Below are 72,089 nucleotides of genomic sequence, written 5' to 3'. Positions count from 1 at the left end.
TTTTGGAGCTTAAGGGTATATATTTCTAATATGTTTTCATTCCATTTTGTGCATTTATGAACTGACCAAAAATAATTCTACAATTCTTCCGTTCTAGCATTCAACCTTTTCTGGATACTATTTACTTGTATTAATTTGCATTGTTTGACCCCATTATAGGAATATTAAGGGAAAACACTTGAAAAATAACAAATAGTATTGTAGCTGTGGCATAAAATAGTATTTTGGGTGGCAACAATGGTATAAGGGGTAGACTCAGGTGGTATACTGAGGAAGCAGTAGTCATGACATCAAGGTCAGCAGACTAGCTCTTTTAAAAGTGGTGATACTTGTATGGTTGATGGGGGTAAGCCTTGCGAAATTATTTTTTATTTTACTTCCCCCCTTGTGGTTGCTTGATTCACTCTTCTTGTTCTCTGTTTAGCAGGCATTTCACCTATTCTTCTCTGTTTAGCACTGTAGCACTGAGTATTCTGCTATGCTGTGGCTAAATGAGAAGCCTTTAAAAGGCAATAAAAGGAGGAGATGACAAGTTTTCTGCAAGCTATGGTGTGATGTTATTTTTCAATTATTTTGTTCTTAAAGATATGCTAGCCTCTGTGTCTGGCTTGTTCTAGATATGTTGGTGTCCTGATGGGTCAGAGAGTCTATTTTCATTTCTGCTAGTGGTCCTGTGACATTCTTATTGCACGCTCATAGCTGAGGAGGTCAGAACCTGTGAAACGTAGTTTTGGAGTAAGCACTGTTAACAGGTTCTGGATGAAGGGTCCTAACATAGTAACATAGTTAGTAAGGCCGAAAAAAGACATTTGTCTGTCCAGTTCAGCCTATATTCCTTCAGAATAAATCCCCAGATCTAAGTCCTTCTATAAAACCTAATAACTATAAGATACAATATTGTTACGCTCCAGGAAGATATCCAGGCCTCTCTTGAACCCCTCGACTGAGTTCGCCATCAAAACCTACTCAGGCAAGGAATTCCTGATTCTCACCGCCCTAACAGTAAAGAATCCTCTTCTATGTTGGTTGAAAAACCTTCTCTCCTCCAGACGCAGAGATTGCCCCCTTGTGACCATCACCTTCTATGGTATAAACAGGTCCTTGGAGAGATATTGGTATTGTCCCCTTATATACTTATACATAGAGTTGAGCGAAACGGGTCGAACAATTTCAAAAGTCGCCGACTTTTGTCAAAGTCGGGTTTCATGAAACGAAACCCGACCCTAGGATGAGGTCGGCCACGAGGTCGGCGACTTACGCGCCAAAGTCGCGTTTCAAAAGTTTGTTTAGCGCTCTTTTTCAGCCAATCAGGATCCACGGACACTGTGGGCAACGTGATGACATAGGCACGGGTCACCACCATCTTTCAGAAGGGCATGCAAGTGATTGGCTTGCTTTGGTGGGCGTCACAGGGGTTATAAAAGGGCGTGCACGCCGACCGCCATCTTACTTCTGACGATCTTAGCATAGGGAGAGGTTGCTGATTCTGTAGGGAGAGCGTTAGGCAGGGAAGAAGAAAAAAAAACTGCTTCTGCTGCTAGCGATTTTGCCTGTGCAACACACCAGTCACTGTGTGTGCAGTGCAAGGGGAGGCTATATTGTGGTGGATCAGCGGTGTTGGTTGTTAGGCTGCCTTCTAAGGCTTCCTGACAGCTGCATTGCTGTTTCCCCACTGCTCTGCAAACTGCTTTTTTAAAAGCAATCCCAATTTTTTTTTTGTCCTGCTAAGGTACTGAGCGTGCATTTATTCACACCATACAGCGGTGTACGCTCCTCACACAGTACCGTGTAACGGCTGTTATCACAGCCACAGTGAAGCTATCTGTGTGTCACTGTGGAGGACTTGTTCCGTTCTTACAGACCTACACTCTAGGGAGATTCCTATTCTGCCCAATTCTACAATTCACTTTTTTCACACCTGTGCCATCGAGCCTGTGACATAGCGCTCTGATATTCAGTGGGCCTCACACAATCCAAAAGTGTCCAGTGTCCACAAGTGTCTGCAGAAATTCAAAATCTCCTTTCACACCTGCTGCATCGAGCCTGTGACATAGCGCTCTGATATTCATTGGGCCTCACACAATCCAAAAGTGTCCAGTGTCTGCAGAAATTCAAAATCTCCCTTATCCTGTAGTCACTTTTTTCACACCTGTGCCATCGAGCCTGTGACATAGCGCTGTGATATTCAGTGGGCCTCACACAATCCAAGTGTCCAGTGTCCACAAGTGTCTGCAGAAATTCAAAATCTCCCTTATCCTGTAGTCACTTTTTTCACACCTGTGCCATCGAGCCTGTGACATAGCGCTGTGATATTCAGTGGGCCTCACACAATCCAAGTGTCCAGTGTCCACAAGTGTCTGCAGAAATTCAAAATCTCCCTTATCCTGTAGTCACTTTTTTCACACCTGTGCCATCGAGCCTGTGACATAGCACTGTGAAATTCAGTGGGCCTCACACAATCCAAGTGTCCAGTGTCCACAAGTGTCTGCAGAAATTCAAAATCTCACAGAAATTCAAAATCTCCCTTATCCTGTAGTCACTTTTTTCACACCTGTGCCATCGAGCCTGTGACATAGCGCTCTGATATTCAGTGGGCCTTACACAATCCAAAAGTGTCCAGTGTCCACTAGTGTGTGCAGAAAATCTAAATCTCCCCTGTCCTATAGACACCTTGTACCTTGTTTTACATTACTATATAGTTTGTTGGATTTTGTCTACATTTCTACAAAAAATGAGGAAGGCTGGTGGAAGAGGCCGTGGAATTGGGCGGGGGTTGGCAGCTGGTAATGATGGTGTTGGTGGTGGATCTGATGGTAGTGGCAAAAGCAAAATAGGACCGAATGCAGGAGGTGTTGAGCCTGCGTCATCGTCTGGCTCCATAAGGCTTCGAAGGCTTAGTTTTCTAGGAGTTGGCAAACCGCTTTTAATGCCAGAGCATCAGGAAAAGTTTTGTCTTACATTGCTGACTCAGCCTCCAGCTCTATCGCCTCCTCTTCTGAAGTTGTAAAAAGTAAAAGCACTGAGTCGTCATTGGAGGCTCATGTTCATGAACCACACCTTTCCTTGTGTCCTTCACCACAACCAAGATTGAAGGATGACGCAGGCCATACTACTGATTACTCCATGGAGCTGTTTTCACATACCATGCCTGGATTATCAAGTGAAATGGTGAATTACCCAGGCCAAGATGAATCTGACATGGAGTGCACTGATGCACAGCCGCTGATAGATGATTCTGCTGGTACATTCACTCAGAGCACTACATTGTCCTCGCAGTGTACAGAGCCAGATTCTGACCCTGATGAGACTCAGGTGCCCCTTCCCGCACACTATACCACCATACACGGTGACACAGAGGAAGGTGCACATGACATTGAAGAGGAGGTGATGGATGACCCAGTTGTTGACCCAGATTGGCATCCATTGGGGGAAGAGGGTGCTGCTTCCAATAGCTCAGATGAGGAGCATCCACAGCAGACATCAACATCGCAACAGCTGTTATCTGGCAGGCCCGGAGCACTCCAAAGACAGGTTCCAAAAATCAAAAGAGTTGCTGGACAGCTTGTCCAGAGGGTCAAAAGATCACAGCGTGCTAGGCCGCAAAATGTCTGCCAAAGTAGGAAGAGTGCAGTGTGGCACTTTTTTGAACAAAATCCTCATGATCAGGCCAAGGTTATCTGTAAGAAGTGCGCAAAGACCTTTAGCCGAGGGAAAAATCTGAAAAATTTGAATACCAGTTGCATGCTTAGACATTTAACCAGCATGCACTTGCAAGCGTGGACACAACACCAAACCTCAAGTGCCACATGTGCAACTGATCACAAAGAAGGTAGTCAGCAACGCTACATTGTTTCCCCCACTGTAAACCCACTGGTTAGCACAGCAGCAAATGTTGAGGTGTCGTTGCAAGGCCACAGCAGTCAGGGAATCCCACTGTTATATCAACGAAATACTGAATCTAGGCCATCAGAAAGAACACCAACTCCATCACCATCATCAACCCTCTCTCAGTCCGCCCTGTCCACCGCTACTTCTACCATATGCAGCTCTCAAGTCCAGCTCACCCTCCCAGACACTATGAGTAGGTCAAGAAAGTACTCAGTCTCTCATCCGCGTACACTGGGTTTGAACGCCCACATTGCCAAACTAATCTCGTTTGAGATGATGCCCTATCGGTTGGTGGAAAGCGCAGCTTTCCGCGAACTCATGGCCTATGCAGTACCACGCTATGACCTACCCAGTCGCCACTTCTTCTCTTGCAAAGCCATCCCAGCCCTCCACCATCATGTGAAAGACCGCATTGTCCATGCACTCAAGCAGTCAGTGAGTGGAAAGGTGCACCTCACAACTGATGCATGGTCCAGTCGGCATGGCCAGGGCTGTTACGTGTCCATCACTGCGCACTGGGTTAATGTGGTGGATGCAGGGTCCACAGGGGACAGCGGTGGTGGGACAGTGCTGCCTAGCCCACGGAATAGGAAACAGTTGGCTGTAGGCGTTCCACCCTCCTCCTCTTCCTCCTCCTCCAGAAGCGAAAGCTCGTCCACAGAGCGCAGTCATACGAGCACTCCATCTGCAGCTGCCATTGTTGCACACGAGGTGTCCCCCTATCGAGCAGCTAGTGGAAAGCGTCAACAGGCTGTGTTGCAGATGATGTGTTTGGGCGACAGACACACCGCCGAGGTGCTGGCCGAGTACTTGAAGCGACAATCTGAGTCATGGCTGGGCAGTGTACATCTTGAGGCAGGCAAGGTAGTTAGTGATAACGGCCGGAATTTTGTGGCAGCCATAGCCCTTTCAAAACTCAGCCACATACCTTGCTTGGCTCACACCTTGAACCTGGTGGTGCAGTGCTTCCTCAAAAATTATCCGGAGTTAACAGCCCTGCTCCATAAGGTGCGAAGACTGTGCGCGCACATCCGCCGGTCGCCTGTACACTCCGTTTGTATGCAGAAGTTGCAGCGATTGCTCCACCTTCCCAACCACCGCCTCATTATCGACATTGCAACAAGGTGGAACTCCACCCTGCACATGGTGGAGCGGCTGTTCGAGCAGAGGCAGGCCATAATGCATTTGTGGGAGGATACACAGCCAGGCACTTTGAGAGCAGACATGGAGTTGACAGGTGTGCAGTGGTCGAAGCTGAAAGACCTCTGTAAAGTCCTTCAGTGTTTTGAGGAATGCACACGGCTGGTAAGCGCAGACGACACCATCCTAAGCATGAGCATCCCAGTTATGCGTCTGCTCATGCAAACTTTGACGCACCTTAAGGAGCAGGCGTCTGCAGTCAATGTTGACGAGGAGGAAGAGGTGGAGGGAATCCTTGATGACATTCAGCCATTGTCTGCTCAGGGACCTCTCCTGGACGAGTTGGAGGAAGAAGAGGAGGAGGAGGATGATGATGGGGATGATTACTTAGGGGAGGAGGATGCATCTCGTGGGGCAAGTGAAAATGTTGGCGTGGCAAGGTCTGGTACAGGGTTTGTGCATGACTGGAGGGATGTGGATTTGCCAGAAAGTGCTCCTCCAACCAGCAATCGCAGTGCATCATTGACACCGGGAACATTGGCCCACATGTCAGATTATGCCTTGCGGATCCTAAAAAGGGACCCCCGCATTGCCAAAATGATGAACGATGACGACTACTGGTTGGCCAGCATCCTGGATCCATGCTATAAAGGCAAATTACAAAACATCATGCCACAGGAGAACCTTGACCTAATATTGGCTAATAAACAAGCAACTCTGGTAAATCGGTTGCTTGAGGCATTCCCAGCACACAGCAGCGGTGATGGTTCTCACACGAGTCGTACGGGCCAGGGGCAGCTTGGCAGAGGTGTTCATGGTGCACACAGCAGAAGTTGGGTTGGAGACAGGGGTTTCATGACAATGTTGTGGACTGATTTTTCAAGTACCGCTCACACAACTGGTAATACAGCATCGATGGAAAGTGACAGGAGACAGCAGTTGTCAACTATGGTTACAAACTACTTTTCCTCCCATATCGATGTTCTCCCACACAGGTCATTCCCCTTTGACTATTGGGCTGCTAAACTGGACACCTGGCCTGAATTGGCACAATATGCCTTACAGGAGCTCGCTTGCCCAGCTGCAAGTGTGCTATCGGAAAGAGTCTTCAGTGCAGCTGGATCAATCCTGACAGAAAAAAGGACCCGTCTGTCAACCCAAAATGTGGATGATCTAACCTTCATTAAAATGAACCATGCATGGGTTTCCAAGGATTTTGTCCCACCTTCCCCTGATGACACATAGGGTGACAGAAAAATGGCTTGCTTTGGTCCACCTCTTCCTGGGACTTGACCTATTTCGCCTTTTGCATCAGCTGAATGTCCAACATTAGCATATGCCACTTTCTAAAACTCCCTAACTGTGCTGCCTCCCCCCCCCATGGCCGGGGTCACCACCTAGCGCACGACACCGTGCGAGTGCCGTTGCCCTGGACAGGTGGGTAGGCCAACTCTTGGGCGCGGGCACTGGCACAGGGTCCCTCATAGTGCAATCAAGTGTCTCTGACGGTGGTGGTGCACACCCGCCGTCAGACACACCGCCGTACTATGAGGGGCCCAGTGCCAGTACCGACGCCCACGAGTGGGCCCCCCTTGCTTGGGCAGGGCCCCAGCATTTGCAATCTTTACCTCTCCCTGCTCCTCCGCTGTGTAGTCTGGGCCGTCAAATCCATACTGTGCCTGACACCGTCTGAGCCTGCCTCCTGATGTATAGACATATCTTTTGAATGTGTACGCTATCCATACATGTTATCCAGGGATACGGTACCCTTTCTCACCTTTGTGCAATCACTTGCAAGCCATACTGGGCCTGACACCGTCTGAGCCTGCCTCCTGATGTATAGACATATCTTTTGAATGTGTACGCTATCCATACATGTTATCCGGGGATACGGTACCCTTTCTCACCTTTGTGCAATCACTTGCAAGCCATACTGGGCCTTACACCGTCTGAGCCTGCCTCCTGATGTATAGACATATCTTTTGAATGTGTACGCTATCCATACATGTTATCCGGGGATACGGTACCCTTTCTCACCTTTGTGCAATCACGTGCAATCCATACTGGGCCTAACACCGTCTGAGCCTGCCTCCTGATGTATAGACATATCTTTTGAATGTGTACGCTATCCATACATGTTATCCGGGGATACGGTACCCTTTCTCACCTTTGTGCAATAACGTGTAACCCATACTGGGCGTGAGAACGGCTGGCGAGCTGTTAAGCAAGCTACAGCACCTGTGGTTTGCACACGTAAGTTTTTCATTTTTTTCAGGAATGACGGTTAGGCCTAATTCTGGAACTGCGGTTGACCTGCACTTACTGGGAAATCATCGTTCGCGAGTAATAATTGTAATCAGTGATCCCCATCACTAACGTTGTTCAGCGGGTTATCTGCACCTGTAAGCGACAAACGCTGGCCTTTTCAGTGTAGCGCACATGCAGCCACGGACATGTAAGGGCATGACACACCAGTTATTGGACAATCTCATGTGCCAGAGCCTCACGTGTCCCTCTAGTAAGCCAGACTCGGACCGCGGGGCATGACGGAGTCTCGTTCGTTAACGGAATTAAGCTTGCAATGTGTGCATCTGTTCTGTAGCTGGCATGGTTGAGGTTGCCCGTATTGAGTCAAATTACGCCGTAGGCTCCACTCCTGGTGGTGCCCTTCTGGACATTCCTTTAAGGTTCAGCTTTGCAACCATACTGCCCACGTAAAACAAACACTTTGCCTTCATGAACGCTGTTTGGAGGGTCATGACTCGTGGGAATAACGCCGCCCAATCAGTTAACCTGCTAGAGAGATCCTTCGTTGCTCCCAAGCATGACATCACACTCCCTAGGAGGAAGGTAATGCCACTGTGGCGACCGTACTCCTGGGGGCGACATAAGTGCACTGATGCCCAGCCACTGCTCGATGAATCTGCTGGTACATTGACCAAGACCACTACATTCCCCTCGCACGCTACCCGGCCTGAATCTGACCCTGATGAAACTCAGGTTACCCTTCCCATATACAGTTCCATCTTACACGGTGACAAAGAGGAAGCTGCAGATGAAAGTGCAGGTTCGGCCCACCCGCCATCAGACACACCACCGTACTATCAGGGGCCCTGTGCCAGTGCCGTCGCCAACGAGTGGGCCCCCCCTGCTTGCTCAGGATCACAGCACTTGCAAGGTTGAAATACTGTGCAGTGAGATGGAAGATGGGGACGACGAGGAGTCCAGACTAGTACAGGGATTCCCTAGCGAGGAGACTTATTTGATTGTTTTCAATGTTGGGACAGCAATTTTTGGGGAGCACTATACTCTGGAGAATGATAGATGGGGCCCACCATACACTGGAACATTCCAAAGGTGGACATCAGACACTGGAGCAGCATTTACAGGGCCCATTATACACTAGAGCATTAGAAATGGGGCCCATTATGTTTGGAGCATTATTTGGGCCCATAAGACAGTGGAGCTTCATCCATGGGGACCAACATATACTGTAGTATTATGTGGAGCTCATCATATACTGTTTCAAACATTATATGGGACCAATGATTCTGTATGGAGAAATAGATGGGCCTCGTCATGAGATGTAAAAAGTGAAGTATTTTTCATTGTACTATACCGCTATTTCTCTGCCGTATCGGAGCATGATGAGTTGTGGTATTATGTGTTAAAGGGGCGCTCTTTCGCCCAGGGCACATGAAAACCTGGAGCCAGCCCTACCCCCTCACAACTTTAGCCAAATAACCCCCATTTTTCAGTGCGTAAGGCTGGTTTCACATTTGCGTTTTTTTGCGCTGTAAAAAAACGCATACGTGCGCATGCGTTTTTTCCCCTATATTTAACATGGGTGCGCATACCTGCGCGCTGTCATGCGCATGTATGCGATTTTCATGCGCTGCGTTTTTTTGGGGTGTGCGATTGTATTTTCCAGACGCAGCATGTTGCATTTTTTGGTCCTGCAAAAAAGCGCATGCGCACGTATGCGCACGTTTTGCGCTAAAAATGGCCATTATAGCCTATGGGTGCGCATATGTGCGCATTGGCATGCTTATGTATGCGTTTTTTTGCACATGCGTTTTTTTTTTTACCATTAGTTTAGACAATGGAATTTAGGGGTTTGGGTAAAGTTAGGGTTAGTTAAGGGGGTTTAGGGTTAGGGTTAGGGTTAGGGTCAGGGTTAGGGTTAGGGTTAGGGTCAGGGTTAGGGTTAAGTATGGTTTGGTTAAGGGTTAGGGTCAGGGTTAGGGTTAGGGTTAGGGTCAGGGTTAGGGTCAGGGTTAGGGTTAAGTATGGTTTGGTTAAGGGTTAGGGTCAGGGTTAGGGTTAGGGTTAGGGTCAGGGTTAGGGTTAGGGTTAAGGTTAAGTATGGTTTGGTTAAGGGTTAGGGTCAGGGTTAGGGTTAGGGTTAAGGTTAAGTATGGTTTGGTTAAGGGTTAGGGTCAGGGTTTGGGTTAGGGTTAGGGTTAGGGTCAGGGTTAGGGTTAGGGTTAAGGTTAAGTATGGTTTGGTTAAGGGTTAGGGTTAGGGTTAGGGTCAGGGTTAGGGTTAGGGTTAGGGTCAGGGTTAGGGTTAAGTATGGTTTGGTTAAGGGTTAGGGTTAGGGTTAGGGTCAGGGTTAGGGTTAGGGTTAGAGTCAGGGTTAGGGTCAGGGTTAGGGTTAGTTAGGGTTTAGGGTTTGGGTTAGGGTTAAGTATGGTTTGGTTAAGGGTTAGGGTTAGGGTTAGGGTTAGGGTCAGGGTTAGGGTTAGTAAAGTCATGGTTTGGGTTAGTGTGAGGGGCCACCTAATGTTGGAAAAAAACGCAAACGCGGTAAAAACGCACTAAAAACGCATACAAACGCATAAAAACGCTGCGTTTTTTCATGCATGCTCATAAAAATGCCTGAAAAAAACGCAGCAGTTGTATGCTTTTGTATGCATTTTTTCAATGCGTTTTTTTGCGGGAAAAACGCGCTGCAAAAAAAAAGCAAGTGTGAAACTAGCCTCACTTGTATTATGAAGTTAATTAAGGTTGACCAGCTTAAGTAAGAAGAATTGATGCTTTTGGCATTCAAATGAGCACTGTAGGTGTGTTTCCTGTCCTCCTCTCACTGCCGACTTTTATTCCCCATTGACTTACATTGGGTTTCGTGTTTCGGGACGACCCCGACTTTTCCCTATAATCTTCCGATCTTGCTCGGGTCGACTTTTGGAAAAGTCGGGTTTCACGAAACGAAACTAGACCATAAAAAAACAAAAGTCGCTCAACTCTACTTATACATGTTGTCAGGGATCACAGGGGGAATATATTTGGTTATCCCACCGCTCTGCCACCAATATGTCATGAACTGCAGGGGTGTCTGGTTGCCCTCAGTTCTTCTTCAGCAGGAATTTTTGTATATCCCACTTTCCAGCTCCAGTTTGGAACTTGCAGCTCTCTGTCGCCCCCCTTACCCTCAGGTCAGTCAGGGAACTACACCTAGGATAAGTAGTCGCCAGATGGGCCGCCTCACTGTGTATGGACTAATGGGAAGGCTGCAATGAGGGAGATGACTAATCCCGGTCCTGGGCAGGATATACACTTATAAAATTCCGTCCGTCACTGCCAGGGTCTCCCTTAAAAGCCCAGAACACACTCTATGCTGCCATCAGCTCCTGGTTCTAATTTTAAGATCGGGTTAGGTGCCACCCGTTCTGTAGATTTGGCTTGATTTAGCACGGAGGTCGTGGGGTTACGTTATAGAGCAAGGAGAAACTAAGCTAGTAATTTTATTTTTTACTCCAAAAAGAATACGCAGTGTTTACGAAAGTATATAAGATATTATAAAGGGAGACAATTACAATATGAACAGACAATTATAAAACAAAGAAGGATTAAAGATGAAAGAACTTACATATTTCAGTTACTGGCAAACCATGTGCAGATGGTTGGTGGGGGAGGGGGGTTTCCCAAAAGCAAAGATTCAGCCCACAGCATGGATGGTATACGCTGCCTCCCCTGGTCAGAATGACCTCAGTCTGAGGTTCCTGATCATATACCCTCTGCTTGTGACATCACTGACGGGGCAGAGCTATGGACTGCACTCCCCATTTTAGAAATGCCTAAAACCTCATAAGCATCATATCTCAGGGAGGGAAGCTCATAGAAGGACGACAAAATGATTATCTTACTCAGCCCGAAATTGTCATTCATTTAAGTTCAAATGCACACTGTCTGCCGACTAGGGTTAAGCATAAACCCGTTCCACGGATACTGCTGGGTTTGGAGCTTAGAAATTTCACTGGTGTGTAGATCGGCCAGTGGACATTCGGAATATGTAATTCTTATATCTTTATCACTAATTGGAGTCAAGTTATGCCATACTATTAAGTTCTGATGATAACAAAGGGCCACCATACGGTTTGGAAGTTGCCCTATCAGTTTTCGCTGGTAGAAGGAGGGAGGGTGAAATCACACACTGGAGTCTCATGTTACAGAGAGTGTGTATTGATGAAGAGTTGAGGGGGGGTCAAAAGTCCTAGAGCGTGTGTCTGCGGAGTGTCAGTGAAGCCAAAGAACGGTCTAGAAGTATATTCTGCAGGTTCGCCCCAGCGGGACAACCCATCAGAATTGGCACGCTCACTGCCTTTTTTGTGTTTCATGTTAAAGTCATACTGTTGGATGCAAGGCTCCAATGAAGAAACCTTCCGTTAGTACCAGATACGCATTGCAGCCAGCACACGGGGTTGTGGTCGGTCAGTGAAGGTGCGACCGTACAGGTAGGGCTGTAAACATTGCAGGGCCCAAACCATGGCCAGGCACTCCTTCTCTATTGTGGAATAGGTCACTTCCCACGGCAGAAGCTTCCAGCTCAGGTACAACACGGGGTGCTCTTGGTTCTCCGAGTCGACCTGGCTAAGCACAGCACAGAGGCCAAACTCTCTGGCATTGGTCTGTACCAGGAATACTCACCTATAGTACCCTGCAATGCCCAGGAAGGACATCACCTGTTTCTTTATCCTGGGGATGGACCACATTCCCAGGCTCTAGCCTCATAGAACCCCCGCCTACCCAGTGCTCCAGGTAGTGGATCTCACTCATGCCCATCTGACACTTTCCCAGCTTGATAGTCAGGCCTGTTGGTGAATACAGTCTAATGAAATGAAAATTGCAAAAATCCAAAATGCAAGAATAATACACACAACTCCAAATATGAATGGAGAAAAAAGGATGAGTGAAGCAAAAAATAATACAAAAATATTTTTATTGTAAATTTTTTTCTTTATATATCCATAATAATCATATCAAGAAATGAAAACGACAAATCAAAGTACATGGATCAAGGGACATGTAGTAAATGCCAGTTATTTTCACACAAAAAAATGGTAAAATATAATAATAATAATAATAATAATAATAATAATAATAATAATACATTTTATTTCTATAGCGCCAACATATTCCGCAGCACTTTACATTTCAGAGGGGACTTGTACAGACAATAGACATTACAGCATAACAATAATCACATAGATCATAACAGATACCAAGAGGAATGAGGGCCCTGCTAGCAAGCTTACAATCTATGAGGGAAAAAAAGGGAGACACGAAAGGTGGGTGGTAACAGTTGCCCTGATTGTATGGACCAGCCATAATGTTAAGTGTGTAACAGTACAGACACAGAGGGCTAATGGATGTATAAAGCATGTGGGAACATGATGTGGGGAACCTGGTTATGGTAAAAACTTTTGGCTGTGCCACACAGGGATAGATTAGGTTAATGTGTTGAGGCAGTAGGCCAGTCTGAATAAATGAGTTTTCAGGGCACGCTTAACATTGTGGGGATTGGGGACTAATCGTATTGACCTGGGAGGTGCATTCCAAAAAATTGGTGCAGCACGTGTATACACTGTGTTCCAAATTATTATGCAAATGATATTTTTCTATGATTTTTCTAAATAGTCGGTACAAATGACAGTCAGTCTAATAAAAGTCATCACCTGTTAGAGTATACATCAAATTTTATTGCAGAAACCTCCCAATGATAACAGTATAATCTCCAAAATGAATAAAAACTCAATTTGCACTGTTCCAAATTATTAGGCACAGTAGAATTTCTAAACATTTGATGTGTTTTAAAGAACTGAACAAAAAAGCTATTTAACTCCAAAACATCCTAACAGGCCAAGTTATATGTTAACATAGGAACCCTTCTTTGATATCACCTTCACAATTCTTGCATCCATTGAACTTGTGAGTTTTTTGAGAGTCTCTGCTTGTATTTCTTTGCATGAAGTCAGAATAGCCTCCCAGAGCTGCTGTTTTGATGTGAACTGCCTCCCATCCTCATAGATCTTTTGTTTGATGATACTCCAAAGGTTCTCTATAGGGTTGAGGTCAGGGGAAGATGGTGGCCACACCATGAGTTTATCTCCTTTTATGCCTATAGCAGTCAATGACTCAGAGGTATTCTTTGCAGCATGAGATGGTGCATTGTCATGCATGAAAATGATTTTGCTCCTGAAGGCACATTTCTGCTTTTTATACCATGGAAGACAGCTGTCAGTCAGAAACTCAATATACTTTGCAGAGGTCATTTTCACACCTTCAGGAACCTTAAAGAGCCCTACCAGCTGTTTCCCCATGATTCCGGCCCAAAACATGACTCCTCCACCTCTTTGCTGATGTTGCAGCCTTGTTGGGACATAGTGGCCATCCACCAACCATCCACTACTCCATCCATCTGGACCATCCAGGGTTGCTTGACACTCATCAGTAAACAAGAGTGTATGAAAATTAGTCTTCATGTATGTCTGGGACCACTGCTACCATTTCTGCTTGTGAACACTGTTTAGGGGTGGCTGAATAGTAGGTTTATGCACCACAGCAAGCCTTTAAAGGATCCTACACCTTGAGTTTCGAGGGACTCCAGAGGCACCAGCAGCTTTAAATATCTGTTTGCTGGCTTATAATGGCTTTTTAGCAGCTGCTCTCTTGATCCGTTGAACTTGCCTGGCAGAAACCTTCCTCATTCTGCCTTTATCAGCACAAACATGTCTGTGCTCAAAATCAGCCACAAATCTCTTAACAGTACGATGATCACGTTTACATTTTTGGAAAATATCTAATGTTTTCATCTCTTGACCAAGCCATTGCACTATTTGATGCTTTTCTGCAGCAGAGAGATCCTTTTTCTTTCCTAAATTCCTTGAAACCTGTGCCCTGCTTAATAATGTGGAACATCATTCTTAAGTAGTTTTCCTTTAATTGAGCTCACCTGGTAAACTAATTATCACAGGCATTTGAGATTGATTTCAGTGATCCAAAGAGCCCTGATAAACAATACAATCTATGAGTTTATTTGAAAAACAAAAAATTACATCTTTATGACACTTAAATCCAATTTGCATAATAATTTGGAACACAGTGTAGTCTTGGAGACGGGAGTGGGAGGTTCTGATTATTGTGGATGCTAACCTCAGGTTATCAACAGAATGGAGGGCGAGGGTAGGATGGTATACTGAAACAAGGGAGGAGATGTAGGGTGGTGCTGAGCCATGGAGAGCTTTGTGGGTGAGGGTATTAAGTTTGTACTGGATTCTGGAGTGGATGGGTAGCCAGTGTAATGACTGGCACAAGGTAGAGGCATCGGTGTAACGACTGGCGAGGAATATGATCCTGGCAACAGCATTCAAGACAGATTGGAGGGGGGAGAGTTTGATAAGAGGGAGACCGATTAGAAGAGAGTTACAATAGTCGAGACGAGAATGAATAAGAGAAACAGTAAGAGTTTTTGCTGAGACAAAAGTAAGAAAAGGTCGAATTCTAGAAATGTTTTTGAGGTGCAGATAACAAGAGCGAGAGAGTGATCATATGTGGGGGACAAAGGAAAGCTCGGATTCAAGTATGACCCCAAGACGACGGGCATGTTGCTGGGGAGTAATAGTGGAACCACACACGGAAATGGCAATGTCGAGTATAGGTACATTAGTAGCAGGAGAAAACACAAGGAGTTCAGTCTTTGATAGGTTCAGTTTCAGATATAGTGAGGACATGATGTTAGACACAGCGTTTAGACAATCGCTGGTGTTTTCTAGAAAGGCAGGCGTGATGTCAGGAGAAGAAGCGTATTGGGTGTCATCAGCATAGAGATGGTACTGGAAACCAAATCTACTGATTGTTTGACCAATAGGGGCAGTGTACAAAGAGAAGAGGAGGGGCCTAGGACTGATCCTTGAGGAACCCCAACAGTAAGGGGAAGATGAGAGGAGGAGGAGCCAGCAAAAGATACAGTAAAGGAGCCGTCAGAGAGATAGGAGGAGAACCAGGAGAGAATGGTGTCCTTGAGGCCAATGGAATGGAGCATAGTGAGGAGGATCTGATGATCCACAGTGTCGAATGCTGCAGAGAGATCCAAGAGAATTAGCATGGAGTAATGACCATTTGATTTAGCTGTTAGTAGATCATTAGAGACTTTAGTGAGGGCAGTTTCAGTAGAGTGTAAAGATCGGAAACCGGATTGGAGAGGGTCGAGAAGAGAGTTATCAAAGAGATAGCGGATAAGACGGGAGTGAACCAGGCGTTCCAGGAGTTTAGAGATGAAGGGAAGATTAGAGACAGGTCTATAGTTAGCGGCACAGTTTTGGTCGAGGGATGGTTTTTTAAGTAGTGGATGTATGATGGCATGCTTAAATGAGGAGGGAAAGATACCAGAAGAGAGAGAGAGGTTAAATATTTTAGTTAGGTAAGGGGTGACAGCAGGGGAAAGGGACTGAACAGTGGCAGATCTTAATAGGGGTGGATGGGGCAGTCGCCCCGGGCACAAGGTTTTTTGGGGGCCCAGGGCAGGGGCCAATCCGGTCGGCATCTGTGTGAGCCGCCGCTGCCCAGTGGCGTAGGAAGGGGGTTGCGGGGGGGTGCGGGGGGGCGGGCCGCCCCAGGCGGCACGTGTGTGGGGGCGGCGCAGCACGGCAGGAGCAGAAATTCCTCCTCTCTGTGCTGTGGGACTCGGGAGAGAAGCGTGGAGGCGGCCGGCCGAGGCACAGTGAGGAGAGAAGAGGACTGAGTATTAGCAGGAGATTTTGGCAGCGGCTAGCGCAGGTGGGTCACAGGTCACTCACCATTTGGGAGGAGGATGCTCTCTGCCTCTCCCCAGCCTCCCTCCATGCTCAGTCAGCTGCTGAGCTCTCCCTGCGGGCGGCTTCCTTCTTCAGTGTCACACAGAGTCACTCACACTCACACACACAGCAGCCAGGCAGTCGCAGGCAGCCTGTGTAAGGCTGTGTGCACACACTGCGGATTTTGCTGCGGTCAATTCTTTCTGCGGATTCTCCTGCAGTTTGCCATCTCCTCTATTGAGGAGATGAAAAACCGCAGGGCAAAACCGCAGAGCAATCCGCAGGTAAAACCGCAGGTATTTTGACCTGCGGTTTCACCTGCGGATTTTACAAAATCCGCTCGGATGAATCCGCACCTAATCCGTAGCGTGTGCACACAGCCTAAGTGTAACTTATATCTTAACACAAAAAAATGGAGTGAAAGTCCAAAATATTTTAGAAACGTAAGAAATTTATTTGAGGAACAACCCCGTTATCCCGTGCTAAAGTGCTTACCCATCATGTGCTCCAGGACAAGCGCAGCGCCGCCACCAGTGCAAGTGCAGCGTGGCGGCGCTGCACTTGTCCTGGAGGCTGGAGCACATGATGGGTAAGCACTTTAGCATGGGATAACGGGGTTGTTCCTCAGGGTGCGCACCTGGGTTCTTCCCTACACTTTGTGTCCCGGTTTTATGGCCCATCATTACAAGAAGCACTTGGCTCCTTTTCGCTTAATATTATATGGACAGGACAATTAGCAGCTGATATTACCCGATTCCTTCATTGTAGATGTTGTTTATAATTGTCAGTACGATTTTTATGTATAATAAATTTCTTACGTTTCTGAAATATTTTGGACTTTCACTCCATTTTTTTGTGTTAACATGTTATGTGGGAGTGTCCATTATCGATCCCCTTTGAGTCATAATTTTACAAATGGTGACTCGCCTGGGGTACATTGCGAATTGTTCCATTTGGTATTGTTTTATATATATATATATATATATATATATATATGTGTGTAACTTATACTTCGGCCAGGGGCAGAGGAGGCGGAGCTGAGCCTGCACATTACTGTCTCTGCTGCCTGGGAGCACTGTCGCAGGCAGTGTGTCAGAAATGAATGTCTGTCTGTGACTGTGTGATTAATCATTAACATCCCTAACCAGTAGCCGGCCAGGCTGGTACCCCCTCCCAAGCGCGGCCATTTTATTCCCTTCCAGACCCCGCATCCGAGCAGGCCATTCACCGCCCGGGGGGGCGCCAAATTCGGGAACAGCCGATTTAATATTATTTATATTGTTTGACCATACAATACAATTTCTTGTGAGAAAAAAGTAATTTTTCTTTGTTTTTATGGTCTAATAAATGTTACAATTTGTATACCTAAAAATCAGCATATGCAGTGTTTTTGTGAGAAGAGCCACAAAATTTTGACAGAAAATGTTTTCCTGGGAAGTGGGGTACAGGGGCCCAGGTTTTATGAACAGCCCCGGGCCCATAGTCCACTTAATCCGCCACTGGGACTGAAGGAGATGTGACGGAAATGGGTCACTGGTGCAAGTGGTTGGGCGAGAAGATGCAAGGAGCCTGCTTACTTCTTCTTCTGTGACTAGTTCAAAATCAGAGAGTGAGCTAGATGCAGTGGGGGAGGGAGGACAGTGCATGGTATGAGGTGATTGGGATAAATTTCCTGTCGGATCTGGTCAATTTTTTCTTTGAAGTAATTGGCCAGATCGTCACCTCGAGCTCCGTGGTTGGGGCCTGTACTCTTGGGTTGAGTAGAGAATGAAAAGTGTAAAAGAGACCTTTAGGGTTATTGGACAGTGAGGTGATGAGGGTGTTGAAATAGGTTTGTTTTGAGAGGTGAAGGGCAGTGTTGTATGTTCGAAGCATAAACTTATAATGGATGAAATCTTCGGGTAGGATTTTCTCCACAGACGTTCGGCGCACCTGGAGCACCGCTGCAGGAAACGTGTTTACAGGGTGTGCCAGGGTTGTCGCCATCTGTGTTGTGGTGTTCTATGTATAGGAGGTGCAAATTCATCCTGGGCACTTTGAAGTGTTTCATTGTAATGCTTCAATGCAGAATCAGGACATGAGAGGGAGGAGATAGGGGCCAATGAAGACTGCAAGTTCTTCATAAGTTTCTGGGTGTTAATGGCCTGTTTGTTTCTATAAATATGGACAGTGGGGGTGACCTGAGCAGCCTGGCAGTTCTTGATAGAGAATGAAAGAAGGTTATGGTCAGAGAGCAGGAGAGGGGAGTTTGCAAAATCATCCACTGCCCAAAGCCGAGAGAAGACCAAGTCGAGGGAGTTTCCGTCTTCATGCGTTGGAGAATTAGTAAGCTGCAAAAGGCCAAACGAGGAGGTTAGAGATAAAAGTTGATGACCTACAATAATAATTGGTAAGCCAAAATTTCTGCAAAAATAAGAGGTCATAAATGTATATACCAAACCCCACAAGAAATGTTCAAACAATACTGTTATAAAATTATTATAAAGTGCTAAGTGCATAAATGGGGTTAATCTTGTGCAAAAAAATCCCATGTATATAAAACTGATGATAAATCACACACTAAGTTGAAATCCTTGTGAGGTGATTCCAAAAGTGAGCCTAAAGTACAATAGTACACACAATGCGCTCTAAATAATCATATGTGTGCATGGAAAAAAAAAAAAAATTTTTGTTTTATATGTGTGCATGGTAATATATTAACCCCTTCACCCCCAAGGGTGGTTTGCATGTTCATGACCGGGCCAATTTTTACAATTCTGACCACTGTCCCTTTATGAGGTCATAACTCTGGAACGCTTCCATAGATCCCGGTGATTCTGACATTGTTTTCTCGTGACATATTGTACTTCATAATAGTGGTAAAATTTCATTCAAATAACTTGCGTTTATTTGTGAGAAAAATGGAAATTTGGCGAAAATTTTGAAAATTTCGCAATTTTCCAACTTTGAATTTTTATGCCCTTAAATCACAGAGATACGGCACACAAAAAACTTGATAACTAACATTTCCCACATGTTTACTTTACATCAGCACAATTTTGGAACCAAAATTTTTTTTGTTAGGAAGTTATAAGGGTTAAAAGTTGACCAGCGATTTCTCATTTTTACTACACCATTTTATTTTTAGGACCACATCACATTTGAAGCCACTTTGAAGGGTCTATATGATAGAAAATACCCAAAAGTGACACCATTCTTAAAACTGCACCCCTTAAGGTGCTCAAAACCACATTCAAGAAGTTTATTAACCCTTCAGGTGCGCCACAGGAATTTTTTTGAATATTTAAAAAAAAAAATGAACATCTAACTTTTTTTCACAAAAAAAATAATTCAGGTTCAGTTTTTTTTATTTTACCAAGGGTAACAGGAGAAATTGGACTGCAAAAGTTATTGTGCAATTTGTCCTGAGTACGCTGATACCTGATATGTGGGGGGGAATGGAAGGAGTGCCGTTTGACTTTTTCAATGCAAAATTGGCTGGAATTCAGATCGGACGCCATGTCACGTTTGGAGAGTCTCTGATGTACCTAAACAGTGGAAACCCCCTACAAATGACCCCATTTTGGAAACTAGACCCCCCAAGGAACTTATATGTGGTGAGAACTTTGAACCCATAAGGGCTTTACAGAAGTTTATAACGTACAGCGGTACAATTAAAAAATCATATTTTTTCCACAAAAATGATCTTTTCACCCCAATGTTTATTTTCCTAAAGGTAACAGGACCCTAAAAGTTATTGTGCAATTTGTCCTGAGTACGCTGATACCCCACATGTGGGGGTAAACCACTATTTAGGTGCATGGCAGAGCTCGGAAGGGAAGCAGCGCCATTTGACGTTTTTGGCTGGAATTGAGATCGGACAACATGTCGCGATTGGAAAACCCCTGATGTACCAAAACAGTGGAAACCCCCCACAAATGACACCATTTTGGAGACTAGACCCCCTAAGGAACTTATCTAGATGTGTGGTGTGCACTTTGAACCCCCCAGTGCTTCACAGAAGTTTATAACGCCCGGGCGTGAAAATAAAAAATTTGTATTTTTTCCACAAACATGATTTTTAGTCACCATTTTTTTATTTTCCCAAGGGTACCAGGAGAAATTGGACCGCAAAAGTTGTTGTCCAATTTGTCCTGAGTATGCTGAGACCCCATATGTGGGAGAAAACTACTGTATGGGCACACGTCGGGGCTCGGAAGGGAAGTAGTGACGTTTTGGAATGCAGACTTTGATGGAATGGTCTGCGGGTGTCATGTTGCCTTTGGAGAGCCCCTAATGTACCTAAACAGTGGAAACCCCCCACAAATGACCCCATTTTGAAAACTAGACCCCCTAAGGAACTTATCTAGATGTGAGGTGAGCACTTTGAACCCCCAAAGGCTTCGCAGAAGTTTATAATGCCAGGGCATGAAAATAAAAAAATTGTATTTTTTCCACAAACATGATCAATTAGTCCCCAATTTTTTTATTTTCCCAAGGGTAGCAGGAGAAATTGAACCCCAAAAGTTGTTGTCCAATTTTTCCTGAGTACGCTGATACCCCATATGTGGGAGAAAACTACTGTATGGATACACGTCAGGGCTCGGAAGGGAAGTAGTGACGTTTTGGAATGCAGACTTTGATGGAATGGTCTGCGGGTGTCATGTGCGTTTGGAGAGCCCCTGATGTACCTAAACTATTGAAACTCCCCACAAGTGACCCCATTTTGGACACTAGACCCCCCACGGAACTTATCTAGATGTATGGTGAGCACTTTGAACCCCCAAGTGCTTCACAGAAGTTTATAACGCTCGGACGTGAAAATAAAAAAATCATTTTTTTCCACAAAAATGATATTTTTGCCCCCAATTTTTTATTTTCCTAAGGGTAACAGGAGAAATTTGACCCCAAAAATGGTTTAGCAATTTGACCTGAGTAGGCTGATACCCTACATGTGGGGGTAAAACACTGTTTGGGTGCATGGCAGAGCTTGGAAGGGAAGGAGCACCATTTGACTTTTTCAACTCAGAACTGGCTGGAATTGAGATCAGACGCCATGTTGCATTTGGAGAGCCCCTGATGTGCCCAAACAGTGGAAACCTCCAATTCTAACTCCAACCCGAACCCCAACACACCCCTAACCCTAATCTCAGCCCTAACCCTAACCCTAGCCCTAACCCTAGCTGTTATGATTGAGTCACCGTAGGAGGCAAAAACAGATATGCTAGCTAAGTCCAGAAAACCAGAGAAGTTGGCAGCTATCGGATTGCAGACCCCTGAACTTATCAACACAACTAGCAGTAGCCGTGGGGGGTTCCTACAATGCCCTAGACCCCTCGATCACAGCCGGAGAATTAAATAGGCCTAAAGAAAGAAAGAGGAAATCTAAACTGCCCCAGAGCAGACCCCAAAGCAATAGGCAGCCCCCAACATATAATGACGGTGAAGCAAGATGAAAACACTAACACAGACAGAAAGATAGACTGAGCAAAGACGGGGCCCAAGCTAACTACATAGGAAAGGACAGGAAGGCTGCTATCTGCAATCCGTGAAAAACCCTATGAAAATAAAAGCCAACAGACTGACAGTGAAAAAGGCCCTGAAGTCGCTAGGCTTCAAAAAGCTATGTCAGTACTCAGGAATATTCTGAAGACAGAGCAACAGGCAAAAGGAGATTCAGCTCACCCCAGCAGGGAATGGCAGAATCCAGAAAAGCAAGGAAAACAAAAACAAAACACAAAAGCAACAGGCAAAGCAAAGAACTTAGCTTTAGGGGAGCAGGAATCAGACTGGTGTCCTAGAAGTCCACAGAGAAATCACCCGCAGGGCAGAAGGGCGTCGGCAGCCTTATATCCAGTCCGTGACTCCACTCAGCCAGTCATCCTCATTAGACTCAGGTGCCTGATAATCAGGCTCATTACCTTCCTTTACCAGAATAGGGAGTTCACAAGTCCTCAGTGACGAAGGGGAAAATGAACTCACAACACCTAGCCCTAACCCTAACCCTAACCCTACCCTAACCCTAACCCTAGCCCTAACCCTAACCCTAATGGAAAAATGGAAATAAATACATTTTTTTATTTTATTATTTTTCCCTAACTAAGGGGTTGATAATGGGGGGTTTGATTTACTATTTATGGCGGTTTTTATATTTGGCAGCTGTCGCACTCTAAAAGACGCTTTTTATTGTAAAAATAGTTTTTGCATCACCACATATTGAGAGCTATAATTTTTCCGTATTTTGACCCACCGAGTCATGTGAGGTCTTATTTTTTGCGGGACGAGTTGACGTTTTTATTGGTACCATTTTTGGGCACGTGACTTTTTTTGATCGCTTTTTATTCCGATTTTTGGGACGCAGAATGAACAAAAACCAGCGTTTCATGAATTTCTTTTGGGGGGGTGCGTTTACACTGATCCGCGTGCGATAAAATTGATAGCGTTTTTTTATTCTTCGGGATGGTACGGTTACAGTGATACCTCATTTAGGTCGTTTTTTATGTTTTGTCGGTTTTATGCAATGAAAACTATTTTATATAAAAAATAATTATTTTTGCATCGCTTTATTCTGCGAGCTATAACTTTTTTATTTTTTCGCTGATGATGCTGTGTGGCGGCCCGTTTTTTGCGGCACAAGATGACGTTTTCAGTGGTACCATGGATATTTATATGCATCTTTTTGATCGCGCGTTATTACACTTTTTGTTTGGCGGTATGATAATAAATCATTATTTTTGCTTCGTTTTTTATTTTTATTTTTTAAGGGGTTCGCTAAAGGGGTTAACTAATGGGACAGTTTTATAGGGCGGGTCGTTACGGACGCGGCGATACCTAATATATGTACTTTTATTGTTTTTTTTTTATTTCCAAAAAATGGATTTATTTGGGGGAATATTTTTTTCTTTTTTCTAATTTATTTGGCGATTTTATATGATAATAAATCATTATTTTTGCTTCGTTTTTTATTTTTATTTTTTAAGGGGTTCGCTAAAGGGGTTAACTAATGGGACAGTTTTATAGGGCGGGTCGTTACGGACGCGGCGATACCTAATATATGTACTTTTATTGTTTTTTTTTTATTTCCAAAAAATGGATTTATTTGGGGGAATATTTTTTTCTTTTTTCTAATTTATTTGGCGATTTTTTAAAATTTATTTTAACACTTTTTTTTATTTTTTTTTTAACTTTATTAAATAGTCCCAGGTGGGACATCACTGTCCTGTGACAGATCGCTGATCTGTCACATCACAGATCACTGTGACAGATCAGCGATCTGTCACAGGCAGTGCAGAAGGCTTCCTCATGCCTGCGCTTTGCAGGCACTGAGGAAGCCAGCTCCCTGCAGGCCCCCAAAGGCCCCCGTCGCCATCTTGGATTCGGGGGCCTGCAGGAAAGGAGCCCCCCGCAGCAGCGCTGCACATTGCGCTGCCGTGGGGGGCTCAGGGAAGCACGGAGGGAGCCCCCTCCCTGCCGATGCTTCCCTTTAACTCCCGGTACACCGCGATCATGTTTGATCGCGGTGTGCAAGGGGTTAACGTGTCGGGGGCAGTCCGTGACCACCCCTGACACATTGTGCCGGGTGTCAGCTGTGATAATCAGCTGACACCCGGCCGCGATCAGCGGCGCTCACCACGTGGGCGCCGCTGATCGCGGTAGACGTACTATCCCGTCCATGGGCATAGGGGCCCGGGTCCCATGGACAGGATAGTACGTCTGATGGCAGGAAGGGGTTAAAGAAAAAAACAGGGAAAAAAATGCAAAAAGATGCAGCAAACTGCAATGGTAGTAAGAAATCCCTGTGAGGTGATTTCACAAATATGCCTAAAGTGCAATAGTACATGTAGTGCTCCCTAAACAAACACAAGTGTGCATGATAATTTGCAGCAAACTGCAATGCTGGGAAGAAAATCCCTGTGAGGTGATTTCACAAACACGCCTAAAGTGCAATAGTACATACTGTATAATGCGCTCTGAACAAACACAAGTGTGCATGATAATGACATGACAAATGCAGCAACTGCAATAGCAATAAAGGTTGTATACCTGATATGTAGCGTAATGACCATCCCACCAGAGCCGTGTCCTCAACCCGACAGCACCATTTCGCTTAATGCTTCCTCAATGATTTGTGGTTTTCATTTCTTGATATGATTCTTATGGATATATAAAAAAAAATTACAAAAAATAATAAAAAAATATTTTTATTGTATTATTTTTTGCTTCAGTCATCCTTTTTTCTCCATTCATCTTTGGAGTTATGTATATTACTGTTGGTGAATACGCTTGAGCACCCCCTGGAGATGCTGAAGGTGTTCCTCCCAGGTAGAACTGAAGATGGCAATGTCATCCAAGTATGCCACTGCGTACTTCTCCAGTCCCTGAAGCAGGTGGTTGACCATCCACTGGAAAGTGACAGGGGCATTCTTTATGCCGAAGGGCATGACCGTGGACTCATACAGTCCAAAGGGGTTGATAAAGGTGGACTTCTCTTGTGCCTCGGGGCTCAGGGGAATCTCTCAGTATCCCCGACTCAAATCAATGATGAATACGTATTTTGCATTTGCTAACCGCTCAAGCAGCTCCTCGATTCTCGGCATTGGGTGCGCATCAGAGGTAGTGATGGCGTTGAGCCCCCTGTAGTCCATGGTGGTCCGATCCTTCTTTGGCACCAAGACTACAGGTGAGGCCCATGCTCTCTTGGACCGTTGAATCACCCCCAGCTGCAACATCTCATTGATCTCCTGGCGCATAACATGCTGCATCTTGTCGGAAATCCGATAGGGTGTCCGTCACAGTCTGGCATGATTCCCGGTGTCCACTTCAAGGACCACTATCTCCGTCCTTCCAGGTCGGTTGGTAATCACAGTCAGGAAGTGTCCCAGGACGGTTTGCAGCTGCGACCGCTGGGATTCGGATAGTAAGGCGCTTACCTCCACGTCCATGATGGACCCACTGGCCTTGGTTTGGGCCAGCATGTCCAGGAGGGGGTTTTCCTCCCCATCCTCAGGCAAGTTGCAGACCGGTAGGATGCAGGTTTCACGTTCTTGATGAGCCTTCATCATATTGACATTAAAGGCCTTACCCCTACCCCGTGTAGTCAAGAGTGACTACGTAGGTGACTGGGTTGAGCTGTTGGTGTATGACGTATGGGCCTTCCCAGGCTGCCTTAAGCTTATCCTTTAGTACAGGGACCAGCACCCACACCTTCTGACCCACCTGGCAGGTCCTCTCCCAGGCATTCTGTTCGTACCAGTGCTTCTGGTCAGTCTGAGCCTGCGTCATGTTGTCATGCACCAACTGCGTAAAGGTCTGCATTTTGTCACGGAAGTGCATGACATAATCCACAATGGACACTTTTGAAGGGTTTGGCTTCCCAGGACTCCCTTACCAATCCAAGTGGTCCCCGGACTCACCTGCCGTACAGGAGCTTGAAGGGGGAGAACTCTGTCGGGGCTTGTGGAACCTCTCTGTAAGCAAATAGCAGGTGTGGGAGGTACCACTCCCAGTTGTGCCCTTAGGTCTCAACCAGCATTTTTAGCATCTGTTTGAGGGTACTGTTGAAGTGCTCACATTGGTTTGAGGGTGATAAAAACTCGATAACAGACGCTTCACCTGCATTTTCTAACAGAGAGCCTCCATTAGGTGAGACATGAATTGAGCCCCTTGGTCGGTAAGCATCTCCCTGGGAAATCCTACTCGTGAAAAGATGGCCAACAATGCATCCACCACCTTATCCGCCCTAGTTGAGGAAAGAGCTACTGCCTCCGGGTACCGGGTAGCGTAGTCTACCACAGTGAGGATGTATTCCTTTCCCGATCTGCTGGGGACAGCCAGTGGGCCCACAATATCCACAGCGATCTGCTGGAAAGACTCCTCTGTCACTGGCAGATCAGGGGAGGGATCAGGGGAGCCTTGGGAACTGGCCCTGACTTCCTTACTCTTTGACAGGTAATACAGGAGCGGCTGTAGCTGGTCACATCTGTCCTCATCTTGGGCCAAAAGAAGTGGTGAGACAGCCAGGCCTTAGTTTTGCTGATCCCCAAGTGTCCAGTGAGCGGAATCTCATGGGCAATCTGCAATAACTCACCCCTGAATTGGTACGGGACGACCAGCTCTCTTTCCCTCAACCACTTCTATTGAGATTTACCGGGAACAGTCTCCCGATACAACCTTCCTTGTCCCAGAACACCCTCTCCCTATCTGACTCGGAGGTGGGCTTCTGGGCAAGGCCTCTCAAGGCCTCCAGGCTCACATCTGATTGCAGAGCAGCCTGGAACTCCTGGCTGGAGGAAGCCAGTAGTGACGTCAAGGTTCCTTCCTTACAGGAACCCTCTGGGACCTGCTCTGGGTGCATCTCTGTTTCAGTCAACCCTCTTACTGATGAGGGTCCAGAAGGCAGGGTGTTACCTACAATCTGGGCACTCTGACTGTGAGTGACAGCGGCTAAGTAGGCTGTCTCCCCAGAGTTTTGCTAATTAGTTTAGTGTAGGGATGTAGCACCGTGTGCCAACTGGGGGGTGGTCCCTTTCAGTTACGAAACAGACTGGAGACAGATGCAGGTGAACGTTCATCAGGCCCACTTTATTGGGTGTCTTCTTTGACATCCACAGCAATACGACAGCTCCTGCATGCTGGCCCGGGTACCTGTCACCTCCTCTTTCTCCTGTTTGTGACAGCCCTCTGGGTTCTTTCACTGTGGCTGCCATTAGGCCCACGGCAACAGTGCTTCCCCCAGTCAAGTCCGTCCGCTGCGACACTTACTACCCCTTCGGTGTTCAGCTGTCACCCCAGGCGTCCTTTGTTCTGCATCCTTTGTTCTGCAGCTGTCCTGTCAGGGCCACCCTTCGACTATCTGTCTCTCCTCTGTCTCTTCCTGAGCTCTTCTTGCCTCTGTCTCCTCCTGAGCTCTTTCTTAATCTGTCTCCTCCTAAGTTCTCCCTAACCCTGGGACTCTCCTTCCTTTTATTCCCTTTCCTAGGAATTCCCCTCCTTAGTCCCTGTAACTCCGCCCACATGACTTGGCATTTCCTAGCTTCAGCTGCTGTTAGGTCCTCTTCTCACTATCCCTATGTCTTCATCTAGTGGCCAAAACTCAGTACTACACCGTCTCTAGCTCATTCTTGCTGTTGTCCATTCATGTATACAAATTCCCATCAAGCATTATGCATTGCACATTTTACATTCACTTTTCTCCAACAGACAGGTCCACATATCAGTCCGCTCTCCTACATACCCCTTCCTTTGACCATTGTCATCCCTGACAATTCCCTAACCTTCGCTTTTTAGTACTTCCCCACTTTCTTTTTGTCTGTGTGGCCGGTTGCCGAGCAAAGCCTGGAGCCCTCTAGCTCTCCACGGGATGCTGGGCAGAGCCAGGAGCAATCAAGCTCTGAGTAGCTAACGACTACCCGCAGTGGATGCTCTCCCCCTTTTCTTTGCTTTGCAGAACCGCTTTTTGGTTCTAGGGGCGGAATGACCGAGGCTACCTTGGAACCTACCAGGTCACTGTTTTCCCCCCTCCTTCTTTTTTGGGTATTTTCCCACCGAGGACCTGACCTGTGGACCGCTGTCTGTTCCAATACCGCAAGCCATCATATACCTTCTTTTATATTTTTATCATGGCAGTCATTTTCCACCTATTCACATTTTGGAACTTCTTGAACATATTTTTCAGTATAACGGTTTTACCAATTTTCTGGCAACATTTACATTATTCAGTGTACCTGCTAAATATTTTCCAATATGTATAACCTTAAATATTTATTTAAACATTATTAACTTTTATGAAAACATTTACAAACACCAGAGCACCCCCTACATTTGTGGGAAGTACCCCTTTTACATCCTTGCTGTGTTAGGAGACAGGGTATCTTACCCTGAGGGGACACGGAACAGTCCCCAGGCTGCGCAACAGCGTACAGCAGTCCCAGTAGTCCGTGTATGTCAGCAGTGCTCCTGGCCGTCTCCTGATAGCTGATGTTCTCTGTCTTCAGAGGTGAACTCAACAGCCGTGGAGTCCCTGGGATGTCTGGCAGTCCATGGGCCATGAGTATCCTTGATGCCGTGAGACCCAGGAGTCTGCCTCCCTTTTATGAGGTTCCGTACTCTTCGGGGTATACGATCACAGCCACCGTATAGTAGCTGTGGGGACAGTACTCTTTATAAAAGGATAACCAGTTCCCCATCTGCAGTGCCCTCCCATGCTTAATGGAGGCTGCGTTGAGGTAGACTTTGTGACCAGCCTCTGTCTCATAGCCCCGCTCAACGTTTGTATAAGCGAGCCGCCCGTGGCTCCGTGGGACAGACATGGCGGCTTCCCCCTTCTCATGGAGGACTGCCCAGATCTCCTGCTCCTTGGACTTCTGGTCAATGTTGTTGGAGATCCAGACAGACGGCCCCGTATAGGCCATGGACCCACTCCGTGTCGGTGCTGTGGGACAGGGAGAAGCCGGGCGGGGAGGCTGGGGGTCGATGGCGTGGATGTCAGCCGGCCCAGCATAGGCCGCGGATCCATCGTGAGACGATGTCGGTGAGTAAGGGGAGGCCAGGCAGGGAGGCTGAGGTTCAGGAGCATGGACCTTGGGCCTAGCGCTCATATGGGGAGGGGATGCGGGGGGCTGCCTGCGGTACCACTGGCCAGGGCAGGGAGATGCTCACCTTCCCCGGCGCCATGGCTTCCTTTCGGCTGCTCTGCAGCTCCTCCAGAGACTCTGTCACCCGAGCGACTGGAGTTTCCAAGATGTCACCGGCACCGGCCTCCTCCTGCTGGATCGGCTCAATGTCGCCAGCCTCCACCCTGTGGGAAGGGACCCACCATTCCTCTGCTGCTTCCTGTCCCATCGCCTGGAGTCTGCTACTGTTCTTTATCCCGCCGTCCGGCAGGACCAGCCTCCAGGCCCGATGGTTCCACAGGGAGCGTCAGCGTCAGCGTCTCCAATGCCTGCTTCAGCACGGCCTGTGTGCGAGAGGGCATGCCTCCACCCTCAGCTTCGCAGGCCCAGCCGGGGGCAGCTCCAGCTCGGTCCGGGGTACTTCTTTTCGGGTAAATGTCCAGTACACCGGCTGTGACTCCCAGTCACAGGTGATCCGGCGGGCCTCGATCTCCCACCGCCATCTCCACTCACTCATCCAAGGCCACGGCATCTGCAGCGTCGCATCGTGTCCATCCTCCCGGAGTTCCATGGCGCCAGACAGCCGCACCCAGCCTGATAAGCGATGTCACTCCCGTTCCAGTGTGGGGCTTCCGCTGACCTCTCCACCCATTTTCCAGCATTCAGAGGGAAGGGGCAATTGTCACTCGATGTACACCGCTCCCCCCAGGGGGGGCTCGGCTTAGTTGCCCCTGATAGTCCAATGTGGCGCCAAACTCCTCCATCCCGACAGTTGCCATTTCTGTAGGATCGCAAAGTCTCTTTCTGGGTTTTCTTGGTTTAATCCCACAAGTACAATCACAGTCCATAAATTGCATTCTTCAAACCGTTCAGCTCGGGTCCTTTTCTTTAACCTTCTCCACAACACTGTACTTTTCTTGATCCGCCTGTGTTGGGCAGTGATGATCCTGCTGACTACACCACTTGTAGTACCGTGTGCCGACTTGGGGGTGGTCCCTTTCGGCTGCAAAACAGACTGGTGACAGATGCAGGTGAACGTTCTGTCAGGCCCACTTTATTGGGTGTCTTCTTGGACATCCACAGCAATATGACAGCTCCTGCACGCTGGCCTGGGTACCTGTCACCTCCTCTTACTACTGCTTGCAACGGCCCTCTGGGTGCTTTCACTGTGGCTGCTGTTAGGCCCATGGCCACAGCGCTTCCCTCTGGCGAGACCATCTGCTGCGACGATTACTAACCCTTCGGTGTCCAGCCGTCCGGTACCCCAGGCGTCCTTTGTCGTGCATTCTTTGTTCTGCAGATGTCGTGTCAGGGCCCCCCTCGACTATCCATCTCTATCCTCTGTCTCTTACTGAGCTCTTCTTGCCTCTGTCTCCTCCTCAGCTCTTCCTTCCTCTGTCTCCTCCTGAGCTCTCCCTAACCCTGGGACTCTCCTTCCTTTTATTCCCTTTCCTGGGAATTCCCCTCCTTAGTCTCTGTAACTCCGCCCACCATGACTTGGCGCATCCTAGCTTCAGCTGCTGTTTGGTAGTCTTTTCACTATCCCTGTCTCCATCTAGTGGCCAAAACTCAGTACTACACCGTCTCTAACTCATTCTTGCTGTTGTCCCACACATATATACAAATTCCCATCAAGCATTGTACATTGCACATTTTACATTCACTTTTCTCCATCAGACAGGTCCACGTATCAGTCCACCCTCCTACAGGAACTCATAAGCGTGGGGACCTTTGGTGCAGGTTACGAGCTTACATATTTTGGTCAAAATATCAACAAATACCTCACTATTTTTGTATTTTTGCACTACATTTTTCAGGGAGCAGCCAAGTCCAAACACGTCTGGTCTCGCATGAGGGGTGTTCAAACTGTTATGCATTGAGAGTGTGCTGGCCAGCCCACCTAATCGAAAAGTAGGGGCGTGACTAATAGGCTGTGAACCAGACACTATGCAGTACCCTTGTGTGAACAACGCCCAATGCGGGCTTTTATTGTGCAACTGTATACTGGATAGCTACCCCCTCCAGAAATGGGTAGGTGGAGAGTGGCTGTTGATCTGGTATTTTGCACCTGTGTTGCTAACATTTTGCTTTATGGGCTGGCTGCTCCCAGTATTACATTTGTTCCAAGATCTGGGCAGGTACTTTAAGTGTTGCTGCCTTTTTGTCTCCCCAGAGTTTTCCACAGACCCATCAGCCAGCGCTGCTATGGGTTCTACCTCCCCATCCACCCCCAATACCTCAGGAGCAGTGGTAATCATGGGGCAGTTACCTTCCTCATGGTTACTGGTCAGTGGCACGGCATTACCTTCCTCATGCTTCCCGTGCATCTCCCTATCTCCCTTAGCACTGTCGCTTGCTCCTGTTAGGGGTTCCTCAACCGCATCACCCCGCAGGGTGATGTGGCTGGGCACTTTAGCACCTGCATCATCATTCTCAGAAAATTGGTTATCAGGTAAAACATTATCAGGTAAAGCATGCAATTACACAAAATTATCAATAGAATAGCATTAACATTACCCTTAGTATCAGATTGGGGAGGTGTGTTAGGGACATAATACGCAACCAATCTTCCCAAATAAGTCTCCAACAAAACATCGGTGGGCAAGTTTTCGAACAACCCCACTTACTTCACCCCGCTCCCGGCACCCCAATCTATGAAAACCCGGGCCATCAGCAAGGGACATCGGACTCCCCCAATCCCGGTGACAGTAAGGGTTTTCCTCTGAATAATCTCGTCAGGAGCCACCAATTTGGGTCGGATGAGGGTCTGTTCAGCCCCAGTGTCCTTGAGGCCTGTAGCGAGATGGCTCCCCACGCGAACATGCGCATTGTCACAGACCATCTCAACTAGCCCGCCCAAAAGAAGAACTGAGGCCTTGGCTGGGGGGTTCTTCTGCTTCTCTGGACAGGTGGCGCTGATATGTCCAGTCCGATTGCAGGTGACTGGCTTCCGCACCTCTGATTTCCGGTTGGTCTCATAGGTGTCGGTGATCTACCCTGCCTTGTCTGCATCCTTTAGTTCTCCGTCCATCATGAACTGTCGCATCTCAGCTGGGAAAGATGTAGGAACTGTTCTTTGATCATCAGGTCCCTCAGCTGCTCCAAGGTGGCTGGCCACTGACAGTCCTTGGATCCACTGGTCAAAGTAGGCCCTGAGTCCTTGCACCACATCACTGTAACTGTCGAGTGGACCACATTAGAGGTTCTGGAACTTTTTGCGGTATACCTCAGGGGTTAGCTGGTACTTCTTTATCAGAGCCAATTTGATGGCCGCATAGTTTCCATCTTGCTCTGGAGGGAGAGAAGCAAAGGCCTCCAGAGGTTTGCCATTCAGCCCTGGGGTCAAGTACCTGGCCCATTGGTTCTCAAGCAGCTGGTACTGTCTGCAGTATGTCTCAAAGGCCCTGTCATGGTTAGGACATGGTTAATGTCCTGTTCTGACAGGGTTAACATTGCCGGCCTCTCTTTGGATCTGGGAGGGGTATTTATGCTCACTCCATACTGGCATTCTCTGTCAGTTATACTGCTATTCTGGTGTGTCTGACCCCTGGTGTGTGTGTACTCTGCATTGTTTGTTTGCTTCCCGTGTATGACCCGGCTTGTTCCTTCACTCTGTACTCCATCTCTCGTTTTTGGTACCATTGTCTTTTCTGGTTCTGACCGTCTGGCTTGGCTATCGTTACTCCGTTACAGTTTACCCCTATTGTACCGTCTAATACCTGTTCTGGTTTTCTGATCTATTGCTACGTCTTGACTATTCTTTCTGTCTAAGCCCTTTGGTACTGTCCTGCTATCTCGTGCTTTGACCCGGCTTGATCTGGTGTCTGTCTCTGTCTATGCTCCTTGGTAACATTGTCCTGTAGTTACCCTTCTAGGAGTTTCTCTGCAGCTCCTAGCTCTGTGGAGCTTAGGCCACGCCCCCAGCAGTCACGTGATTCAGGTCCTGGAGCATGCATTGTCACCCCTGCTGCTCGCTCTGCAGGTATCTTTGTGCACCGTCTTTGTACTCAGGACACGCTCCCTGGCTCAGTGAGCAAGTGCAGTGCGGTGTTCCTGACATTATAACTGACCGTTTCAGTTTTTTTTTCCTCTGAAGGAGGAAAAAAAAAAAGTGTGTGTTATCCTCATGGATCCCATACAAGCCTTGGCTGATCAGGTCAAACACCTGACCCAAATGTTCCATAAACTCAATGTGGAACAGCGCACGATGGCCCATACCCAGCAACAGTTGGTGGTTACTGTGCAGGGGGCTGTCGATGCAGGGGCTTCTAGTTCTGGGGGTAGGGATGTGTCATTAGCGTCCCCCGAATCTCCAGTCAAATTGCCCGATCCCTTCTCCGGGGATAAAAAGGAGTTCAGGTCTTTCAGAGAAGGATGCAAGCTTTTTTTTCTCTAAGGCCCCGCTCCTCCGGGGATGAGTTCCAGAGGGTGGGGGTCATTATTTCCCTACTTCGGGGGGCTCCGCAAGCATGGGCTTTCTCTCTGTCTTCCTCTGCTCCTGAACGTATGTCAGTGAACTTGTTCTTTGAGGCTCTGGGGCACATTTATGACGAGCCTGATAGAGTGCGTCTGGCAGAGGATATGATGATGAGTGTGACACAGGGAAGGCACTCTGCTGAATGGTTCTGCTCAGAGTTTAGATGTTGGACCGCCGAAGTATCCTGGAATGACGCCGCCCTGAGGGGGTTGTTTCGCAGGGGCCTTTCTGACCATCTGCAGGACGCTCTGGCATTACATCCGCCTCCTGATACCCTGGAGGACGCCATGATGCAGGCGGTCCGTATGGACCGGAGACTCTGTGCTAGAGGAATGATGCAACAAGAGTCTCCCTTGTACCCCAAATTGTGTGACACTTCACCCGTATCTGAGCCCATGAACGTTGGGTCAGTCTCGGTTAAGGAGAAAGAGAGAAGGCACCGCAGAGACAACCTACTATGTCTTTACTGTGGAGCCTCTGGACATTGGAAAAGGAATTGTCCCTCCTGCCCTTCTTCAGAGAAACCTTCAGAGAAACGACTGAGTCTGGGCAACAATCGAGGAGGTTGTCCAGACTCCCAGGTACATTTTTTCTCACGTATAAAAATGGTCCTCCAGGTTGAATTGGAAATTGCTGGCGGTCCTGTTATGACCACCGCCTTTGTTGACTGTGGTTCCTCCATTAATCTGATTGATGCCCAAGTTGTGACTCTTAATAAGATAGGGACAGTCAGGTTAAAAGACCCTGTTAAAATTGTGGCTGTGGATTCATCCCCTCTTACCCGGGATGGAATTTGTTTTATGTCTGAAGTTTTTTCTATGAAAGTGGGTTCCACTCATGTGGAAAATTTAAGTTGTTTCATTATGAATAATCTGCCTGCAGGACTGGTATTGGGAATGCCCTGGTTGCTACGCCACAATCCTCTTATTGAATGGGTGAAGGGGGAGATCACCCTTTGGGGATGTAATGATAATGGTCTGTGTTGTAACCCGGTTCCTTTTGTCAATCCGATAAAATCTGTATCTGTGTCATCTGTCGGTCTGGAGGGTATTCCGGAGTACCTGAGAGACCTTAAAGATGTGTTTTCCGAAAGCGAGGCCGAGGCGCTCCCACCACATAGACCATATGATTGTGCTATCGATTTAGTACCTGGAGCCAAATTACCCAAGGCTCGTTTGTTTAATTTGTCCGGGCCTGAGCGCCAAGCTATGAAAGAGTACATTAAAGAAAGCCTTCACAAGGGGCATATTCGGCCCTCGGTCTCACCCGTGGCAGCGGGGTTTTTCTTTGTAAAGAAAAAAGATGGTGGGTTGCGACCGTGCCTCGACTTTTGAGAACTGAACAAAATTACTGTTAAGAACACGTACCCTCTCCCGTTGATTCCTGATCTATGCAATCAACTCACGGGGGTCAAATGGTTTTCTAAGCTCGATCTACGAGGGGCTTATAACCTTATAAGGATCCGGGAGGGGGACGAATGAAAAACAGCGTTCCTGACAACTGAGGGGCTGTTTGAAAACCTGGTTATGCCCTTCGGCCTCACTAATGCTCCTGCGGTTTTTCAGAACTTTATTAATGTTGTTTTTTCTGACTTGATTGGACGTTATGTAGTCATTTACCTGGATGACATCTTGATTTACTCTGAGGACAGTCAGTCACACTTGCATCATCTGCGTACGGTGCTTATGAGACTCCGGGAGAACCATTTGTATGCTAAGCTGGAGAAGTGCTCATTTTTTATGCAAGAACTGTCTTTTCTGGGTGTAATTGTATCCGGGGAGGGATTCCGCATGGATCCAGGGAAGGTTCAGGCCATTACAGATTGGGTGCAGCCTCATGACCTGAAGGGGTTGCAGCGATTTCTGGGCTTCACTAATTATTATAGGAAGTTCATTAAAGGGTTCTCGCAGGTGGTAAAACCCTTGACGGACCTCACTCTTAAAGGGGCAGATGTAAAAAGTTGGTCTGTGGCTGCAAAAAATTCCTTCCTGGCATTAAAGAAGTGTTTTACTACAGCCCCTGTGTTGGTACAACCCGATTCGTCAAGACCTTTTATCATCGAGGTCGACGCTTCGGAGGTGGGGGTGGGGGCAGTATTTTCACAGGGTCCCTCTACCCTGACTAACTTCAAACCCTGTGCCTTTTTCTCTAAGAAGTTCTCGTCGGCCGAGAGAAACTATGATGTCGGTAACAGGGAACTGTTAGCAGTTAAATTGGCCTTTGAAGAATGGAGGCATTTTTTGGAGGGGGCCGCTCATCCCATTACGGTCGTCACTGATCATAAAAACCTGGCCTATATCGAGTCTGCTAAGAGATTGACCCCCAGACAGGCTCGGTGGGCACTTTTTTTTTCTCGATTTCAATTTACCATCACGTTCCGACCAGGGTCTAAAAATGTAAAGGCAGATGCCTTATCCCGAAGTTTTGATTCTGTGTCCCCTCCAGAACCTCCTTCCTCCATTCTTCAACCGGGAGTGGTTGTAGCCGAAATCTCCTCTGAGTTACAGAGAGAGATTCTGGAAGCACAAGCTCCCAGGAATAAACCCCCAGGTAAATTGTTTGTACCCGAACAATTCCGTCCCACACTCCTCCAAGAATTTCATGACTCTATGTTAAGTGCACACCCTGGTATTGCAGCTACCCGGGGGGCAGTAGCTAGGGGTTTTTGGTGTGGTGGCCCTCTATGGGTACTGATATAAAAAGGTTTGTGAATACTTGTGGGGTGTGCGCGCGCTCTAAAAGCTCTCAGGTCCGGCCGGCCGGGGAATTGGTGCCTTTGCCAATTCCGGATAAACCATGGACACACCTGTCCATGGACTTTATCACTAACCTTCCACCTTCCAAGGGCAACTCAGTGGTATGGGTAGTGGTTGATAGATTTTCTAAGCAAGCCCACTTTGTGCCGTTACCTGCGTTACCATCTGCTGAAACCTTGGCTCGTTTGTTTATACAGCACATTGTTCGACTGCATGGAGTGCCTGTGAACGTGGTGTCGGACAGGGGTGTGCAATTTGTGGCCAGGTTTTGGAGAGCGTTTTGTATGAAGTGGGGGGTCACGTTGTCATTCTCCTCTGCCTATCACCCGGAATCTAACGGACAAACGGAACGCACCAACCAGTCATTGGAGCAGATTCTGAGATGCCTGGCCTCCTCCAGACAGGAAGACTGGTGTGAGGTATTGCCCATGGCAGAATTTGCATTCAACTGTCGGGTTAATCAGTCTACCGGAAAGCCTCCCTTTCTGGTCAATTATGGGTTTGTTCCGCAGTTTGGGGAATTTTCCCGTATGGATTCGGATTGCCCTGGTGCCGAGGGGATGGTACAACAATTAAAAACCCTCTGGAAGGAGGTACAGGGGAACATCTCCAAAGCCCAGAAGAAGTTCAAACATTTTGCAGACAGGAGGAGGGGGGTGGTTCCTGCGTTGACAGTGGGAGAAAAAGTCTGATTGTCCACTCGTAACATCAAACTTAAAATACCCTCTATGAAGTTGGGCCCCAAATTTATTGGCCCATACAAGATTGTAGAGGTGATCAACCCGGTGGCATACAGATTACAGTTGCCCACCTCCTTCAAAATCTCTAACGTCTTCCACAGGTCCCTATTAAAACCTGTGGGGACAGTTAGAGAAGATCCCTCATCCGTGGCTCCACCAGTGTTGGTAGAGGGTCAACTGGAGTACGAGGTAGGGCGCATCATTGATTCGCGGTGGGTGCGCCAGAGACTTCAGTACCTTATCCATTGGAAGGGATATTCCGTTGAGGATCGATCGTGGGTTCCGGCCAGTTCGGTTCACGCTGATCGACTGGTGCGGGCTTTTCATGCCAGGTACCCTGAGAAACCTGGGGGTCCGGTGGCCCCCCATTAAGAGGGGGGTACTGTCATGGTTAAGACATGGTTAATGTCCTGTTCTGACAGGGTTAACATTGCCAGCCTCTCTTTGGATCTGGGAGGGGTATTTATGCTCACTCCATACTGGCATTCTCTGTCAGTTATACTGCTATTCTGGTGTGTCTGACCCCTGGTGTGTGTGTACTCTGCATTGTTTGTTTGCTTCCCGTGTATGACCCGGCTTGTTCCTTCACTCTGTACTCCGTCTCTCGTTTTTGGTACCATTGTCTTTTCTGGTTCTGACCTCCTGGCTTGGCTATCGTTACTCCGTTACAGTTTACCCCTATTGTACCGTCTAATACCTGTTCTGGTTTTCTGATCTATTGCTACATCCTGACTATTCTTTCTGTCTAAGCCCTTTGGTACTGTCCTGCTATCTCGTGCTTTGACCCGGCTTGATCTGGTGTCTGTCTCTGTCTATGCTCCTTGGTAACATTGTCCTGTAGTTACCCTTCTAGGAGTTTCTCTGCAGCTCCTAGCTCTGTGGAGCTTAGGCCACGCCCCAAGCAGTCACGTGATTCAGGTCCTGGAGCATGCATTGTCACCACTGCTGCTCGCTCCACAGGTATCTTTGTGCACCGTCTTTGTACTCAGGACACGCTCCCTGGCTCAGTGAGCAAGTGCAGTGCGGTGTTCCTGACAGGCCCACAGGAAAAGTGTCCAAGTCCCCATCCTTTTCCATCACTGGAAAGTGCTCTGGCAGGGGCGTAGGAATCTAAGTGCTGCTGGGCTCACTGCCCCGTGCTGTGGAGGGTACTACCAGTAGCTGGGCCATCTGCAGTTCATACGCCCTCCGAGCTTGGGTATCCCGTTCGACTCTCTCAGCCGCTCGCTGCTCGGCCTCTCGCTGGGCTTGGTGTTCAGCTCTCTCTTTAGCTTGCTGGATCAGCTGCAGAAATCTGTACATACTGTCTGCGGGGCAGTGTTGTAGGCAGGGCCGGCATTAGGGGCAGACAGCCAAGGCAGCTGCCTAGGGCCCCTGCTCCCCCAGTGGCCCCCAGCTAGCGGCACATCACGCTGTTGCTTTGTGGCCCATGAGGCAGGGAGGCCCACCTGCTGCCAGCGCCGACTCCCCCGCCGCATTGAACTATACCAGCATCATAGATGTCGGTACAGTTCAAAGCAATGATGGAGAGAGCGTCAGCTGACGCTCCCTCTCCCATCATTCCCCGCTCTGCCTCTGACACTGCGGGTGCACAATGACATCATCATGCACTCACTGTGTGCCAGGCATAGCAGGCTGAGACAGGAGGCGGGAGCAACGTGGGCATGAGGGTAGGTGAGAAGTGTGTGTGGCATTTTTATAATGTAACTGTGAGTACTGGACTGTGGGGCCATTCTCTGGGGGGAGAGATCCGGGTTGTGCTATATACTATGGTGCTGTGCTGTATATCATGTAGGGCTGTGCTGTATACCATGGTGCTATGCTGTATATCATGTGGGGCTGTGCTGTATACCATGGTGCTGTGCTGTATACCATGTGGGGCTGTGCTAAATACCATGTGGTGCTGTGCTATAAACCATGTGGGGCTGTGCTATACACCATGTGATGCTGTACTATATATCATGTGGTGCTGTGCTGTATACCGTGGTACTGTGCTGTATACCATGTGGTGCTGTGCTATGCACTATGTGGTGCTGTGCTATATACCATGTCGGGCTGTGCTGTATACCATGTGGGGCTGTGATGTATACCATGTTATGCTGTGCTGTATACTATGTGGGGCTGTGCTATATACCATGTGGTGCTGTGCTATATGCCATGTGGTGCTGTGCTGTACACCATGGTGCTCTGCTATATACCATGTGGTGCTGTGCTGTATACCATGTGGGGCTGTGCTGTATACCATGTGGGGCTGTGATGTATACCATGTAATGCTGTGCTGTAAACTATGTGGAGCTGTGCTATATACCATGTAGTGCTGTGCTATATAACATGTGGTGCTGTGCTGTACACCATGGTGCTGTGTTATATACCATGTGGGGCTGTGCTGTATACCATGGGGCTGTGCTATATACCATGTGGCGCTGTGTTATATACTATGTGGGCTGTGTTATATTATTCTATGTGGGCTGTGTTATATACTGTGCAGCTACATTATATTCTATGGAGGGCTGAATTATATTTATTATATTCTATGGGGGTGATCGCATCATACTCTATGAGGGGGCTACAATATACTCTATGAGGAGACTACATTGTATTCTATGGGGGGCTGCATTATATTCTATGGGGGCTAGATTATATTGTATGGGGGCTTCATTATACTTTATGAGGGGCCTACATTATATTCTATTGGGGCTGCTTTATACTATATGAGGAGGGCTACATTGTATTCTTTGGAGGGGCTACATTATACTATATAAGGGGCTGCATTATACTCTGAGGGGGCTGCCATATGCGTATTCTATGGAGTAGCTGCATTATACTATATGAGGAGGGCTGCATTATATTCTATGGGGGGGTTACATTATGTTCTATGGGGGGCTGCATTATACTCTGTGGGGTGGCTGCATTATACTATATGTGGGCTGCATTATACTGTATCGAGGACAATGGGGTATACATTATACTATATGGAGCACTATGAGGAGTGTATTATACTATATGGAGGACAGAGCAGTGTATTTCAATATATGGAGGAGTGTATTATATTATATGGAGGACTGAGTAGTGTATTATAGTATATGGAGGACTGAGTGTATTTTAATATATGGAGGGCTATGGTGAGTGTATTATACTATATGGAGGACTATGAGGAGTGTATTATACCATATGGAGGACTAGGGGGCACATTATATTATATGGAGGACTATGTGGTGTAAACTGTAGATGTGCTGCTGATAACATGATACTGTATGGGGACAGATTGATCTATTAGTGATCGTTCTGTCCACATCATTCTTTCTCAGACGGTGGAAAGAGGCTGGGAAACAAGTGTTGAATGACTTCAATATTGTCGATCACACTCATTTAGCATCTTGAACTCAGTGCATGTAAATATAATAGAAATGCTTCTGTGTGATGTGCAATATGTTAGCATTTGGCGCCCAATTTTAAACTTTGCCTAGGGCCCCACTTGGCCCTGTTTGTAGGACCATTTGCAGAGAGTGGTCCACGGCTCCCTGGCTGCAGGAAAGGCTGGCCTGCACCAGCTGGACCTCTGGTTCAGTAACATCCATACTTTGGCTGGTCCCAGCCTCCACTGGGCTCTGGGCACTTTCCTGACCCTCTTCAAATTGCACCAGTTCGGTGACCAGTTGTTCTTTGGTTTTGTCCATGGAGTCAATCTGCTTCGACGTGCACAGGGCAATAAGAGTTTTCTTGGACTGCTGTTGTGAGCTCATTTTCGGGTTTGCCTCTGGCTCCTGGTGAGGGTTATGGAGCTGGCTGTGCTGACAGAGGAGTAGTGAGTTCTCTATCTGGACTTCCTCTGTTGGTGAAGGGAGGTAATGAAGCTGATCTAAATGGCAGAGATCGGCCACCTGAGGAAGAGGACTGCGATTGGACATCAGGAGTTTCTGATTGGATTTAAGGCAGCCGACTCCCTAGTTTCTTGCTGGTGATTTTTCCTGACTGTTGCTTCTGGTTTCCAGTTTGGTTCCTGTCTTCCTAAAGCTAAGTTTTCTCTGCTATTGTTCATATGAGTTTTGTCTGGTTTACTTAGTTTTTGTGTTCAGCCAGCCCTGGCTGGGACTGGGCTGAATCTCCATTTTGTCTCTGATCAGTTGATCTCTTTTGCTCTGTCTTCAGAATATACTTGAGTGCTGATATAGAGATTTGAAGTCTAGCGACTTCAGGGCCTTTTTCTATCAGACGTGTTGGACATTTTTTTTGGCACGGTTTTTTGCGTGATTGCAGACAGCAGCTTTTCTTTCCTGTCCTTTCTAGTTAGTGAGGGCCCCATCGTTTGCTCAGCCTATCTTTCTATCTGTGTCTGTGTTTTCATCTTGTTTCACCGACAATACATGTTGGGGGCTGTCTATTGCTTTGGGGTCTGCTCTGGGGCAGTTTAGATTTTCCCTTTCTTTCTTTAGGCTTATTTAGTTCTCTGGCCATGATGAGGCGTCTAGGACCACCGTAGGCACGCTCCACGGCTACTGCTAGTTGTTGTGGATAGGATCAGGGGTCTGCAATCCGCTAGTTACCAACCTCTCCGGTTTTCTGGGTTTAGCTTGCTTTTTGTTTTTTCCTCAGTGACTCATTCATAACACTGCTGCTTATAGAAAGCTTCTCCCAGCTTAACCATGGTTGCCAAATAAAAGATAGGATAGAAAAACAAAGAGAAGGGGAGCGGTAATTGCTATACACACTGTATTGTCTCAGCACTGATAAACACTGAGTTCATTCTCCAAAACTTTTTGCTGCAGGGTCCCTGTAAGAACCGTGCCAGTTTTTAGTGAGAGGAATGATTGCTCAGACCCGATCACTAATGCTCTATTATCCCACTGCTGCCACCAATATGTCAGGGATCACAGGGGGGATTTATTTGGTTATGCCACTGCTCTGCCACCAATATGTCATGAACTGCAGGGGTGTCTGGTTGCCCCCAGCTCTTCTTCAGCAGGGATTTTTTTATTTCCCACTTTCCAGTTCTGGTTTGAAACTTGCAGCTATCCGGCATCCCCTTACCCTCTGGTCAGTCAGGGAACTGCACCTAGGATAAGTAGTCGCCAGATGGGCCGCCTCACCATGTACGGGATAATAGTAAGGCTGCAGTGAGGGAGATGACTAATCCCGGTCCTAGGCAGGATATACACTTATAATACTCCGTCCGTCACTGCCAAGGTCTCCCCAAAAGCCCATAACACACTCTACACTGCCACCAGCTCCTGGTTCTAATTTTAAGATCGGGTCAGGAGCCACCCGCTCTGTAGCATTGACTTGATTTAGCACGGAGGTCGTGGGGGATACTTTATAGAGCATGGAGAAATGAAGATAATAATTTTATATTTTACTCCAAAAAAGAATAGACAGTGTTTACAAAGTATTCAAGATATTATAAAGGGAGACAATTACAATATGTACAGACAATTATAAAACAAAGAACGATTAAAGACGAAAGAACTTACATATTTCAGTTACTGGCAAGCCATTAGCAGATGGTTGGTGGGGGGAGGGGGGTTTCCCAAAAACAAAGATTCCGCCCACAGCATGGATGGTATATGCTGCCTCCCCCAGGTCTGAATGACCTCAGACTGAGGTTCCTGATCATATACCCTCTGCTTGTGACATCACTGAGGGGGTGGAGCTATGGACTGCACTCCTCTTTTTATAAATGCCTAACACCTCATAAGTATCATATCTCAGGGAGGGAAGTTCGTAGAAGGACGACAAAATGATCATCTTACTCAGCTTGAAATTGGCATTCATTTAAGTCCAAAGGCACACTGTCTGCCAGCTAGAGGTAGGCAGAAATCCATTCCACGGATACTGCTGGGTTTGGAGCTTAGAAATTTCACTGGTGTGTAGATCAGTCAGTGGACATTCAGAATATGTAATTCTTATATCTCTATCACTAATTGGGGTCAAGTTATGCCATACTATTAAGTTCTTATGAGAACAAAGGGCCACCATGTGGTTTGGAATTTGCCCTACCAGTTTTAGCTGGTAGAAGGAGGGAGGGTGAAATCACACACTGGAGTCTCACGTTACAGAGAGTGTGAAGTGAGGAGGAGCTGAGGGTGGGTCAAAAGCCCACAGCGTGTGTCTGTGGAGTGTCAGTGAAGCCAAGGAATGTTTTAGAAGTATTCTCAGGATATGGCATATTTTTATATATATATATATATATATATATATATATATACACCGTGACACATGTTTATTAGATCGCCCCTCAGTTGTCTTTTTTCTAGACTAAATAATCCTAATTTTGCCAATCTCTCTCAGTATTGTAGTCCCCCATCCCCTTTATTAATTTTGTTGCCCTCCTTTGTAAAGAGATGCTAGGCTCTGTGCTGGGCTTGGCCTAGATATGGATGAAGGGTAGGCACCCTCCTAGGGCACTAACTTTGCCTACTGTAATTACCACTGTGATGAATCCAGGCTGAGACTGGCCCCTGATCCTACCCCCATTCAGTTATCACTGTGTTATCTGTGGTGTTACATAGGATTTCAGGTGACATCTACTACATTATCTGTTCTCACAGGGTGATCACTGTGTTTTGTGGTGTTACCATAGGACTGCAGGTGACATCTACTACATTGTATGTACTCATAGGGTGGTCAATGTATTATGCGGTGCATCATAATACAGATAATGTAGTAGATGCCACCCGCAGTTGTAGAGGCCTCATCTCTGCCTGCAGTCTCTCCTAACCTGAAGAGACACCAGAGTACTCACCGCCAAGGCTCCTGTCCTGCTCCTTCCAGGTCTGCTGCTGTCTGGTGTGCATGTGGATCACCCCCAGGGCAGGTATGGGATTACTCGGTACCAGGCCGGTGACTTAAAGGGATAGGTCACGGTGGCAGTGACTCAGTCCGTGGCCCTGGGTGTCCATGTAAATGGGTGAAATGGAGATGAATAAAGTTTATAGGTCAATAGTTCCTGACACCATCTGTGGTATCTGGTCAGAGGTGTCCAGCGCTGCAGTGCAGATCCTCTGGGACAGATGGTGTGACGCAGCAAAGATGTAATAGCTCTCCACAGGCAGAGCTGTAGTCCCAGGGCAGCGGGAGTAGATGGTGTAGTGTTAGGCACAGAGATGTAGCAGTGCTGAGTGGGTTGGCACAGGAAGAAGGCAATGACAAAGCTGAGTGCAGTTCCAATTCTTTTACTCACATTTCTGGCACAGACAGGTGCTCGCTTCAGTGCTGCAGCCTCCAGGTCAGGGGCTCAGCCAACTCCCTTCCAAATGTGTCTTTTCTGAACGTCTCCTTTCAAGGGCTCATCTTAAGTACTTGTAGTTCTGAATTACACTCAAGTTCCTCCTTCTTGATGTTACTTAAACTCCACTCGTATGACAGGCAGCTGTAGCCTGCTTCGGGGACTCCATACAATCATGTCCCGGCTCACACACGTTGTTGCTGCGTCTTTGAGTCTTAGGTGGGAATAAAGTGGTCTCAACTTCTATTCCACCAGTTTCTGCTGCAGGATCATTAGTATCACACACAGCCTTGGATACTGCCACCTTGCCTTGGCACATTAAACTTCGGGAAGGGCTCTGCAGTAGCCCTAATCCTCAGTCTCTCTCCTCCTCACATTCTGTTCTTATCTATCTTCCTTCTGAACAACTGATCCTCCTTTCTTTCTCTTTCCTTGCTAGCAGCTCCAGCTTACAGGAGGCTGCTGCATCTACGTCCTTTCCCTCCATCCCCCTTAGGGGATTCTGACCTAACTTCAGTCAGCTTTCCCCTCTAGTGTTTCTAAGCTCCACCCACCACCCAGCACCATTCATGAACCAAAGCAGCTACCATAAAGGGTGCTCTGCTGTTCTAAGGTGTCTGAGCTGGATGTAGGTGCTGGAGTGTGGTCAGGTGCCACCATCTTACCTGGGAAGTGGGATACTACACCTCAGGAGGAGGTTCAGTACCACTGTGGCGACTGAACCCTCAGGGGAACCACACATGCACTTCACACAAGTCCCCGGGCACTGAGCTTAGGGGTCGTACTTCCTCTTTCTTAAATGGGCCATGTATATTCCTCTAAAGTGTCCCCAGCCAAAAGATGGAGGACACTTACTATAAACAGCACCTCCTCCAACATGTAGGTGCTTGTGCAATGTCCAAAGAAAAAATTTTATCCAACTTCCAAATATGCAAAAATTTATTGAAGGCATAAGAACAGAGATACACGGGCAAGCCACATCATAGCGGAGTAGCAATAGCAACGTGTTTCGAACAATAAGTTATTTTTCCAAGCTACTTTCAAGTAAACACCATGCTGAATATATACCACCTCCCACCAATCACACTTTAAACACACATGGTGCATAATAACAATAAAATCAGTTATACAAAAACAGAAAAATAAAAACAAATCAGTATAAAATATACCAATTACATATAAATGAATACAGATATATACAGATTTCCAATGTAAGAATTATGCACATCAATAATGGAACATAATTTCCTTTCATGCATTCAGTCCATTTGGAACACAGGTTTTCAGCTGAAACATCCAGAAAGCTTCTCTGGTTATTAAACGTCTTTTAAAATCCCCACCTCTTGATGGAACACAACCTCTCTCAATTCCCACCACTTGAAGTGAAGAAATATTCCTTTGATGTTGAGAAATAAAATGTTTAGAGGCAAAAGACATGGTCCGATTAGAACTGCCAAGAGAGATTATATCGGTTATACGCTCTGAAATTCTCACTTTTAGTTTTCTTGTAGTGCAGCCTACATAGTTCAATTTACAACTAGTGCACGTAATCATATATACAACATTCTTTGTATTACAATTAATAAACTGACCATTTTTAAATTGCTGCACATTTCACTATCCAAAAAAAAACGCATTACCTTAGAATGTGCACAGGTTCTACATCTGGCTCCACCACATGGATAAAATCCTGGATGCTCTAGCCAGGTGCGCTTATTGGTCTGAAATGTAAAATTCCTATATTTCTTCGAATAATTCATTTTATAGTATTAAATTGTGGACTAAAATTAATAGAGTACACCAATTTTTTTACTTTGTACATTAATCAAGTTATTATGGATTTGTGGAATCAATAAATTCTCTCTTTTTTTTTGTTTAGAACAATTTTTCTGGCACAATCAAGCGACCAATGGGGATACCTTCTTTTTTTAAGTTTGTCACAGTAGGAATCAATTTCTTGCGCTAACATATGTGTATTGCTACAATTTCTGGTATTTCTTGTCAGCTCTCCCACTGGAATTGCCTTTATAGTGTGGTGGGGATGGCTACTCGTCGCATGCAAAATGTTGTTTCCAGCCAATGGCTTACTATGTGTAGAAGTAACAATGGGAAAACCTGCAATACCCTGTAGCTTTAAATCCAAGAATGTAATACACGTGGAATCCCATTGATGAGTGAAACGCAAATTAAATTAATTATTGTTCAAGTACCCGACAAATTCCGGTATGGCAGACATATCCCCCCCAAATAAAGAGGGCGTCATCGATGTATCTGCAATACCAGAAGATGTCGGGCACAAAACAATTATTTACATTATATAGAAATCGTTCTTCCCAGTATGCCATGGCCAAATTGGCAATTGAGGGGGAGTGTTTCCCCCCATAGAAACTCCCTTACACTGTAAATAATATTGATGATTAAACAAAAAATAATTATGTTTTAAAATAATACAAATTGCCAAAATAATATAATCACTCAAATCCTTGGAATAGTCACTGTATTTATCTAAATGGAATTGCACTGCTTCGATCATCACATTTTGCGGTATGGATATATACAATGAGATGACATCACATCCTAACCAGTGAAAGTTTTTTTTCCCATGTAATTTTAGATAAATGGTTCAATACTTCCTTTGAATCCTTCAAAAAACCCACTGTGCGAATGCATAGAGGCTGTAAGAGGGAGTCCAGCCAGTGGCTCAGGTGTTCTGTAAGGGAACCAATACCCGACATTATTGGGTGCATGGGGGGAGGATTCACATTTTTTTGAACCTTCGGCAGACCATACAAAACCGGGACTAGTGGGTGTTCAATTTTAATATATTCAGATTGACTCTGAGTCAGTACCCCAAGTGCAAGTCCCTCATCAACAAATTAAATAATTCCTGCTGGAATTTACTTGTCGGGTCTATTGCCAATCTCATATAAGTAGAATCATCTTTTAAAAGATTTTCAGTTTGTTGTTGATAAATATCAGTATCCATCACAACTGTCAGACCACCTTTGTCAGCTTTTTTTTATAGTAATTTGAGGCATGTTTTTAATTTCTTTTAGCGCTTTGCGCTGTTGAAAATTCAAATTACAATTAATTTTCTTATCATTAGACAAGGCAGACTGATGGAGATCACGTTCCATAGTAATTTGATTAATGTACAAAATTTAAAAATGGTGTGCTCTATTAATTTTAGTCCACAATTTAATGCTATAAAACAAATTATTCGAAGAAATATAGGAATTTTACATGAAGATGACACATTGTCAGCTATTCTATCAGAAGGTTGCCATACAGTTGCTAAAAAAGCAGCCACATTGGGCAATATAATTTCTCCTAGTTTCTCAGATTTTCAGACCAATAAGCGCACCTGGCTAGAGCATCCAGGATTTTATCGATGTGGTGGAGCCAGATGTAGAACCTGTGCACATTCAAAGGTAATGCATTTTTTTTCAGATAGTGAAAATGTGCAGCAATTTAAAATTGGTCAGTTTATTAACTGTAAATTAAGAATGTTGTGTATATGATTACGTGCACTAGTTGTAAATTGAACTATATAGACTGCAGTACAAGAAAACTAAAAGTGAGAATTTCAGAGCGTATAACCGATATAATCTCTCTTGGCAGTTCTACTTGGACCATGTCTTTTGCCTTTAAACATTTTATTTCTCAACATCAAAGGAATATTTCTTCACTTCAAGTGGTGGAAATTGAGAGAGTTTGTGTTCCATCAAGAGGTGGGGATGTTAAAAGACGTTTAATGACTAGAGAAGCTTTCTGGATGTTTCAACTGAAAACCTGTGTTCCAAATAGACTGAATGCATGAAAGGAAATTATGTTCCATTATTGATGTGCATAATTCTTACATTGGAAATCTGTATATATCTGTATTCGTTTATATGTAATTGTGGATGGTACCCATGGTCCGGAGGAGAGGAGACTGTCCTCCGGGCTTTGGGTACCATATCCCTGTAAAAATTAGAATTTAAAATAAAAAATATTGTTATTCTCACCTTCCGACGTCCCGCGCAGCCTTCCTGCCTCTCTCCACGCTCCCATTCCCAGTAATCCTTCGCGAAAATGCCCGCGATGACCTCCGTTTTCGCGGGATCGCAAAGTCTCGCAGTCATTCGCGCGATGTCATCAGGACGTCGGAAGGTAAGAATAACACCATTTTTTATTTTTTTTTATTATTTTTTACATTGCAGGTAAGGTGCTGTATATGTCATATACTCCTGTGCCCACGCAGTGCAGGAGCACGGCTTTCTTTCTTTTCTCCTCTTTTATGTCCATAGCTTCCAGGAAATTCTCAAACCGGTTAAGCCATTTTCTCCAGTTATTATTATTATTATGCATTTATATAGCGCCATTTATTCCATGGCGCTTTACATGTGAAAAGGGGAAATATAGACAAGTATAATAAACATGTGTAAGACAAGCGACACACAAGTACATAAGGAGAGAGGACCCTGCCCGCGAGGGCTCACAGTCTACAGGGATGGGTGAGGATATAGTAGGAGAGGGTAGAGCAGGTCTTGCTGTGGTTCAGTAGACCGAGGATCTTTGCAGGCTGTAGGCTTGTCGGAACAGGTGGGTCTTCAGGCTCTTCTTGAAGGTTTCCGTTGATGGTGAGAGTCTGATGTGTTGCGGCAGGGAGTTCCAGAGTATGGGGGAAGCACGGGAGAAGTCTTGTATGTGAGAAGAAGAGATAAGGGGGGAGTAGAGAAGGAGATCTTGAGATGATCAAAGGTTGCGTGCGGGTAGGTACCTAGAGACCATGTCACAGATGTATGGAGGAGACAGGCTGAGGATGGCTTTGTATGTCATAGTTAGGGTGTTTTGAATTGTAGCCTCTGGGCAATAGGAAGCCAGTGAAGGCCCTGGCATAGGGGGGAGGCTGGGGAATAGCGGGGAGATAGGTGGATTAGTCGGGCAGCAGAGTGTAGGATGGACTGGAGTGGTGCCAGAGTGCTAGAGGGGAGGCCAGAGCAGAGAGTAGGAGGTTGCAGTAGTCGAGGCGGGAGATGATAAGAGCATGCACTAGTGTTTTTGTGTTTTCGTGGTTGAATGAGCGGATCCGGGAAATATTTTTGAGTTTGAGGCGGCAGGAGGAGGCGAGGGCTTGGATATGTGGTTTGAAAGAGAACACAGAGTCGAGGATCACCCCAAGGCACCGAGCGTGTGGGACTGGGGAAAGAGAGCAGCCGTTGACATTGATGGATAGGTCTGGTGGAGGGGCAGAGTGAGATGGGGGAAAGATGATGAATTCTGTTTTGTCCATGTTCAGTTTGTGAAAGTGAGCAGAGATGAAGGCTGAGATAGCAGACAGACATTGTGGGATGTCAGTCAGTAAGGAGGCGAGGTCGGGTCCAGATAGGTAGATCTGCATGACATCGGCATAGAGGTGATACTGAAAACTGTGGGATTCTATGAGCTGTCCGAAGCTGTTGGTATAGATGGAGAATAGTAGGGGTCCTAGGACAGAGCCTTTGGGGACACCGACAGACAGGGGACGAGGTGAGGAGGTGGCGTGTGAGAGGGAGACACTAAATGTTCGGTCTGTTAGGTATGATGAGATCCAGGATAGGACCAGGTCTGTGATGCCAAGAGATGAGAGAGTCTGTAGCAGGAGGGAATGGTCTACGGTGTTGAAGGCAGAGGACAGGTCCAGGAGAAGGAGGACAGAGTAGTGTCGCTTGCTCTTGGTGGTTAGTAAGTCGTTAGTGACTTTAGATAGGGCAGTTTCAGTTGAGTGATATGGTCGGAAGCCAGATTGTAACCAGTCAAAGAGGAACAGGAGGAGAGGTGGGAGGACAGTTCAAGATATACATGCTGTTCCAGTAGTTTTGGGGTGTAAGGAAGAAGAGATATTGGGCGATAGTTAGACACAGAGGATTGGTCAAGGGAGGGCTTTTTGAGGATGGGTGTGATTGAGGCATGTTTGAAGGATGAGGGAAAGACACCATTTGTAAGTGAAAGTCTGAAAAGGTGTGTTAGAGATGGGATGAGGACTGTGGCCAAGTTAGGGATGAGGTGAGACGGGAGTGGGTCGAGGGCACAAGTGGTGAGGTGTGATCTTGACAGAAGGGTGGAAAGCTGATCTTCTGTCATGGTGGAGAAGCTGGCTTTTGCAAAACAGGGCTGAGAGTCTAAGAGGGGCATTGGGGGCTGCGGGCCAAAGTTTTGTCTGATCGTGTTGATATTCTGCTTAAAGAAGGAGGCAAAGTCTTCAGCAGAAATGAGAGGAGGGGGAGGAGGTGTTGTGGGACAGAGTAGAGAATTGAAAGTGTTCAAGAGCTGATTAGGGTTGTGAGACAGGGAGGATATGAGAGATGCAAAGTAAATTTGTTTTGCGGCAGAGAGCGTGGACTTAAAGCTGACAAGGGACTGCTTGTTTGCGTTGAAGTGCTCAGTAGAATGGGTTCTCTTCCATCTCTGCTCAGCGGCCCTGGAAACCCGTCTCAGTTCTTTGGTCAGGCTGGTCAGCCAGGGCTGCCTGTTGATTGTTCGAGTTTTGCTCTGCGTGAGGGGGGCAGCTGAATCGAGTGTTGCTGTGGTGTTATAAAAAGTGGCAGCAGCATCTGTGTCATGAAGGGAAGCTATGTCTGTAAGAGGGAGAAGGGACTCAGAGAGTGATTGTAAATTGAGGTGTTTGAGATTCCTGCGAGGGTGAGTGAGTTTATGGAGCGGGGGTTGCGCAGTAGGAGAGGAAAGGGAAGAGAATGTCAGTAGGTTGTGGTCAGACAGCGGGAGGGGTGAGTTATTGACATTAGTGAGGGAACAGAGACGAGTGAAGATAAGGTCCAGTGTGTGACCATCTTTGTGAGTGGCCGCAGAGGACCATTGAGTGAGGCCGAGGGAAGCCGTGAGCGACAGAAGTTTAGAGGCAGCCGGGGTGGAAGTGTCAATGGGGATGTTGAAGTTGCCCATGATGATGGTGGGGATGTCAGCAGAAAGGAAATGGAGTAGCCAGGTGGTGAAGTGGTCGAGAAAGTTGGAGATGGCTAGTTCTGGGGGGCGGTAGATGACAGCCAGTTGGAAGTTGGAGGGGGAATAGATGCGGACGGAGTGCACCTCGAACGAGGGAAGAGTAGCGGAGGGTGGCAGAGGAATTGGGGTAAAGTAGCAGGTATCAGACAGGAGCAAGCCAACTCCTCCACCACATTTGTTGCTGGGGCGAGGGGTGTGAGAGAGATGAAATCCGCCGTTGGAAAGCGTAGCTGGAGAGGCTGTGTCAGAGAGAGTGAGCCAGGTTTCAGTGATGGTGAGGAAGGAGAGTTTGTTGGTGATAAAGAGGTCATGGATAAATGATAGCTTGTTGCAGACAGAGCGTGCGTGTGACGAAAGCACGCCCGCCGCTACCACCAAATTGTGACGAATGACAGCACAGCACCCTGTGCCACCAATGTGTCACGATCCCACCACTGGCACCAGTATGTAATCGGACGGAGGGATGCGACGCACTGCCGGCACATGGCTATCACAGGCACAGTGGGGGCTTATCTTAGTTATCCCGCCACTGGTACCATGTGACAAAAATATAGAGCAAGCTAATCTCGCTCTAACAATTTACTGCAGGGAGGGTTATTTTGGATGCCCCACCACTGCTAACAACCTTCTAAGAACTGCGGGGATTTATGTATATCCCACTTTCTCAGTTCCACTTTGGAACTTGCAGCTCTCCAGCGCCCCCCTTACCCTCAGGTCAGTCAGGGAACTGCACCTAGGATAATTTAGTCACCGGATGGGCTGCTTGTTGTGCCAGGGCAATTAGACTACTGCAGTAAGGGAATTATCAATGCTTTGGGCTTCAGCCCCTCATTCAGCAATATAAGACCCTTCCGGACTGCCAATTAGCCCAACTAACCCAACACACCACGTTGCCACCAGCCACGATTCACTTAATCAAACAATTAATTAAGAGGGTCTGTGGCAAACCCCCAAATTAGTAGTGATTATCTAAAAAAAGGTGCATAGAGCATGGAGGTAAACTGATAATTTTTATCATTTATTCCCAAAAAGCTGGGCAGTGATTACAGATAAAAGTTGTTACAAAGTTGAGACGTTAAATATGTACAATGCAGTATAAAACAAAAGGATTAAAACAGAGATTAACACTTACATGTGCTTAGTTGGTATCAGTTATGAAAGAGATTAATGACATCAGTCATATCAAACTGGTGGAACCTGTGCAAGTAGTCAGCCATGATGAAGTCTGTCAGTGGCGCTGGCGTGTGAAGCTGTAAAGCAGGGGTCAGTACTCACAGCAGAAGGTGATTGTATCCCATCCTCGTCGCCAGTTGTAATGTCCACACTGTATAAGGAATTCAAAAGACAATGCTTTAACTGTACTTTATTTTTCTCGTTCCTCCTCCAGCACACAGCATCACATTTCCCTCATCAGGCTAAACTGAAACTCCCCTACCCCACTTGCTGTCTATAACCTTCCAGTCACAAGATTTCCTTTCTTAAAGAGACAGGTCAAATCATTGTACATTACAGTAGGTACACATCAACATAGTGTGTAACCTTTTTTTTGACGGGCATCATAAACACCCTAGAAAACACTAATGTGGTTTAATATAGTTGCTGCTGTGAAGGTGCAATTATTTGTTGTTTAGCAACCATCAATTACCATAAGCGGTATCACGCCCGTTAGAAGATTGGTGTAACAGATGCACGTGTGAGACTCGGCCTAAGAAATGCCCATCCAAAATATGTTGCCAAAGACGCACGTGTCCGTATAAAGGGCAAAGTGTTACATGCTCATGAGATGCTGAATTATACAAAGCAGATCAGTGTTGGAGGAAAATCAAAAAAACTGATAGATGCTCATGAAAAACTAGGTTTCACTTGGGCAAACTTTACCTCTTACTAAAGTGTTACAGAATAATGCATACACAGCTTCCATGTCTACTCAGCACGACACTTGGCCAATCGCCACCTTTATTGCACACAAAGGCTGTAACCAACACGTCCTGGACACTTGTCACAAAGGAGGACAGTTCATCAGTAGGGCCCACTCAAATAGTCTGTATATAGTTCTTTAGAAGGCACAAAAATGAACTTAATAAATTGCATCCAAGAGTCACTGAGGAAGATAGCGTGGAGCTTTTCTGTGTATGTGCTGCCTTGAAGTGTATCTGCTTGTTGATTTCCGGAGTTGCAGAGGTTATGTTTGTAAGAAAGGAAGACACAGTTGGTGCCTACAAAAAATACAACAGATACCTAGTTGGACAACCAATGAAATGCAATCTTCCTTTGAATGGTAATGTGATAACATCAGGCCAGCCCATACTTCTAAATACTTCTAAGATTAAGTGACACCCCATCAAAGAAGGAAAGTTAATGTCGAAGAAACACAATCTCCTCCTCCTTCAGTGTTGCTTAAAATCCTCCAGCTGAAGTTGATGCTGATACTATCTTAAAAGCACTCTTTAAATCCTCAGAGTCATCAGCAGGGCCGCCATCAGGGCATTACTGCCCTTACTGCTGTATAGGGCCCTGTGAACAGCAGTACAGAAGGGGGCCTTCAGGTCAGGGGCCCCACTCCTGTGCTTCTAGTCATTGGGCCCCAAGTGCTGTGCACTGTGGCCAGGCCTGCGGCGCACACATCATCAGAGCCACCACAGTGGCCGACATCCGAAAGCTATAAAAGTGGAAGAGGTGAAGGACCTGTGGTGATGTGATCATTATCACAGGCCTTCACCATTGATCAGCTCTGCCCCCGGATCACATGACGATGACGTCACCACAGGTCCTTCAGCTCACACAGCAGCAGCTGCATGTTCTCCGCAGGAGCGCGGCCAGGTAAGAAGAAAGTTTTTATTTTATTTTAATATCGAAAGGGGTAATATGCTTCCCTGGCAGGATGGAGACACATGGACAATGTGACTCCCTTCTGCTGGGGCAGAATGGAGACACACAGGGGCAGAATGGAGACTCTGGGGCAGAATGTGAGATATGGGGTCAGAATGTGACAGTGAGACACAGGAGAGAGCAGAATGTGAGACACGGGGCAGAATGGACATGGGGCAGAATGTGAGACACTAGGGCAGAATGTGAGACATGGGGCAGAATGTGAGACACGGGGCAGAATGTGAAACACGGGGGGCAGAATGACATGGGGCAGAATCTGAGACACGGGGCAGAATGTGAGACATGGGGCAGAATGGACATGGGGGTAGAATGTGAGACGGGGGCAGAATGTGACTGTGAGACACGGGGCAGAATGTGAAACATGGGGGCAGAGAATGTGAGACACAGGGTCAGAATGTGACAGTGAGACACAGGAGGGGGCAGAATGTGACAGTGAGACACAGGAGGGGGCAGAATGTGAAACACGGGGGCAGAATGTGACAGTAAGATACAGGAGGGGGCAGAATGGACACAGGGTAGAAAGTGAGACACAGGAGGGGGCAGAATATGACAGTGAGACACAGGAGAGGGGAGAATGTGAGACACAGGAGGGGGCAGAATGGTGCAGGATCATGGGGCAAGATGGATACAATGAAAATACCAACAGGTTGGAAATAAAGCGATCAAAAAAGTCCAAAAGACACAATATTACAAAAAGATAAAACATAGATCTATATTGAAATGTAAACAGGAATAGGGAAAAGGGGAAAAGGGATTGAGTCAGAAATGACCATAGTAGTACCTAAGGCACAAAAATGGGGCATACATGGGATGTAGGGATCACAAGGGGATAAGACATGACTAAACATATTGTCATTATAATGATGGATGATAAATTACGCCAATCCCTGATTAAAGTACATCCAGACAGGTTACAAGATGGTAAGCGTTAACATTGTAAACATAAGAACAATAGAAGCCTTTACCTGTTAGGATAGTAGATAGAGGTCCACCCACATGTGTACCCCCCCAACGCACGTTTCGGCGAATGGCCTTTCTCAAGGGGTGATGGGAAGGAGGAAGTGAGGGATATTTAAGATAGAGTCGACCAATCGTGTTTGTAAATCACTTGCATGTGACCCGACGAGCCAACGATATATATAATGCAAGCACCTCCCAAAAAATGGCCACCATCTCCATAGTGACAGCACGCACACAATATAAATGAATGACCACCATATATTTAAAACATTCAGAATATCTAAATGAAACAATGAGTCCGAGTTTTATTGACAGGTATGATGCCGTCATTATACTGCAGGATGTCACTTAGATGATAAGATGAAATACAATCGCGACCCATCCATTACAGTGATGGCAGTATGGTGTGCCCCATCCAATTAACATGACGCTGGTGTTGTTGTAATCACATGACCAACACCACGTCACCACATTCCTCCCCTCACTAGGAATGGCAACGGAGCGTCTACTCTTAGTGACGCGCGCATCGCCCTGACAACCCAGACACAGCAGGCGGCGTCGGCATCACGCGCCCGTGATGTCACAAAATTGCGACCATACACGTGACACCAAGATGCCGAAAGCCACCCGGCGTGAGGAAGACAGGAGCATGCGCGTGTGCCGAGTGCGCGCCGGCCATAACAATGAAGAGTATAAGAAAAAAGGGGAGTAAACATAAGGCAAAATAGCCATGCAATACCAAAACAACATTCAAAAGAAAATACCCGAAAAATAAAATATAAATATATGCATAAACTAGAAAAACAATATAAAGTAACTAGAATTAAGGTACCAAAATATCATATTGGCAAGCAATTGAAACAAAAACCCAGATAAGGCAAAAATCATACATAATAATATTACATAGTGTTGAAAGTCACTGAAGAGTTTAGACAGTATAACTGCATCTTATAATATAAGACCATAAGGGTCGGTACACAAATAGTCATAATAAATACAATAACAGCAAAAGATACATATTATCCTGCATTATACATGTCTCTTTTATATGGATTGAGATACCACATCTTCAGCTGCATGCTAAAATTCCAGGATGGTCTTGGAGCCACACGGAGGTAATATGGCAAGGAATGTCCAGTAGATAATACATAGGTATAAATATCGAAGGACGACTCTAGAATATAAAAACAATATTAAAATACAAGACTAAAAACAAAAGCCAAGGACCACATATGATCATTTATAAAGGCCACAGCAGGTGTTCAAAGAAATGAAGCAAAGCTGATAGCCTCATTAAGACCATTCGGATGGACCGTATCTAGTAGCCAAATCCAACGTGTTTCACGTTGCAATAATTTCTGTTAGGTTACCACCGTGGATACCCGGATTTAACATATCAATACCATGAACACGAAGCAAAGAACCGTCACACCCATGTTTAAGTTTGAAATGTCGGGGTAACGTCCTAAGCGTGGCTGGGTCATCGCAGCCGGCTGCCGCCTGTATGCCCAGAACGTGCTCACGGACACGTGTCTTCAATTGCCTTGTGGTCATGCCTATATATATTAAATTGCAGGGACATAATGCAAAATATACCGCATAACGTTATGTGCACGAAATACGATACAGAATATTAAATGTCCTAGTTCCTAAGCAATTGAAGAACGTGTCCGTTTGCTCAATGCTGGGGCAGGCGACACATCGGCCACAAGGAGCACAGCCACACCTAAGACGACACACATTCAAAAAACTAGGCTTGGGTTCAGACTGGTAATGACTATGTACCAAGTAATCTTTGAGGTTCCTCGAGCGTCGAATGGAAACACTTGGTTTGGACGGAATTAATTGTTTGAGAGTAGGGTCGGTTTGCAAGAAGGGCCATGCTTTTTGAAGGCAGCCTTTCATTCTTGCAAATTGAGAATGATAATTAGTGACAAATCTAATTTTGTTATTAGATTTGACCTCCCTCTTCTTATAGAGAAGGGACTGGCGAGTAGACCATCTGGCACGATTGTATGCCCTCTTGATGGATCGCCTGCTATACCCTCTCTCCAAAAACCTATCCGAAAGGTCTTGAGCTTGTAACACAAAGTCCTGATCACTAGAACATATTCTGCGTAACCGCAAAAATTGTCCTATAGGAATCAAACTAATTAAAGTTTTAGGGTGGACAGAGGAAGCATGGAGTAGCATGTTGGAGGCGGATTCTTTTCTAAATATGCCTGTTATGAATGAGTCACCGTAGGAGGCAAAAACAGAAATACTAGCTAAGTCCAGAAACCAGAGAAGTTGGCAGCTATCGGATTGCAGACCCCTGAACCTATTAACAACAACTAGCAGTAGCCGTGGGGGGTTCCTACGGTGCCCTAGACCCCTCGATCACAGCCGGAGAACTAAATAGCCTAAAGACAGAAAGGGAAATCTGAACTGCCCCAGAGCAGACCCCAAAGCAATAGGCAGCCCCCAACATATAAGGACGGTGAAGCAAGATGAAAAAACACTCACACAGATAGAAAGATAGGCTGAGCAAATGATGGGGCCAAAGCTAACTAAATAGGACAGGATAGAAAAGATGCTGTCTGCAATCCGCCAAAACCCTATCAAAACAAGAGCCAACAGACTGATAGGGAAAAAAGCCCTGAAGACGCTAGGCTTCAAAAAGACTATATCAGTACTCAGGTATTTTCTGAAGACAGAGCAAAAAGGAATTCAGCTCACCCCAGCAGGGAATGGCAGAAATCCAGAAAAACAAGGCAAGACAAAGCCAAAACACAAATGCAAAAAGCAGAGCAGAAAACTTAGCTTTTGAGGAGCAGGAATCAGACTGGTCTCCTAGAATCCCTCAGGGAAATCACCAGCAAGGCAGAAGGGCGTTGGCTGCCTTATATCCAGTCAGCAATTCCAGTCACCCAGTCATCATCATCCTGCTCAGGTGCTTGGTAATCAGCCTCACTACCTTCCTTCACCAGAAGAGGGAGTTCATCAGACCTCAATGGTGAAGGGGAAAATGAACTCACAACAGTACCTCCCCCTTGAGGAGCGGTCACCGAACCCTCATCCACGCCACCAGGGCGATCAGGGTGAGCCCGATGAAAGGCACGCACCAATCTTTTGGCATGAATATCAGAGGTAGAGACCCAGGAATTATCCTCCTGACCATAACCCTTCCACTTAACCAAATACTGGAGTCTCCGTCTAGCCAGACGGGAATCCAGTATCTTCTCTACCTCATATTCCATGTTACCTTCAACCAATACAGGGTCCGGAGGTGCCACCCCAGGAACAACTGGTTCAACAAACCTCTTCAACAAGGACTTATGAAACACATTATGGATTTTAAATGTGACAGGAAGAGCCAAACGAAAAGAGACCGGATTAATAATCTCCAAAATCTTGTAAGGTCCAATAAATCTAGGCTTAAACTTAGGAGAAGCCACCTTCATAGCGATATTTTTTGATGATAACCAAACCATATCACCAACCTTAAACTGGGGACCAATGGTCCTATGTCGGTTGGAAAACCGCTGGGCCTTTTCCTGGGAGAGAGATAACTTATCCACCACTTGGTCCCAGATCTGGTGCATTCTGTCCACCACAGTGTCAACACCTGGGCAGGCAGAAGGCTCCACCTGCCCTGAAGAAAATCGAGGATGAAACCCAAAGTTACAAAAAAAAGGTGACATCAAAGTGGCAGAACTAGCTCTATTATTTAAAGCAAATTCGGCCAAGGGCAAAAATGAAACCCAATCATCCTGATCAGCGGAAATAAAACATCTCAAATACGACTCCAAGGTCTGGTTTGTTCTCTCCGTCTGCCCATTGGTCTGAGGGTGAAAAGCAGAGGAGAAGGACAACTGAATTCCCAGCTTGGAACAGAAAGTCCTCCAAAATCTAGACACAAACTGAACTCCTCTGTCAGATACAATGTTCTCAGGAATCCTGTGCAAACGAACCACCTGTTGTAAAAACAGGGGCACCAACTCAGAGGAAGACGGCAACTTAGGGAGTGGTACAAGATGAACCATCTTAGAGAACCTATCACAAATCACCCAAATAACAGTCATTCTCTGAGAGACAGGCATATCAGAGATGAAATCCATTGAAATATGGGTCCATGGCCTCCTGGGGACCGGCAAAGGCATCAACAACCCACTAGAGCGAGAACAAGGTTTAGACCGGGAGCAAGTCCCACAGGACTGCACAAAATTCCTGACATCACGAGACAAGGCGGGACACCAAAAAGACCGACTCACCAGATCTCTAGTACCAAAAATACCTGGATGACCAGCCAATGCAGAGCAATGAACTTCAGACATCACTCTCTTCTTCCACTGGTCAGGAACATACAACTTTCCACTGGGACAGCGCTCAGGTTTGTCCTCCTGGAACTCTTCCAGAGCACGTCTCAAATCGGGCGAGATGGCAGAAAGAACTACCCCTTCGCCTAAGATGGTAGCAGGCTTGGTCACCACAGGAGAATCAGCAAAGAAGCTCCTAGAGAGAGCGTCAGCCTTGACATTCTTAGTGCCAGGAAGAAAAGAGACCACAAAATCAAAACGTGTAAAAAACAAGGCCCACCTAGCCTGTCTAGGGTTCAATCGTTTGGCCGACTCCAGGTAAATCAAATTCTTGTGGTCAGTGAGGACCACGACTTGATGTTTAGCTCCCTCCAACCAATGTCTCCACTCCTCAAATGCCCATTTCATGGCTAAAAGTTCCCGATTCCCCACATCATAGTTACGTTCAGATGGAGAGAACTTTCGGGAAAAGAAAGCACAGGGGTTCATTTTAGATGTTACAGGATCCTTTTGGGACAAAACAGCTCCTGCACCAATCTCAGAAGCGTCCACCTCTACCTGGAACGGGAGTGAGACATCAGGTTGCCGCAATACCGGGGCAGAAGTGAATGTTCGCTTCAGCTCCTGAAAGGAAGAAACAGCCTCCGGAGACCAATTCAACACATCAGCACCCTTCTTAGTCAGATCAGTCACTGGCTTGGCAATACTAGAAAATTTTGCCATAAATTTCCAATAAAAATTAGCAAAACCCAAAAACTTCTGGAGGGCCTTCAAAGAAGTGGGCTGAACCCAATCATAAATGGCCTGTACCTTGGCCGGGTCCATTTCAATAGTTGACGGAGACAAAATAAATCCCAAAAATGAAATCCTCTGTACCACAAAAAGGCATTTCGATCCTTTGACATACAGGGAATTTTCCCTCAAGATCCGGAACACAGTCCGAACATGTTCCACATGAGAATCCCAATCCTTGGAGAAGATCAAACTATCATCCAGATAATAAAAAATGTATCCACAAAGTCTCGGAAAATGTCGTTCATGAAGCACTGGAAGACAGAAGGGGCATAGTGAGCCCAAAAGGCATCACCAGGTACTCAAAATGTCCCTCCGGAGTATTAAACGCCGTCTTCCATTCATCCCCATGCGTAATGTGGATAAGATTATACGCCCCCCTGAGGTCAAGCTTGGTAAACCAGCAAGCACCTTTAACTCTGGAGAATAGATCCGAAATCAGGGGTAACGGATACTGATATTTAATAGTCATTTTGTTGAGGGCACGATAATCAATACAAGGCCTTAATGAACCATCCTTTTTGGCCACGAAAAAAAAACGGCACCTAAGGGTGAAGAGGATGGTCTAATATGACCCTTCTCTAACGCCTCCTTAATATAGGATCGCATAGCCTCGTGCTCGGGTACAGATAAATTGAAGAGCCGACCCTTGGGAAATTTACACCCAGGGCTCAACTCAATTGCACAGTCATAACTCCTATGAGGAGGCAAAGACGCAGACTCATTCTCACTAAATACATCATAAAAGTCCACCAAATAGTCAGGAACATCATGCGACTTAGGAGAGGTTGAAAATACGGGAGCCTCACTAAGGGCACACCGACAACCCCAACTCACCACAGACGCAGATTTCCAATCCAAAACTGGATTATGAATTTGCAACCAGGGAAACCCCAGAACAATGGTATCATGCAAATTATGCAACACCAAAAATCTGCAATTTTCTTGATGGTCTGGGGTGACCCGCATTATCACCTGGGTCCAAAACTGAGGTTTATTTTTCGCCAAAGGAGTAGCATCAATCCCCCTCAAAGGGATAGGCGTCTGCAGAGGTGTCATCGGAAATCCACAACGTTTAGCAAAATCCAAGTCCATTAGGTTTAGCGCTGCTCCTGAATCCACAAAAGCCTTGGCGGAAAATGTGGACAGGGAGCAGATCAGAGTAATTGCGAGAAGAAACTTAGGTTGAACACCACCCACAGAAAACGTGTGTGCAAAACGTTTCTCTCGTTTAGGACAGACAGAAATAATATGCGAGGCATCTCCACAAAAAAAACACAGCTTATTACGCCTTCTAAACTCCTGACGTTGCTCCCTGGACAAAACTCTATCACATTGCATAGGTTCAGACACTTGTTCAACAGGTGGCAACACCTCTCGTGCAGTCCTGCGTTCACGTAAACGCAGATCAACCTGAATGGCTAATGACATAGAATCGTCCAGACCAGAGGGAACAGGAAATCCCACCATAGTATCTTTTACGGCTTCTGACAAACCCTTCTGAATGAGAGCTGCCAAGGCATTATCATTCCAGGTAGTAAGGACCGCCCACTTTCGGAATTTTTGACAGTACAATTCTGCAGAATCTCGACCCTGGCTCAATGCTAACAGGGTCTTTTCAGCCTGATCAATAGCATTAGGTTCGTCATACAACAACCCCAAGGCTTGAAAAAATGCATTCACATTAGTCAGAATAGGATTATCTGGTTTCAAAGAAAACGCCCAATCCTGGGGATCGCCACGCAGCAAAGAGATGACAATTTTAACCTGCTGCGCGGAGCTCCCTGACGAATTAGTCTTCAAGGCAAAAAATAATTTACAATTATTTTTGAAATTCAAAAATTTAGACCGATCCACAAAAAACACATCAGGAGTAGGGATCTTTGGTTCAGCAGCATGTGAATGAGCAAGGTAGGCGGAAATTCCCCGCACTTCCTCAGCGAGCTGCTCGACATGATCAGACAATTGCTTTATCTCCACTAAGAGAAAAAAAAATTCCCCCTACGGCCTCAGAGATATAGAGGAAAAAATATACACACCATTTTTTTTTTTTTTTACAATTCTTTCTTGCTATTGAGTACCCTAGGATCTGCGGTATGTCTGGTGATTCTGTTATGAATGAGTCACCGTAGGAGGCAAAAACAGAAATACTAGCTAAGTCCAGAAACCAGAGAAGTTAGCAGTTATCGGATTGCAGACCCCTGAACCTATCAACAACAACTAGCAGTAGCCGTGGGGGGTTCCTACAGTGCCCTAGACCCCTCGATCACAGCCGGAGAACTAAATAGCCTAAAGACAGAAAGGGAAATCTAAACTGCCCCAGAGCAGACCCCAAAGCAATAGGCAGCCCCCAACATATAAGGACGGTGAAGCAAGATGAAAAAACACTCACCCAGATAGAAAGATAGGCTGAGCAAATGATGGGGCCAAAGCTAACTAAATAGGACAGGATAGAAAAGCTGCTGTCTGCAATCCGCCAAAACCCTATCAAAACAAGAGCCAACAGACTGATAGGGAAAAAAGCCCTGAAGACGCTAGGTTTCAAAAAGACTATATCAGTACTCAGGTATTTTCTGAAGACAGAGCAAAAAGGAATTCAGCTCACCCCAGCAGGGAATGGCAGAAATCCAGAAAAACAAGGCAAAACAAAACCAAAACACAAATGCAAAAAGCAGAGCAGAAAACTTAGCTTTTGAGGAGCAGGAATCAGACTGGTCTCCTAGAATCCTTCAGGGAAATCACCAGCAAGGCAGAAGGGCGTCGGCTGCCTTATATCCAGTCAGCAATTCCAGTCACCCAGTCATCATCATCCTGCTCAGGTGCTTGGTAATCAGCCTCACTACCTTCCTTCACCAGAAGAGGGAGTTCATCAGACCTCAATGGTGAAGGGGAAAATGAACTCACAACATATGCCAGTCTGAAGTACATTATCGACATCCCTCCATACGTTGACATCCAAGAAGCTTACCTGGGTCTTATCATAATGGAAAGTAATTTGAATATTCATATCATTCAAGTTTAATCCCTCCATAAATTCAGATAGTGAAGACATACCAGGAAAATATCATCGATGTACCGCACCCAAAAGGGGATGCGGTCCATCGATTGACCCTGGTCTGACAAGGGGAGGTCCCTCTCCCACAGCCCCAGGAACAAGTTGGCATACGATGGGGCAAAAGAAGCCCGCATCGCTGTACCCTGAAGCTGCAGGTAGAAGGACCCCATGAATGTGAAAAAATTATGGTTCAGGGAAAACTCGAGTAATTCAAGGATCAAGGGAACAATCGCAGGAGGAAGATTAGACATATTTAGAAAACAACCTGTGGTAACTGGTAACTGGTGTACAAGGATTCAACATCTCCCGTCACCAGTATAGTGTCATTTCCAACATGAAGTTCATCTACTATTTTAAGGAACTCTCCCATATCTAGCAAGAAAGAAGGCAGACTTTCTACTAAAGGTTGTAATTTAGAGTCAATCCAACGATTGACTCTCTCTAAGTAGTTGCCAGAACCGGAGATAATCGGACGCCCTGGGGGGGGCCTCCAGACTCTTGTGTATCTTAGGTAACAGGTAAAACGTTGCAATAGTTGGTTCTTGTACCTGCAACGTCCTAGCCAGTTCCTTTGTAATGACACCATTATGAACTGCTACATTAAGAATTTTATTCAATTGTGTCACAAATGACGACAAGGGGTTAAACGTCAAACGTTTGTAACAGATTTTATTGTTAAGTTGTCTGAGTGCCTCCTTTTCATAGAGGGACTTAGGCCAGATAACGACGTTTCCCCCCTTATCGGCTGGTTTCACCACAACGTCTGGAAGCCCCCTCAGGACGCCCAACCTCCTGCGTTCATCATGGCTAAGATTGTCTCTGCCTATACCTTTAGGGATATTCATAAAGTCCCTAGTGACCACTTGAACAAAGAGATCGACGGCCGGACACGTTGTGAGGGGAGGAAACTTTTTAGACTTAGTCCTAAGTGATGTCCTGCAGTATAATGACGGCGTCATACCTGTCAATAAAACTCGGACTCATTGTTTCATTTATATATTCTGAATGTTTTAAATATATGGTGGTCATTCAATTATATTGTGTGCGTGCTGTCACTATGGAGATGGTGGCCATTTTTTGGGAAGTTGCTTGTATTATATACAGTATATCATTTGCTCATCGGGTCACATGCAAGTGATTTACAAACACGATTGGTCGACTCTATCTTAAATATCCCTCATTTCCTCCTTCCCATCACCCCTTGAGAAAGGCCATTCGCCGAAACGTGCGTTGGGGGGGTACACATATGGGTGGACCTCTATCTACTGTCCTAACAGGTAAAGGCTTCTTCTATTGTTCTTATGTTTACAATGTTAACGCTTACCATCTTGTAACCTGTCTGGATGTACTTTAATCAGGGATTGGCGTAATTTATCATCCATCATTATAATGACAATATGTTTAGTCATGTCTTATCCCCTTGTGGTCCCTACATCCCATGTATGCCCCATTTTTGTGCCTTAAGTACTACTATGGTCATTTCTGACTCAATCCCTGTTCCCCTTTTCCCTATTCCTGTTTACATTTTAATAAAGATCTATGTTTTATCTTTTTGTAATATTGTGTCTTTTGGACTTTTTTGATCGCTTTATTTCCAACCTGTTGGTATTTTCATAATATATGCGATTGTCCCTATTAATCCTATCAATCTAAACTCATTATATATGGATATTTTCACATGTGCTCCTTGGGATCAGAAAATTTTTTTTCTTTATGGGTTTAATATCCTTAATATGGTTTAGGATGGATACAATGTAGACACATGGGGCAGAATGGATGCTCATGAGGGCAGGATGAGAGAACATATGGCTGGAGCCAGGAATGAGACACACGGGGGCCAGGATGGGGGATATTATTACTGCAGTGATGTATTTATTTTATTTTTTGAGGATACTGTTTAAAATGGGGGGATTTTCTGCCCTCTGAATATAGGGCAAATATGTTTGCATTATGTACTGGTTTAGTTAACACCATCTAGTGTTAACTAAATTCAGTGGTGGCTGAATTTATAAATATGTGTTAGATAGCATTTACAGCAAGTGTCTTTAACAGAAGTGTTGCAGTGGGATTGAAGCAATGCATTTGTGGGGATGAAGCAGTGTTTTCTGGGATGAGGAAGAAGCCATTTTATTCTGTGTATTTCATAAGGACACACGTGTGTATCTGTACTCCTATAACTCCCCTACTTTAGTTCCTTATCCGGGTAAAACATATCTGGTAAGATTAGCATCTTTCTTGCAATGCAGTGTTGTTCAGAGAGGTTATTAACTGTATGGCAGCCAGAGCACAGCAGAAGTAATTATATATTCATATAAAGTTTGCATCTCACTGTATACTTCCTGTAATTGTGTGATCATCTGTCCAATACTTACCCATATTGTTTGTATTCTTTATAGTTTTACCGCATGTTCTGTACTCTTCACCAATAAACAAGTTAGACTACAGAAAACAGTCTGCTTATTTTGGAAGATAGAAGGTGGTTTATGCTGTATGCTAGAGTGCACACCGTGTAAACGTGTATGAAGGCAGAGCAGTAAAACAGATGCTAGATGCCTGCGATAGTGAATACGACTTAAGGAACCGCTTGTACCCACATCGCACTGTCCATGGATACTGCAGAGGCCACTATACAGTCACAAGTACCGAGTGTGCAGCCCGCCAACAATTGCTTAATCATTCCCGCCATGCAGAAGCCACTGCGCATAAACTGTTTCCCGCTAGTATACTCAGTAGTACGCAGCTAAGCACACAATGTCTCAAAACAGCACATCCTCACTCTAAACGAGGTCACAAGCAAGCTCTGGCAGGTCGTCAATAGCAGAGCTTGCTGCTGTCGCTCCTGCCGAGGCTGAAGCAGCCAAAGCAAGATTCTCCTTCGCCGAACAAGAGATGCATCTAAAGCTGAGAAAAGCAGATCAAGCTACGGAAACCGCACGTTTGCAGGCAGAGAGAGACAGAAACTGCACGCCTGCAAGCTGAAACCATATGCCTGCAAGCCGAAACCGCACGTTTGCAAGCAGTGAGAGAGGCAGGAATTGCCCTCCTGCAAGCCGAAACCGCACGTTTGCAAGTGGAGAGAGAGAGAGATGCCGAAACTGCACGCCTGCAGGCACAGCTAAAAAGACTTGCGGCAGATAAAGAAACAGCAGCTTCAATAGCTAAGGCAGAGTATTTGGAAGCTATGAAGGATCCTGATTATGAGAGACGCAGCAGCATTCCCGGACCAGATCTAGAGCAGCAAGATGCAGTGCAGCGCGTCGAAGACTACGTCTGTCAATGTTACGGCATGGATGACAGCCCATCATATCGATCACCCTATGCCTAGTACCAGCAATCCAACCCCGAGCTTCACTATCATAGGCGAGGAGACGACCAGCGCAGAGATGTCGACCACAGCTACTGTTCCACTGAAAAAAAAGTACAGCTCCTATCCCGCCTTAAAGAGCCACCATCTTCACCGAGAAGGTACTGCACAGACTATTCGGAAGCGTCTTAAAGGTAATGTGATACACCACACACTAGGCATGACTATAATACACTGGCTCATGCCAGCACTGACTGAGCCACTATGGACTTTGCAAAGTTCTTTGTCCGCCAAGAACTGGTTACAAAAGGACTTGTAAAGTTCACTGACAAACCCGAGAACTATCGGTCATGGCGAGCCACATTCCAGAACACCATTCATGGTCTGGACCTTTCTTGTAGTAAGGAGTTAGATCCCCTAGTAAAGTGGCTCGGAAGTGAGTCGGTCGAACATGCCAAAAGACTGAGAGTCATTAATGTAAAGCATCCCCGCACAGGTCTACGTAAAGTGTGGGAAAGACTTCATGAATGCTATGGGAGAGTAGAAGTCATAGAGAATGCTTTATATAAAAAAATTGATGATTTTCCTAAGATAGGACCAAAAGGTTATCAAAAACTTAGAGATCTGAGTGATTTACTGATTGAATTACAGGTTGCCCAGGAGGAAGGAGATTTGCCCGGATTGGCATACTTAGACACCGCTATGGGTGTCAATCCGATAGTACAGAAACTTCCTTACAACCTACAAAAAAGTGGACTACAAGTGGTTCAGAGTATAAACAAAATTATAATGTATTACACCCGGTCCCTGTCCTGGCACGGCGCCCAGGTCTACCACTGTTACACCTGGTCCCCGTCCTGGCGCTGCATCCAGGTCTGCCGCTGCCCCCCGTTCTGGGCACTCACCTCGAGCCTCACACGCTGTTCTTAGGCAGCAGCCAGCCTCCTCTGGGTCTCATGCTGCTGCTCAGCATTCAGGTCTCCCTCCTGCCTCCACCTCCTGGCATCCTGTCGGCAGATCTGTAACTAAAGCTATTAGGGCATGCCCACCCGCTCTCCTGCCTTCTTAAAGGATCAGCGTGCATTTTTCAAAAAGTGCAATTAACCAATGGCAGCGCACTGGCTGCTATTTCTGGCCTCTCCTCCATAGGAAGAGCGCCGGAGCAACGAGTATCAATCATTGCTACATCCGGTTCTCTTGCTAACCTGTCTGCGCTGCGTCTGCAGTCTCTGTGCATTCTCTAATGCTATCTGTCTCCACAGAGCATCAGTATCCTGTGCTTCCTGGTTATATCTGCAACCATCTGGGCAAAAGCCATCTCACTCCGCCAACAGCCATCTGAGTCCGAGGACTGTGTGAAGGTCACTGGAACCAACTACTTACCAACTACCTGGACCCAGGACCCGTCTCATTATGGACTCTGCTGTAACTACTGTTATCCCTTTTGGTCCCGCTGGGACAGCTGCCACATGTCCGGGGTCAAACTGGAGATAGCATCTGTGTCCTCCGGGTATTCCATTCTGGCCCTGTCTGAGGGACTTTACTATGGGTACCCGGGGCTCACTAGTCATGCCCCCTTCAGAGCCCCCTGGACCATGGTCCTGAGGTTCCACTTTAAAAATAAAAACGAATGTGAACTTCACCATATCTGCCTCCACTTCCATTCATTACAGATTGCTCCGGCCATGGAATCCGATGGATCCCAGAGGTCTCCGACTATGGAACTGTGCCAAGAGGTGACCCGCTTAAAAGATCAACAGGACAAGATCACGTCTTATCTACGTAATCTGTCCACCCACATGGATTCTCTGCTGAACCCTGCTGCTCCTGATTGACCTAGCAGCACCCAGGTACCTGCTGTCACGGCAAGCAAGGGCCTCGCCTGGCGGCTCCTCCCCACTTCCATGGTGATCCCACTCAGTGTCGGGGTTTTCTCAATCAGTGTACCCTACACTTAGAAATCTTGGGGCTCATGTTTGCTTTTGACTGTGCCAAAGTGGGCTTCATTATGTCCATCTGGCAGTAGAGGCTCTCGCCTGGCTAAATCCATTATGGGAGAGAGGAGACCCGCTGGTTAATGATCTTCAATCTTTCCTAGAGACTTTTCGCAGGACCTCCGATGAACCTGGCCGGGCCACGTCGACCGCTTCTGCCCTGCTTCTCTTATGCCAAGGAAACCTCATAGTGGCTCAGTATGCTGTTCAGTTCCGCACCCTCTCATCTGAGCTATCCTGGAACAATGATGAGAAAATGGAAAACGGTCTTAGGAGCACTGGAAAGGGACTCAGACAAGAGATGGGTTTCAACCACAACGTGTTTCGACGGAGGATCCATCTTCATCAGGTGGAAGTTCCTCCGTGGAAACGCATTGTGGTTTAAACCCATCTCTTGTCTGAGTCTCTTTCCTGCGGTCCTAAGACCGTTTTCCATTTTCTTATTGCCCCAATCCTCCATTGGAGGTTTTCGGCTGAAGCTGCGGTGGAGACCTGACATCCTTGTCTGCCCCTGGGTTGCTTCCTAAGCGCTCCTTTATGACCGCTTATCACTGACTCTTATCCTGGAACAATGAGGCCTTGCTGGCTACCGTCTTGGAGGGCCTATCTGGAAAAATTAAGGATGAGCTGGCGGGACGGGACAGGCCTACCATCTTGGATGACCTGATTTCCTTGGTGACCCGGATTGACCTGCATTTTCAAGAGCATTCCATGGAGATTAAGCGAGACAAGAGGTCCTACCACCTGGACTGTAGTTCTTCCAAGATGGCTACCTCATCTCCTTCTCCCAAAGCTATGGAGGTAGATCGAGTAAGTCTGGCCAGCCGCCGCTAGGAGGCGCGTCACAAAGACGGAAGCTGTCTATATTGTGGTAGTTCCGAACACCTGATCCGCTCCTGTCCAAAGATGTCAGGAAATTCCTGTGCCTAGGCTCGGTAGGAGAGGCCACCCTAGGTAGAGAACATTCCTCTCCTTCATTGCAGATCTCAGTCTCTGTGACCTGCAGAGCAATAAAATTTTCCGGACTCTGTCTGTTGGATTCCGGAGCCGCCGGGAGTTTTATCTAGCAGATGCTTGTGGATCGTTACCACTTACCAGTTCAGGCTCTTCCCAATCCGTTGCGGGTGACCACTGTCGATGGCCAGCCACTGACCGAACCCGTCCAGTTCCAGACTTACCAGTGGAACTCCGGGTAGGTCTTATGCATTCTGAAAAAATCAGTTTTTATGTGTACCCTGGTTTGTCTCACCCCTTGCTCTTAGGTTTGCCTTGGTTTCAGAAACACGAACCAGTCCTTAATTGGAGAACAGGCAAAATTCTACGTTGGGGAGATTCCTGCTCGGACCGTTGCTTAACCCGGATTGAACCAGTTTCACCCCTGGTCCAACCTGCTACCCTGCCTGGATTACCATCCGCTTACTGGTCCTTCTTGGATGTCTTCGGGAAAAAGGAAGCTGAAAAACTTCCCCCCCACAGGTCATATGACTGTCCAATAGATCTTCTTCCTGGAACATCTCCTCCCTGTGGGAGAGTTTAGCCTCTTTCCCAGGCAGAGACTCAGGCTATGTCGGACTACATGCAGGAGAATTTGGCCAGAGGGTTTATCCGAAAATCATCATCTCCGTCAGGAGCAGGCTTCTTCTTCATGAAGAAAAAGGACAGATCCTTGCGGCCCTGTATCGACTACCGGGGACTGAACCAGATCACGGTAAAAAACAGGTACCCTTTGCCTCTAATTTCAGAACTGTTTGACCATCTCCAAGGGGCCAAGATCTTCACCAAGCTGGATCTCAGAGATGCCTACAACTTGATCCGAAACAGGGATGGAGATGAATGGAAAACAGCCTGAAACACCCGTGATGGTCACTATGAGTACCTGGTAATGCCGTTTGGTCTAAGCAATGCACCTGCTGTTTTCCAAGAGTTCTTCAATGACATTTTCAGGGATCTGCTTTACACCATGTGTTGTTGTCTATCTAGATGACATTCTGATTTTTTCCACTGACTTGGGCTCGCACCGGAGGCAAGTACGCCTAGTCTTATGAGGCGCAGGAAGAACAGACTGTATGCCAAGTTTGAAAAGTGCCTCTTTGAACAATCCTCTTTGCCTTCCCACGGTTACATTGTTTCCTCCACAGGATTAAAAATGGATCCAGAGAAGTTATCGGCTGTACTCAAGTGGCCTCGTCAGTCTGGGCTGAAGGCCAAACAGCGATTTCTGGGCTTCGCCAACTAGTACAGACAATTCATTCCTAACTTCTCCACCCGAGTGGCGCCCATCTCAGCTCTGACCCGGAAAGGTACAAATTCCAAGAATTGGCCTCCTGATGCTGAGGAGGCTTTTGTTTCTCTCAAAAAGGCCTTTGCTGTCGCACCTGTTCTTCATCATCCTAACTCTAATGAACAATTTTTTCTGGAGGTCGATGCCTCTTCAGCAGGTGCGGGAGTCGCACTAACCCAGAAATCGTCCACCGGGCGAATGCACTCCTGTGATTTTCTTTCCCAGGTTTTTTCTTCCGCAGAGAGGAATTATTCCGTTGGAGATCGGGAATTGTTGGCTATCAAATTGGCTCTGCAGGAGTGGAGGCATCTTCGAGAAGGAGCTCTTCATCAGGTAGTCATATACACCGATCACAAAAACCTTGCTTACCTCCAAACTGCGTAAAGGCTGAATCCTCGTCAAGCAAGCTGGGCTTTGTTTTTTGCTCACTTTAATTTTGTTCTTCATTTTCGCCCAGCTGACAAAAATGTCAAAGCAGATACACTTTCCAGAGCCTTTCTACCTCCTGATCAAGAAGAAGAACCGCAGCACATCATTGAACCCTCAAGGTTAGTCGCTGTCGCTTCTGCTGGTCTTACCCGGCTTCCCCCGGGGAAAACTTTCGTGTCAGTTTCTGAACGTACTCGTGTCCTTCGGTGGAGTCACTCATCCAAGTTGGCTGGTCACGCCGGTCAGAGAAAGACTCTGCAACTCATAGAATCATAGAATCATAGAATCGTAGAGTTGGAAGGGACCTCCTGGGCCATCTGGTCCAACCCCCTGCTCAAAGCAGGATTCGCTAAATCATCCCAGTCAGATGTCTGTCCAGCCTCTGTTTGATGACTTCCATTGAAGGAGAACTCACCACGTCTCGTGGCAACTTGTTCCACTCATTGATCACTCTAACTGTCAAAAAGTTTTTTCTAATATCTAATCTGTGTCTCCTCCCATTCAGTTTCATCCCATTGCTTCTAGTCTTTCCTTGTGCAAATGAGAATAAAGTTGATCCTTCTACAATGTGACAGCCCTTTAGATATTTGTAGACAGCTATTAAGTCTCCTCTCAGTCTTCTCTTTTGCAAACTAAACAATCCCAAATCCTGCAACCTTTCCTCATAAGACAGGGTTTGCAGATCGGTCACCATTCTGGTTGCTCTTTTCTGAATTTGCTCCAGTTTGATGTCTTTTTTAAAATGTGGTGCCCAAAACTGGACACAATATTCCAGATGAGGTCTGACCAAAGAGGAGTAGAGGGAAATAGTGACTTCACGTGATCTAGACTGTATGCTTCTGTTAATACATCCTAGAATTGCATTTGCCTTTTTTGCTGCTGCATCACACTGTTGACTCATATTCAGTCTGTGATCTATTAGTATACCCAAGTCTTTTTCACATGTGCTGTTGCTTAGCCCTAGTCCTCCCATTCTGTATATGCTTTTTTCATTTTTATTGCCCAGGTGTAGTACTTTGCATTTTTCCCTGTTAAAAACCATTCTGTTAGTTGCTGCCCACTTCTCCACTTTATTTATATCTTTTTGAATCCTTTCTCTCTTCTCTAGTATTAGCTATCCCTCCTAGCTTTGTGTCATCAGCAAGTTTAATCAGTTTACCCTCAATTCCTTCATCTAAATCGTTGATAAAGATGTTGAACAATACAGGGCCCAGG

The sequence above is a fragment of the Dendrobates tinctorius genome, unplaced genomic scaffold (genome assembly GCF_039654945.1).
Source record: "Dendrobates tinctorius isolate UK_male_01 unplaced genomic scaffold, ASM3965494v1 ptg000254l, whole genome shotgun sequence".
Taxonomy (NCBI): Eukaryota; Metazoa; Chordata; class Amphibia; order Anura; family Dendrobatidae; genus Dendrobates; species Dendrobates tinctorius.
Note: the sequence above shows the minus strand (reverse complement) of the source record.